The following is a 70,284-nucleotide window of genomic DNA, read 5'->3' as shown; positions in this document are numbered from 1 at the left end:
ATTATAGATGAGCTGCCAAGGGAGGTCTCCGGGAAGGCCGGCTGTGTCCCCTTGGATGGGGACAAGCTGAGATAGCAAGGAAGGCACGGAAAGAAGCTCTGCATGGAGGGTGGGGGGAGGATTCTGCCCCTGGCACGCTGATGCCCAGACAAAAGAAAGCAAGCATGAAAGACAAGCCACTTTTCAAGAAGCAACGAGGACAGGAGCAGAGCTGGGAAACGGCACGCCTGAATCAGCAGGAAATGTCACCGACCTTTTCCAAACAGCATTCTCTGCTGCAGTGTTAGAAAATGGGATTCAGATTAAGAATTGGGGTCCAGGGAATTATTGGTGGCATTTATGGGTCGCCTTGCGTGGTCTGCGCCACAATTGCTCATAAGGCAAGCAAGAGGCAGGGAGGGAGGGAGACAACAATCAGCTCAGTGAGCTCAGACTGAAGAGGAGGTTTCCTCTAAATTTGAGAAAGAACTTCCTGACAGGGAGGTGCGTTTGACACTGGAGGAGTCTCCCTCTGAGGTGGTGGATTCGTTGCCATTGGAGGTTTTTAAGAATCGGGGGTATTATAGTTGTAGTTCCTGAATTGGCAGGGGTGGGACTAGATGACCCTGGTGGTCCCTTCCAACTCTGAGATTAAGAAGAAGAAGAGTTGGTTTTTAGATGCCGACTTTCTCTACCACTTAAGGGAGACTCAAACCGGCTTACAATCACCTTCCCTTCCCCTCCCCACAACAGACACCCTGTGAGGTGGGTGGGGCTGAGAGAGTTTGGAGAGAACTGTGACTGGCCCAAGGTCACCCAGCTGGCTTCATGTGTAGGAGTGGGGACACAAAACCAGTTCACCAGATTAGCCTCTGCCGGTCATGTGGAGGAGTGGGGAATCAATCCCGGTTCTCCAGATCAGAGTCCACCACTCCAAACCAGTGCTCTTAACCACTACACCATGCTGTATGCCTCTGCTCCTACCAGTCAGATGCTCAGGTGTGGTCCTAACAATCTGAAGGGTACTTTTGCCAAAAAAGTGCCGCTATTAAGCATCGCCCTTTGCAGGTCTACCATACCTGAACAATTCTGCTCTTCGTGCACACATTTGTGGCCCCGAATCTTCACTATATGATGCTCCATCTGAAGATATTTGCCAGGGTAGGGGTGACAACTTCTGCAAAAAGCAGGCACCCATAATTGGAACTCACACCAACACTTGCAAACAGCTCCAGCCCTTGAGAGTCCATCCTTTGCCTGGTCTCTCCACGATCTCCATCATGCATTTGGGAGCAGGACCCAAGCACCAAGTGGGGAAACACAGGTGCGCTTTAGTGGTACTGGGGGGGGGGGTGTCCAGTGGGGCTGCATGCTCATATCACATCAGGGATTAAATGGAAATCCGTTTCATGAAAGATGATAGTGGATACGTAGGATTGACAGGTGTTATAGGTTCATATGAGGCGCAACACAACGGTGCCTTGCTCCTGATCGGGAGTGCCCTTTTGGTGCTGCATCCAGTGTACGCAGAACAAAAGACAAGGCCCTCCACACCCTCCTTCTAAAATATGAAAACTGGATATTAATACCTTCTTTGTTTCCCCCTGTTCTTAGACCGAGGTCTTGAACAATAAAACCATAAAACTTAAATAAGACCCATCTCTAAAAACACCTCCCGTCAACTCTTCTCCCAAAAACGAGCAACAAAATAAGTACGCTGAGGGTCAGAGTCCTATTAAGTGAATAGGACGTAGATGTGTGCACCATTGTTAATAACTAGAAATATTTTTCCAGTGTCCTGTTTTAATGTAGGAAGGGGAAATGCCCAGGAGGTCTTCCTGGTTTTTGTGGCTTTTGTTGGTTCTGTGGCATCCATGGCCTACAAAAAGAGATGAGGTTCAAGTGGAACATATGAAGCTGCCTCATACTGAATCAGACCCTTGGCCCATCGAAGTCAGTATTGCCTACTCTGACCGGCAGCAGCTGTCAGGGTCTCAGGAAGGGGTCTTTCACATCACCTACTTGCCTAGTCCCTTTAACTGGAGATGCTGGGGAATTGAACCTGGGACCTTCTGCATGCCAAGCTGATGCTCTGCCACTGAGCCACAACCCCTCCCCTTGAATATGCTTGGGGTGAGACTGTTCTTAGTCACTTTCTATGTTTACATAAAAATGTTCCTCTTGATAAATCCCTGGTGGGTATATTGTTAATGGTTAAGTGAAGGACTGATGCTAAAGCGCTATTTAGATTTTGCATTCCGTCAGATTTTGAGAATTGAGCATTAAGGTTTATTAAAGTATATTTTAAGCAGTTTGTGTACATTTGACGTTCTGGGATGCGACACCAAGCCACTTGTGGGTTGCCTGATTCCAAGCACACCCTCTCTCGCCTTTGTGTGTGGCTTTTCCTCCGGCTGGCAGAGCTGTGTGTCACAGCTTCGGATTGCGCGGTGACAACAGACTGACGTGGACACAAATTACATCGAGCAACTCAAGGACATCCATGTAAAGGGCAAAGCGTGCAAACTAATTCACTGCTCAAGGTGTGCAAGTTAACTGCTTATACTCTGGAGGGGAAATGCAGCCGGTTGGCAGATGGCTGCAGACAGGCGGCCACCCATCTCCCCAGCCTCTGGCAGAACAGGGCAGATGCTTGGATGACAAGCGCCTTTTCAAAAGGAAGGCAGAACGACAAGCGGTTGTGCAAAATTATTGGGTCTGTGCTCTAAAATGCACATTAGGTCATCCCTGTCATGAGCGTGACTTCTTCAGGGTGCATTCCCAGCTCTTTAAAGCAAATACAACTTATGCAAACTGTAATGGTACATTCTATAAATCTAAAGAAAAGGGGAGGCGGTAAACAGGGCTAAGGAAATATCAGATCTGAGAGTCGTTTTCCTGTTCAGAGTAATTCCATTTCATACTTTCATTTAGCTGCTGGGCTTTTTTTATTTTCAAAGAGAAATAGTGATATTTTGCCTCTTGGTCCCAGTCGTCTTCGGTGGAATCTATTTTGCACCCAGCGGTATTTAATTAAGTCTGCAACACTAGCTCTATTCCATTTTTAAACTTCTAATAGCTGCAGACTTTTGGCTTTTAAAACATGACCGGAAATAACCTTTTATCTCCCCTTCTCTTTTTGTTCTTTGCAAACAAAACTGATGAAGAATTTATGAAGCTTCCCCTCCCCAACTGGGCCCAGGGAGACAGGGTCTCTGTTGACTGAGGGATGGGCTGCCGTTTTGGGGGGGGGATCTCTGGGTGCCTCCAGGAGACTGCCATACCTCCCATCATCCCTTTAAGGGGAGGGGGGAGCGTAGGTTTGCCTGGTCCCTCTTCACCATTGTTGGAAGGTTTTTCGGGCAGAGCCTGAGGAGGGTGGGGTTTGGGGAGGGGAGGGACTTCAATGCCATAGAGTCCAATTGCCAAAGCAGCCATTTCTCCAGGGGAACGGATCTCCATGGGCTGGAGATCAGTTGTAATAGCAGAAGATCTCCAGCTAGTACATGGAGGTTGGCAACCCTAGGGGGGTTGACTGAATGGCAGCTCATCTGCTTGGCCCCACCCCTCTCCTCCCCTGGGCTGCTTCTGCCCACTCCCTCCTCCCCCCTGGTTGATGGCAATCGCCCTGTCCGTCTGGGCTCCACCACCGCCCCCCTACGCCGCTGCAGTCCTCTGTGGCACTTATGTGGCATTCTGGTGCAGCAGCACTGGCATTAATGTTAAAAAGAATCTCCTGCTTTTCTGTGCTGGCCACGGCGGCGTCACCATCCCCTTGGGAAGCAGCTCTGCTACACTGCAGTTAGGCTGCAGCTGGCCGTGGCACAAATCCCTGGGGCCGTAAATTTGGAAGTCAACAGCCACACAGGCTAATATAAAATATAGAACTGGTTAAATGCTTATGACTGGTATCCACAAGGAGCCAGGTAATCTCTCCTTCCAGGGTTCCCAAGGGCCTCGGTAGCTTGATTTGCTGCCCTCCACCTCCCTTTTCCTTTAACCCTCAAACCTTCACTCTGCATAAGTTTGGTTCCTGAATTCCTTCCCCTCACTCTTGTAGTTAATGTACAAAGTCCTGTTTTCCTGCACGCCAGACACACCCCAGGAGTACACAGAGCCCCCAGCTGCGTTTGTGGCTGGCTCCTGCGTGAATTGCGGTCCTCATCCAAGTGGAGGTCGGCCAGTTTATGATGAGGTTGATGCAGATAATGCTCGCCCGTTCTCACCGGAGTCTTCCAAGTGAGGGGGGGCCCCTGCCTCCCTGGACCCTTCTGAACCGAACTAGCTCACTAGCCCACTCGTGACCTGATTGTGCGGCCCGCTGAGCTCTGCGGCAGCATGAGTCAGAATCTTGCACCGATGCCGTACAATACTGAAGCCACAGCGGCAATGAAGCAATGCAGGCATTTCACAAGTCCAGTGGGGGTCTGTGGGTTAACAAGGAAGTGTCATGCTCCTCACCCCCTGGGTTGGGGGGCTGCTTCTTCACCTGGCTTCTCCATCATTTGCAGGCGTTTCCAACAATGGGCAGACACCAGGAGGGCAGCTGAGGGTCTGGGTTATTGTGGCATTTGCACGCGGAACCATAGAATCATAGAGTTGGAAGGGACCACCAGGGTCATCTAGTCCAACCCCCTGCTCAATGCAGGAAATCCACAACTACCTCCCCCCCCCCACACACACACACAGTGATCCCTTGCTCCACGCCCAGAAGATGGCCAAGATGCCCTCCCTCTCATCACCTGCCTAAGGTCAGAGAATCAGCCTTGCTGACAGATGGCCATCTAACCCCTGCTTAAAAACCTCCAGGGAAGGAGAGCTTACCACCTCCCGAGGAAGCCTGTTCCACTGAGGAAACGCTCTGTTAGAAATTTCTTTCTAATGTCTACATGGAAGCTCTTTTGATTTAATTTCAAGCCATTGGTTTTGGTCCGACCTTCTGGGGCAACAGAAAACAACTCGGCACCTTCCTCTCTATGACAGCCCTTCAAGTACTTGAAGATGGTTATCATATCCCCTCTCAGTCTTCTTCAGGCTAAACATACCCAGCCACTTCAACCTTTCCTCATAGGACTTGTTCTCCAGACCCCTTCCTTCTCCTCCTCCTCCTCCTCCTCCTCCTTCTTCTTCCCCACCATGAGATGCCTACCGCTTTATTCGCTTTTCAACCTTTCCTCATAGGACTTGGTCTCCAGACCCCTCATCATCTTTGTTGCCCAGCTTTGTTCCAGCTTGTCTACATCCTCCTTAAATTGTGGTGCCCAAAACTAAACACAGTACTGTAGGTGAGGTCTAAGCAGAGCAGAGTAAAGCGATACCATCACTTCGCGAGATCTTGACGCAGCCCAAGATCTGTTGATACAGAAAGGAAGTTCCAGGTTTGACTGCTACCTTGGAGAGCTGCTTCCCCATCTGCCTCTGTCCAGGTTCTGCTCCTGCTCTGCTCCCTCTAAAAACTGCACCCTGACTGCTTTTCGGTAACCAGGTTTCCAGGCAGAACACAGACAGGTGCGATACCATTGTTGTGCACCGACCATCCACAGCCAAAGACTTACCGTGCCGACCTCTTAATCTCCCACGGGAAGGAGAACAAAACCAGGATGATAATTTGAAAGCATGAGGTGGCTGAGGCAAGCAGAGCCTCTGCTACCTTCACAGCGCTTGTGCTCTTCCTCAGTAAACTCAAAATCCCCTTCCTTCTGTGCCCTTTCAGAGTTAGGCCCACTCTCCCTTCAAGTACCTCCCAGGCTAGGGTTGCCAACCTCCAGGTGGTGGCTGGAGATCTCCTGTTATTACAACTGATCACCAGCCGATAGAGATCAGTTCACCTGGAGAAAATGGCTGCTTTAGCAATTGGACTCTATGGCATGGAAGTCCCTCCCCTCCCCAAACCCCACCCTCCTCAGGCTCTGCCCCCAAAATCTCCAGGTATTTCCCAACCCTGAGCTGGCAACCCTATCCCAGAGAGACCTCTGATGTCTCAGAAGACATTTTTGGGAAATCTGTATGCTTTTAGTTAAATGGGTGCCACATTTCTCTAAATCACAGTTAATATTAAGAGACAGGTTGCTTTATTATATTTCTTGTTAGTGCCTTCTTGCATGATTTCAAAGAGCAGCTTTGAGCTCCTTAGCCTTAAAGACCCTTAAAAACACTTTTATCTTGCCTGATCTTGTGGGAATGTGGCTGGTTGCTAGTACGTCCTCTGGAGCGACATTCTCATGATACCCACATTTCCACACCGGTTCATACACCGCGCGCTCAGAGTCTGCTTTCTCATGCGGAATCCTGATCCCACAAAATCAAAGGTTTTGATGTCTCAGGAGCGGAAGGGCTGCCGCCGTTCCTTTTCTTCAGGTTGATTAGTTGTTTTGAATGTATATTTCTCTGCAAAGTGCCTGGCTGCTTTTAACCACCAAGCAGCAGCAATAATTAGCTTGTTATCTTGACAGCTTGTCAGAGAACATTTTAATCTCATGATTTAAGTTTTGCTCATTATACATGCGCACGCTGAGACGCCGTTTTCACTTTTTCTATCTTTTCCCTGACAACAGCCAGCCTTCCATCCCATCGTGTGGGCCTCGTAAGAAGGGCCCTGCTGGATCCACGGTCTGTCTCGTCCCAACCGGTTCTCTTTCAGGGCCAACAAAGAGAGGCCAAGGCTTTCCGCTGATGTTGCCTCCCAGAACTGCCTCTGAACGTGGAGGTTCCCTTTAGCCTTCACGGCTAGTAGCCACTGATGGATCTCTCCTCCATAAGGGTTGCCAGCTCCAGGTTGGGAAATACCTGGAGCCTGAGGAGGGCGGGGTTTGGAGAGAGGAGGGACTTCAATGCCACAGAGACCAATTGCCAAAGCGGCCATTTTCTCCAGGGGAACTGATCTTCATCAGCTGGAGATCAGTTGTAATAGCGGGAGATCTCCAGCCACCACCTGGAGGCTGGCAACTTTATCTTCCATGAATCTATCTAATCCCTTTTTAAAACTATCTCTGCTTGGGGACATTATTATTTCCACTGGCTGAGCATTCCACAGTTTTATTACTCATTGAATCCTTTTGGTCTGTCCTGAATCTATCACCCAACTTTACTGGGTGCCCTTGAGTTCTATTACTACATAAGAGGGGGAAAATTTACTCTCTCCTCCCCATGCATAATCTGATAAAGCTCTGCCATGGTGTCCTACCTTAGTTGTCTTTTCTCTAAACTGAAACACCTTGGCCTTTTCAGTCTTTCCCTAGAGGTCCTGGGCAATTGGGAAGAAGGAGAAGAAGGAGAAGAAGAATTGGTTTTTATATGCCGACTTTCTCGACCACTTAAGGAATAATCAAAATGGTTTACAATCACCTTCCCTTCCCCTCCCCACAACAAAGATCCTGTGAGGTAGGTGGGGCTGAGAGAGCTCTAAGACAGCTGTGACTAGCCCAAGGTCACCCAGCTGGATTCGTGTGTAGGAGTGGGGAAACCAATCCAGTTCACCAGATTAGCCTCCGCTGGTCATGTGGAGGAGTGGGGAATCAAACCCGGTTCTCCAGATTGGAGTCCGTCGCTCCAAACCACCGCTCTTAACCACTACACCATGCTGGCTCTCAGAGACAAACAAGATTTTCTGGGTATAAGCTTTTGATAATCATATTTCCCTTCATCACATAGATAGATGGAAAGACAGACACAGATCTCTCACTCACTTTTAGCCCACATTTCTGCAGTTACAGATTCAAGGCAGGTTACCATGACATTTACACAGGCCCAATTAAAATGACGAAGAGATAGTTAAAACATATACCTATGCAATCAACCAGTCATTCAATCTGGTGGTTCTGGAATCACAGACAGCAAATTCCTGGGAGTGAGTCGAGACAGACTTCGGTTTTGGAAAATTCTATGTCCAGAAAGACAGGCTTTCTTTGCCTCTGGCCTTAATTCCCTGGTTGGCCCTTGAGATGGGATTGATGCTGCAGACAGGCCACAAAACCACACCATTTGAGGGGAAAGACCACAAAATCAACGATTGGGCAAGGCACGGTTTGGCTTTGACTGAGCACACAGGAGTACCCACGAAGAATCTGCTCACGGTTAATTAACCGTTTGTCAATTAGCTGGAGAATCCAGCAGGGAGTGCGACCGGAGTCTCTGGGCCAGTTCCGGCATCAATCCCTTGTTGCCTGATAACTCATTGCTTGACTTGTGTGAGCTGACATATTTGTCAGTGTTTGAGGTGACAGGAATGCTCAGTTGGTGGTGCCTGAGGATGAAGCGTCACTTATGGAAGCCTTGGCGAACTCACAAGTCACGCAGCCCACAGTCACACGAAGGTTAAGCAGATGGCGTCTGCAAGACTCGTTAGCTGTACCATGTCTCACATGTAATGTTTCCCTCTTGCTCTCCGTCTTCCCATATATTTTATTACATACATCCCTTAAAAGCATCTTTTATCTCTGGTCGCAGTGTCCTAAAAAAGGCGTCAGCACAAAGGGTTGAGTAACTGTCAGCTCGTGCCGTTCTCTTGGCAGCGGCTTCTGCTCCCTAGTGGCTAAATTTGCCAGTTTCCTCCGTTTTCAGTTTGGGGAGTCTGTGTGTACTGTACTCTTGGTATGAAATCTGTTGAGAAATCTGACCTGGCACAGAGCACAGTTTCTTCCAATCGATTTCCAAATATGTGCATCTATTATGCAATAGACGAACTGACTCAATAAAGTCAATAAAAGCCATTGCTTCAGTAAACTCAATAAAATCCATACCATGGATTGACTCAGGAAAGGAAGCCACGGTCTTCGGTTTGCCAGACCTGAGCAAGGCTGTTAACGAGAGGATGTTTTGGAGGTCATTAATGCATAGAATCCTAGAATTCTATGATTCACAGGGTTGCGGTAAGCTGGAAGCGACTTGACACCACTTAACACATGATAGACATCATGGCTGGAATCTGCTCTGCAACCCTGACCAAGGAGCAAGTCATAGTAAGGACGGGGGAGCTAGGAGGGCCCTGCGTGGCTTCCCATATTCTCCTGCAGCTGGTGCTACCAGCCTGTGGTTGCGGACCACTAGAAACACACTCAAGGGCACTGTTCCAAATCTTCTAAAACAGCAGCAGTTTAGGAAGCGTGAGACTTAATTGGATTGCTGTAGAGCTGTCAGTCTTCCACATTCTTTACCCTCAAGAATTGCAGCGCTGCTCCATGAGTTGATATGGAAGTTAACAGCTGTCAGTTCTAAGAGCTGTTATGGGCTGTGACCAGCTATGCAGGTCCGTGTTCTTGTTGCTACTAGGAAGGAAAAACAACAATCTTCCTTAATTTCTGCTCAGGAGCCAAGAAAATTTATTGTATATGGCCGCTGGCCGTCACAAATAGCTAAAACATAGTAATACAACAAACAGTAGTACGTACGTACATACATACAATAGGCTAAAACATGGTAATACAGCAATATAAATAAAACAAATCAGCAATTAAAATATTATAACAGATACCAGAATGTACTCACTCACTCAGTGTTTTAAACTTAATAACTCCACCAGAAACCTTAGAATTTTTTTGTTGTTGTTGTTGCTAGGGCAAACAAAGAAACCCAATGTGTTACGTAAGCATCCGTGTCAGACAGCAGAAATTTGATTTTATCCTCATCCGAATATACCATAATAACAGATAATATTCCTGCTAAAAACCTGACCCTGGGACCATCATACAGGGGGCAAAAAAGGATATAATGAGGTTAATTTCTGCTCAAGAACAACTATTTTGGAGGAGGTGGGTGAGAAGAAAGGCACAAAATTGTAGGTTCAATTAACTAGGGGGGCTTTCCTGCCCAGTTCGTTCTTATACAACCCTTTCTCAGTAACGACTATAGCGGTCTTCATAGAACAGCGGTTCTGCTAACTGAATGGCCACTGTAAGTACCTCAAAGCCACGAAAGCAAATATGGCCAGGATTTTTTTCCCCACATCCAAAGGTAAGTAAGATGATCACATGGAGCAAAAGCACCACAGCTAAAAACAAACGGGATTCTTCCCACAACTTCAGAGGGGGCCCATGTTGGTCTGCAGTAGAACAACTACATTCGAGTCCAGGTGCACCTTAGAGACCCATAAGAGTCTTGGGGTTTAGGCTTTAGAGAATCAAAGCTCCCTGTGTCAGATCTCATGAAGCTCATACCACGAAACTCATATTGGTCTCTACGACAGAGTGTAATCTAATTGTTCGCACAGCCGTGATGCCACCAGTTCTGCTAACTACTTAGAGATTTGTAAAATAGAGCAGTTATTCTGAAAGCACCTGTGAAGGAGATAAATCACGAGAGAGGTGAACTTACCTCAAGTGTTGTTTATTTGTATGTATGTGACTGATGTACTGTTCTGTTACATATGCCACCGAATGACCAAAGAGCTCTCAGGCCTACCTCTTGACACACCAGGAGGGCAGGATGGTGGCAGATTTGGTGACCAATGCAAGAGGAACCCACAGTGTTGGTCAGACCCCCCTCCCCCCAAAAAAGCACCGTGCAGAAGACTTTTGAGGCAAGTCTTGTGACAATACCCAGATCTCCTGCTATTACAACTGATCTCCAGCTGATATAGTTCACCTGGAGAAAATGGCCACTTTGGCCATTGGACTCTATGGCATTGAAGCCCCTCCCCTCCCCAAACCCCGCCCTCCTCAGGCTCTTCCCCCAAAACCTCCCACCGGTGGCAAAGAGGGATCTGGCAACCCTACTTGGGTTCTGCTCTGCTAGGATAAAATCCTTAAAATATTTCATGTCCCCAATGTCTTTCTTGTATGGGTCTTGATAGTAAAACTGGATAATTTTTATGTACCCTGTACAAAACCACAGAAGAGGTAAAACTGTGGACGGAAAGGTGAGGCAGCTCTTCGACTCAGGCCTTCTGACTTGCCGGGAATTCAGAAAACCAGCTCAAATCAGGGCTGATATCTTTAGGCTCCCCAGGGTAGTATTTTTGACATGGTGAACAGCGGTTTGCATGTTCATCCCCTGCTGGTTCCACTCCGATTCCATGTTTTCCCTGGAGTGATGGACGATGTTCTCAACACAAGACTGGGAGCATTCAAACAATTCCGCATTACACCAAGCTCTCACTGCCAGATCTCATCCTCTGAAGTCAGAAATTATACTGTTCCCCTCGGGGTTAATCTTGAGCAGTACTAGATGGAGGGCTCTCCCAATTGCTTTTTATTGGTAAAGAGCAGGGGGGGGGCTGATTCAAATTAAGGCTCTACTGGGGGGAAGCCCTTACTCCCCCCACTCCAAGCCTCAAACATACACAGACAGCTTCCTCAGCTATTTGCTCCACTGGAGGAAACATATAGGCCTGTTTTCCTCCATGGAATAAGGAGCAGCTCTACAGGGAGTGTGTGTGTGTGTGTGTGTGTGTGTGTGTGTGTGTGTGTGTGTGTGTGTGTGTGTGTGAGAGAGAGAGAGAGAGAGAGAGAGAGAGAGAGAGAGAGAGAGAGAGAGAGAGAGAGAGAGAGAGAGAGAGAGAGAGAGAGAGAGAGAGAGAGAGAGAAGTGCCGTCAAGTCACTTCCAACTTATGATGACGCTATGAATTAATGTCCTCCAAAATGTCATATTGTTAACAGCCTGGCTCAGGTCTTGCACACTGAGGGCCGTGGCTTCCTTGAAGGAGTCAATCCATCTCACGTTGGGTCTTCCTCTTTTCCTGCTGCCTTCAACTCCTCTTAGCATTACTGTCTTTTCCAGGGGAAAGGGATATTTAAGCTAGAAAGGTTATCAAATCTCTATCAAATGGACTGATAAAACCTTTTTTGGGGGACCACATTTGGGTTATTTGTTCATGAGGTTGTAGTTAGCACCGATGCCTCAATGACAGGTTAAGCCACTCACTACTGTGGATTCTCTGTCTAAGGCACTTGGCTACCATCTGAAAAGGGTTTCCACATTAGATCCTCTTGAAATAACAGCTATTAGAATAATAGAATCATAGAGTTGGAAGGGGTACAGAGGCCATCTAGTCCAACCCCCTGCTCAATGCAGGATCAGCCTAGAGCATTCCTGACAAGTGCTTGTCCAGCCTCTGCTTGAAGACTGCCATTTTTTTAGTTAAAAAAGAAATGTATTAATATTGCAACATACAGATAACAGTTAGTAAATTTAACATCTCTGTATATAGAACTTATTACTTACATTTCTAATCATTCACTTCTATACTGTTACATTGCATTATTTTCACAGTATATCTTAATCTTGTTTTCCTCTACATTTGCTTAACAGAACATTCTCTTATAAAACATTTGTCTCTTATATCGTTTCCTTTTTGATTTAATTCTTACCTAAGCTTTCAGGCATATATGTATAAAAAGCATTCCATTTTCCTGAAATTACAATATTGGTCTATTATGTATTTAAGATGTTAGTTTTGCCTCGGCAACCTATTCAGCTAATTTGTTCTTCCATTCTATTAGACTTGGGCATTTATCTGCTTTCGATTTTGCTGCAAATATTCTTGCTGCTGTCACCATATATTTGAATAATTCATTATATATTTTCAGGATATTACTTGGTAATATATTTAAAACATACTTTTGGGATCCATCATAAACTTAATTCTTCATAATTTTTGCATTTCATCATGAATCTCTATCCAACATTTTCTTGTTTTCTTGCATGACTACCACATATGATAGAAGGATTCTTCCATGTTTTGACATTTCCAGCAGTTTCCACTATAGTTACTATTAGTTTTCACTATATCTTTGGGTGAAATATACCAGCTGTAGAACATTTTATATAAATAAAGGAAGCCACGGCCCTCAGTTTGCAAGACCTGAGCAAGGCTGTCAAAGATAGGACATTTTGGAGGACTCTGATTCATAGGGTCACCATGAGTCGGAAGCAACTTGACGGCACCTAATCTGTAAACTTAATTTCTTCAGTCCATAGATCCTCCCATTGCTTCATATGTATGTTTCCTCCAAAATTTTGCATCTATTTTATCATACAGTTTTTAACCTGCTCTGTTTCAGTACCATATTGCAATAGAATGTTATGAATTCTTCAAGTTGCCAAAGGCTTTGCAATAGATTTCTGAGCTCTTCAATCAACCCAGGCAGCTTGTTAAACTTTGTAGTTTCACCATTTCCAAGATTAGGCATTTCCAATGGAAAAGTATGACTAGGGTTGCCAGGCCCCTCTTTGCCACCAGCGGGAGGTTTTTAGGGCGGAGCCTGAAGAGGGCTTGTTTTGGGGAGGGGAGGGACTTCAGTGCCATAGAATCCAATTGCCAAAGCGGCCATTTTTTCCAGGTAAGCTGATCTCTATCGGCTGGAGATCAGTTGTAATAGCAGGAGATCTCCAGCTAGTACCTGGAGGTTGGCAACCCCAAGTATGACCCTCCTCAAGAACAGGGGAGGAATAACAGAGAGAACATTAATTTCGAGGGTCATCAGATCCAACAGTGTGAATAGTCAGTCCTTGAGAGCAGCTATACTGGGAGAAAAGGACTGAGACTTTGTCCTGCTGGAAGTGTGAATGAAGAGAATCTGGTACGGTAGGCAGAGTACAGAACTCTGGGCTGTGATGGTGGTCTTCACTTTGTGTTGTGTTTTGAGCAACAGAGGACCCGTGGAAGGGAAAATAGGGTTTTCTGCATATGAGAATCAGGACTGAAATAAAGAGTAGTGTGATAAAGATCTGACCAAGACCTTCCCCTGAAAGCCCTTCTTCAAATTGGGAGACCACAGCTGCTATTGACCAATTAAAATTGCCAGGATAGCCATTCATAAATCTCCCAATCTCTGATCCAGATACCCTGGCCTTATATGCAGAGCCAAGGATTCCCCCAGCATAGACAGGGCTTTGGGCACATTCCGATGTGTGAGTGGTGGTCCTGACCCGGGTTCCTTGCCCCCGGGCTTCCTCCAGTAGAGAGAACACTGCAGGGCAGTACTACAGGAGAGACCTGGGGCACTTTCACACGTACTGTGAAATGCACTTTCAGCCCTCTTTCAATGCACTTTAATAATTGTTTGCAAGAGGATTTTGCAGTTTCACACAGTAAAATCCAGCTGTAAAGTGTATCGAAAGGGGATTGAAAGTACATTATTTGGCATGTGTGAAAGAGCCCCTGGACAGTGCAAAACAGGATTCAGACGTGGCCCTACCAGCAGAGAAGAGATCAGACCTTCGGCTTCACTTCACCATCAGCCAACCACAGACAAAGAGAGAAACACGATCTTAAATTAGAAGGTGATTTGTGATTACCTTCCTTGTATTTTTATACATACTCGTTGTAAATATGAAACAAAGAGACATTTCTTTTTGAGCTTTCAGCAGCAAGACTTCCCTAGAACTCTCCTGCCCTGTTCTTCTTCTGGTACTTCCACTGTTGTTATTGTTTGGGTGTTTTGTCTTTTTGGGGGGTGTTTTGTTTTGCCTTTTTCCATCTAAGACACAAACAGCGCAACGCCAAGCAAAGTTACAGCCTTCTAAGAATTTCACGGCAAATGTATCACAAGAGGAACTGAAGATTTGAAACAAAAATACAACTTGAAATAAATTATATCTACACCAAAGGAACAACTAGGTGAGATCTTATGGAATCCCTCAACAGCTTTCGTTTGATTTAAAAAGAGGGTGATCCAAATTGGCTTGTAGCCACAGGAGAGGAGGTCGGATTTGCTCCCTTCTGATCCTCAACAGTTTCTAAATCTAAATACCCCCCCCCCAAGATGCTATTTGCCCTTCTGTATTTAATACACAAAAAGCAGCTTGGAAAATAACATTTATTGAGAAATTGGCATTGGCAGAGTTCAACCCTCGTCGCTCCCAATCAGTTCAAGACTCCCTGCATCTGCTTTTATGTATTTACCTATTTTATTCCAGGAAATTCAATCTCAGAGTTCCCAGAAATCTCATCTAGGTGCACCCTAAGTGTGTAAAATGACATGTAGCATCTTCTCTGCTTGATTGATGTTTCTCAACTCAGAAGAAATAATCCCAAGGTTTGAGGGATGAATCATTTTATAAAGTAATAAATGCTGCCCTCTACTGGTTATTGCCCTCTTCACTTGTAAATCTCTGATGAGTTTACATACAGGCACAGACAGAGATAAAAAAAGTGTTCTTTTGAGCTCTGTAGTGCATACATCATACTTCAGAAATGTTGCCATTGTCCAAGACATGATAAAATTAAATAGTAGGTACAAGCAAACACAGATAGTCCAACAATATCTGTTGATCAGGGTGCATTAGAACACCTCTGTTCTGTTCCATGTCCCTGGGGAAATCTCAGTCCCTGTTTGGTCACTTTTCTGACTTCGGGGGAATGTTTGGGATTTTTTTTTTATTTCAAAAAGGTTTAGTGTTTGTACATGGACACCACAATTCTATGAGTTTCCACCTCCTTCCCCAGGCCGTGGTTTCTTATGGCCTCCACAGTATCCCAGCCTTTCAGCTAGGGTTGCCAGGTCCCTCTTCGCCACCGGAAGGAGGTTTTTGGGGCACAGCCTGAGAAAGGTGAGAAGGGGAGACCCTGGGTGGATAAATTCTCAGGGGCCTCCAGTTGGGTTTCCAGCTCTTGGCTGGGAAATACCTGGTGATTATTGGGGGTTAGGGTTGCCAACTACCAGGTAGTGACAGGAGATCTCCTGCTAATACAACTGATCTCCAGCCGATAGAGATCAATTCACCTGGAGGAAAATGGCCGCTTTGGCCATTGAACTCTATGGCTTTGAAGTCCCTTCCCAAACCCCGCCCTCCTCAGGCTCCACCCCAAAAATCTCCCGCCAGTGGTGAAGAGGGACCTGGCAACCCTGTTGGGGGTGGAGCCTGAGGAGGGCGGAGTTTGGGGAGGGGAGGGACTTCAATGACATAGAATTCCATAGAATTAGGGTTGCCATCTCCAGGTTGGGACATACCTGGAGATTTTTGGGGCAGAGGCTGAGGAGGGCAGGGCATGGAGAGGGAAGGGAAGGGACTTCAATGCCATAGAGTCCTATTGTGAAAGCGGCCTTTTTCTCCAGGTGAATTGATCTCTATTGGCTGGAGATCAGTTGTAATAGCAGGAGATCTCCAGATAGTACCTGGAGGTTGGCAACCTTACACAGAGCCCACCTTCCAAACTGGCCATTTTCTCTGGGTGAACTGATCTCTTTCACCTGGAGATCAGTTGTAATAGCGGGAGCTCTCCAGACACCACCTGGAGGTTGGCAACCCCTGCCTCTAGACATCCAGGCAATGGCACCCTTTCCTCCCGGGGTGCTGAGACTTAAGGCACAAAGGCAGAAGGATGGATTTGCTCCAACACCCTACATAGCTAGGCATGAAGGAGGGGATCAAATTGTAGCACACCTCTTCCCTTGCAAACGCTGGTCTGGCAGACGAGGGTGACCCACATTTGGCACATACAACACCTGTTCTTTTCCCCTATGGATTTTACAAAGTTATGTCTATTTTAAATATATTATTGCCTTTCTTATTCAACTCAATAAAGTCTCTTTTCTTGCACATAATCATATCCACTCTGAATGGCAGCAGAAAATTAAAACATCTGGGAAATATCCTAATGAACATTGCAAACACTTTATGTATGAGAAAAAAAATTAGCTCTCTCAGAGGCCTAATAAGCACGTTAAGAACATCTCTCATGTCAGCAACCTGAAAAATGCCCCAGAGTCCTCCGAGGCCCTCAATGAATCAAGTAAAATTCAGAGAGGAAACGGTTCAACAAATAATTACAAATGTGTTAACTTGAAAAGGATGCCACTTTCAAAACAGATACTTCACGATTTGACTCATATAACGATGTACAAAATTCTGTATCTGTTGAGAATGAAAGACCTACCTAGATTACAACTCGATCAGTTCACCTGGAGGAAACAGCCGCTCTGTAAGGTGGATTCTATGTAGGGTTGCCAACCTCCAGGTGGTACAACCAGAAAGAAAAAAGGCTCTGCGCTATGGGGTATTGTTGAGAAAACAAAACCAGCACACGATTTCAATGCAATACTACTATATAATAAAGTGCAAGATACCCAGTGAATACTTAACTACAAAAAGACAATATGTACACTATATACAAAAATACAAAATTACAAAATATAAGGTACACAAATGCAAGTCAATCAAATTGGTTCTTATATCAAGGTAAGTATTCAAGATCTTTTCTTAATATTTTTTTGTTTTTGTTTTTTAGTATTGCATATAAGTGTAGCAGTGCTACAGGTAAGTAGAATATAGTCCACATAAAGACCGCCGAGGAAGGGATACAAGAAGGACGTGTCGTCTAGATCGGTATCCACGTTTCGCTGGAGGCTTCATCAGCTGATCCTATTCTATATATGTAATTATTTTTTTAAAAATACCATGTTGTCAATTATTTGTTAATAAAAAATGAATCATGTATACAAGATTCATGTTTTTATTAACAAATAATTGACAACATGGTATTTTTTAAAAATAATTTATTACATATATAGAATAGAATCAGCTGATGAAGCCTCCAGCGAAACGTGGATAAGTATTCACTGGGTATCTTGCACTTTATTATATAGTAGTATTGCATTGAAATCGTGTGCTGGTTTTGTTTTCTCAACAACCTCCAGGTGGTGGCTGGAGATCTCTCGCTATTACAACTGAAAAAATTCAGTTCCTCTGGAGAAAATGGCCACTTTGGCAATTGGACTCTATAGCATTGAAGTCTCTCCCCTCTCCAAACCCTGCCCTCCTCAGGCTCCACCCCCAAAATCTCCAGGTATTTCCCAACCCAGCAAGGAATGCCAAGGTATGGAACCATTTCAAGAACAAGGGTGTGTTGGGTATGTTGAATATTGTAGAACCGCTGGCATCTCTCTTCCTAGCCCAGAACAATCTTCCTTATCTGATCCTGGACAGACTATGTTGAGTTAGAGCAGTTGCTCAGTGGAACAGGCTTCCTCAGGAGGTGGTGGGCTCCTTCCCTGGAGGTTTTTAAGCAGAAGCTAGATGGCCATCTGTCAGCAATGCTGATTTTATGACCTTAGGCAGATGATGAGAGGGAGGGGCATCTTGGCCATCTTCTCGGCATGGAGTAGGGGGTCACTGGGGGTGTGGGGGGAGGTAGTTGTGAAATTCCTGCATTGTGCAGGGGGTTGGACTAGATGACCCTGGTGGTCCCTTCCAACTCTATGATTCTATGACTCCAGTCTATCCCACCTTCCACTTCAAGGATGGTAGGAAGGGTGAGACAAACATCGAACAAACCTGTGGAGACTGGCTTCTAGAAAACTGAAGAAATTCTGAGGCTGTGACAAGAAAATCCTAAAATGTTACCACTACGCAGAATGAAAGGTGTGTGCTCACCAGAGGCTCTTCAGATGTCGACTGTTTTGAGAGAATTCAGTGCTGCTTGAAAAGTAAAGCCAGCTTTGCAAGAAAACCAGGGCCAAGTTTGTAACGAGCTGCCTTTGATTTCTTGCATTGATCCTGTTTCCTCTGCTTTACACTGCGATGTGCATCCTTGTAGTTTTGCAAATGTTCATTGCTTTCCTGTTGTTCTTTGGCCTTTCTTGAAAAGATGGATTGATTCTTCAATAGGAGTATTTAAGAGGAGTCGCCCTTCAAAACAGATCTTCTTTGTGGAAAAGACACATTCCAGCACCAAACAGAACAATGCCTAACCGTGCAAAGAAATAAACTCTTTGATCTGAACATCATACACTGTCCTCTTGAAAGAGGTTTTGTCCAAGGGAAAAAGGCAAATTTGTGGCCACAGGACAACTGGTAAAACTGTCTGACAGACCTTGTGAAGAACCATTTTGCTCTTGACAGCAGCTTGGCATCAGTATGTTCTCCATTTTGTAGGCTTAGAATTTGCTTTGTAGTTTACAGAGGCCCAGCAGAGCTCATAGCTAACAAGCAACACCTGCAGATAGTTACCCCAGCAGGGTACTGCGTACCAGCTTAATTGGGTGATTTGACTCATCTGTGGGAAGATGGGGGGGGGGGGAAATGCTCTCTCTCCTTGTTCCTGAGATCCTTATTCTGGCCCATCCAATCTGACCATCCAGAGACTTCTCCCTGGTAACAACTTTGACTGGGAGACAGGGGTCATCTGGCTTAGGTTCACTTTACCATAAGTTCAGCTACACCTCCTGGTAATTTAACTTAATTATTTAATTTGCTATTCCTGTTATTCTGCCTTACCTGCAATATCTATCACAATGCCTCAATGCAAGCAAGAGAATGTCCGCAACAAGCTTAAGCATCTATAGCAATATCATCAGCTGTGTAATAGCATAGTAAGTATATTTAGTCAGCGTTAGCTTTGTTGTTTGCCAGCATGCCTTAACAACTCTGTAAACCTGTGTTTTAACCATTTTGAACTTTTAATCTTTAATAAACCTTTAATTTTAAAGGTGGTTTGAGTTTAATGACCTGGTTCAGTTTCTCTACAAAACAAGGCTGGAGATCAGTTGTAATAGCAGGAGATCTCCAGCTAGTACCTAGAGGTTGGCAACCCTACCCTGATCCAAAAGTAGTATTGCAGCAAAACAAGTCAATTGGTTTTCTGTCACCATTAGGGTTGCCAGCCTCCAGGTACTAGGATTCGAATCAGGTAGTAGTGGTGGTGGAGGAGAAGAGTTGGTTTTTATATGCCGACTTTCTCTCCCACTTAAGGGAGACTCAAACCGGCTTACAACCACCTTCCCTTCCCCTCCCCACAACAGACACCCTGTGAGAGTTCAGAGAGAACTGTGACTAGCCCAAGGTCACCCACCTGGCTTCGTGTGTAGGAGTGGGGAAACAAGTCCTGTTTGCCAGATTAGCCTCCACTGTTCATGTGGAGGAGTGGGGAATCCAACCCTGTTCTCCAGATCACAGTCCACCACTCCAAACCACCGCTCTTAACCACTACACCACGCTGGCTCTCTTCACCTTGGAGGCAGGCAGTGGCAAAACACCATTGCTTGTTTGCCATTGCTTGCCTCCGAGGAGCGACCTTGGAATCCCTGGGTGGTCTCCCATCCAAATACCAGGGCCGACCCTGCTTAGCTTCTGAGATCTGACAAGATTGGGCTAGCCCGGGCCATCCAAGTCAGGGAAATACGTTTGTAAGGTCAAAGTCCCCTGTGCAAGCACCAGGTCATACCTGACCCATGGGGTGATGTCACATCCCGACGTACGAGGCAGACTTTGTTTAAGGGGTGGTTTGCCGACCTCGGAAGGATGGAAGGCTGAGTCAACCTCGAGCCGGCTACCTGAAACCAACTTCCGTCGGGATCGAACTCAGGTCATGGGCAGAGCTTTATGCCTGCAGTACTGCAGCTTACCACTCTGTGCCACAGGGCTCCTGAAATATGTTTGTAGGAATATATAAAGAATGGGTCTGTTTAGCTGTTTATCTGAGTGCGTGCAAAAGCAATACGTCTCCACTGGGGGGAACCATCAGGCTGTATTATAGAGCTCAAAAATTCTAAGACGTGATCAGTATAGCCAGAATGCAACTGATAACAACAAGCTAAAGGAATCAGTAATAATAACAAAAAAGGTGTAATGCCCTAAATCCCCATTGGAAAGGGCACAGGTGTTACTCTCCTACCAGAATGCTCTGACAGGGTGAGACCTTCAAGGATTGAGGATATCCTTGAAGAGGAGGGTGCCAAGTTTTTTTCTGTAGCACCAGAAGGTCGGACCAGAAACAACGGGTTCAAATTAAATGAAAAAAGTTTCCGTCTAGACATTAGGAAGAATTTTCTAACAGTTAGAGCGGTTCCTCAGTGGAACAGGCTTCCTCGGGAGGTGGTAAGCTCTCCTTCCCTGGAGGTTTTTAAGCAGAGGCTATATGGCCATCTGTCAGCAATGCTGATTCTATGACCTTGAGTAGATGATGAGAGGGAGGACACGGCCATCTTCCAGGCATGGAGTAGGGGTCACTGGGTGTGTGTGTAGGGGGGAGGTAGTTGTGAAATTCCTGCATTGTGCAGGGGGTTGGACTAGATGACCCTGGTGGTCCCTTCCAACTCTATGATTTCTGAAAGATGCTTGGGCACACAATGAGGAAACGGGTATATGAGGATGCTGAATTACAGCTCGGGTGGAGGAGTGTCTGTGGACTAAAGCCATGCAAGAAAAACAACACGACATTCAACTAAGTGCATCGCTCTCTCCTTTGTAGCCCATTTTAGCAAATGTCAGAATCCTCTGGGAGTCAATATCCTAAGTGATAGCAGGATCAGACCCCCCCACTGCCCCCGGAAGAAAAGGGAGGAGAGCAGAGGCAGGGCATGGAATCAGGCAAAGAGCTGAGTTCCAGAGGCTGCCACTCGAAAACTGTGTATGGTTTACTACGGTCAGCATATGGACTACTAAGACCCCTAGATCCTTTTCACACGTACTACTGCCAAGACAAGTCGCCGCCATCTTATAATTAAGCATTTGATTTTCCTTTTTCTTATCTAAGTGCAGAATTTTACATTTATCTCCATTTAAATTCATTTTATTCGTTTTAGCCCAGATTTCCGGCCTGTCAAGACCTGTATCCTGGCTCAGTCTTCTACCATATTTGCTACCTCTCCCAATTTAGTATCATCTGCAAATTTAATAAGCCTCTGCTAGCATCACTCAGGTAAGCTTGCAGAGATGGGGTTTTTTTCCTTCTGTAAGCTTCTTGCTGCAATTTCTTATGAATGATTTCTTAGTTGTTACAAATTATGATTGTGAAGGTAATTAATGTTAATGTTCGCTGCCTCCGTTCAACCATCTTTAGGCATTTTATTAAATATAAAATGATGCATGTAACAAGTATAAAGAAAAACTGGAATGGTATGTTAAAAAACAACCTCAGTTGCCTAAATCAATGATTTATAAAATAAAACAATTATTTTGTTAACAAATATTCAATTACGGGGACTGTGAAGGCTGAAGCACAGGAACAAAAAGATGAGATAGATTTGTGGCGGGTAACATGAACAAGATAATTAGCAGAGCAGGAACCTGTTCGTCTCTCCCCCCACCCACCCCGCTGTGTTTGAATGGGGATGTTTCTGTTCAGGTTCATTTAATGCTTATCATCTCTTTTAATTACGCTGTAACAATGTTATGACTTTAAACACTGTATTTAAGATTCCATTGTTATCCCCTTCTGGGAAAAAGTCAAAGGAAAACATACCAGGAGAAATGAAACATGTGCTGCTCAAACAATCTCAGGGTTTTTTTCCCCCCAACTGGAAATATATTGTTAAAGAAATTTAAAAAAACCCTGCAGGTAAACGACAACACTAAAATATTATTAATTTATCTCCTTCTGTAAGGGGGGGGGGAACCCTGACGTTAATTGAGGGCTTATTTGGCAAAGGGTGCAGTGAATTAACTCGAGGCGACTCTTGGATTTCCAGCAAGGACCTCGCCCGATTCCAGCTGGCTTCTCAAAATACATAGTTCCTTCACAATTCACTAGAACGGCCCACTCTGGAAACAGTAGACCTCCCTTGCATAGCCCTCCTCAACCCCATCCCTCCAGCTGAACCCCGGGGCAGCCTCCTATTCAGTCAAAAGCAGAATGAGAACAAAACATGCATTTAAAAAACAAACACTTAATAGAGTTGTTTGAGATGCTTGGGCATTTAGTTAAATTCCAGCCCACGGACTGCAAGAAACATTGTGCTTTACTAAGTTTCCAGATTCAGGATCAGACTGGACAAGGGTGGAGAAGATGAGTCTCCAAGCGTCCTTAAATGCTAACTTCCTGGGGCATTTGGAGGGAGGGAGGGAGGGGGGTTAATTCATCCACCTCTGCACAGTTCTGCATATAGAAATCATCCTCTCTCTGCTGGCACCTTTTCCCCTTCCAAGGCTAATGGGAGCATGGGGGATGGGGGGGGAATAGGTTCAATAGGCAAAATGATGGAAGGATTAAACCCTTCTCCCCCCCCCCCTCAGGTAGCTCCAATCCAAATAGGGCTTCTGGCACCTTGACAAGGTCTATCATTTCTCATCTGTTTTGACCATCGGGCTGGTTTTAAAGCGTGATGAGATTAATCCAGAATCAATTCTGCTTGGTGGTTCAGCTTCCACAACCACATTTGTGAGTCCTAAAAGCACTGATCGCAACAGAATGTTATGAGAACAGCCGCTCAAGTGTTGAGCAAACAGAAATGCTCAAGAAGGCTGGATAAGGCTGGTTGCTTCTGGCTCACTGCTTTTAAGCACCACAGGGTACCACTCTGTTGGCAAGGCCTGCATTTTTGCAAGGATGGGGGGGGGGGCTAGACAGAACTTACAAAACAGGAGACAGAAAAAGCTATAAAAGTAATAAGCCAAAACTCTTTTCTTCCGCATGGAGAAGGCAGGCCGTGTCCAGAATGACCACACCACCGGTCAGTCGCCCGGTCCAAGGAGCTTCCTTAACTCCGCTGCCCTGTTTTCCATCTGCTGCACGTTCCACCGGGCCTGCCTTTGGCTGGCCTGCAGTTTATTCACCTGGCAACGCAAACGTTTTAGGATAGCCCCACACCTTTTATTCTCCACCTGTTAAAATAAGAATAAAATAACTGGGAACAACCAAATACTAAATGCAACATTTTGGGTTTCACCGGTTATGAAAGACTACAGCTTAAAGCCGCACACCTAAAATTTAAAGTGCAACAAAAATTGAAATCAACACATGGAAATGTGTGGTTTATTAGCAATGCATAATATGTGGGCAGTTCTTTCTGTTTTTATACCAGTGTTAATTGTAGAGATATTCTGGTGGGCTTGATATTTGGCATTACTGATTGAACACATGAAGCTGCCTTATACTGTATTAGATCTTTGGTCCATCAAAGTCAGTTTTGTCTACTTCGACTGGTTGGGGCTCTCCAGGGACTCATGTGGAGGTCTTGCACATCACCTTCTTGCCTAGTCCCTTTAACTGGGGATTGAACCGGGGCCTTCGGCATGCCAAGCAGATGCTCTACCACTGAGCCATGGCCCCTCCCCTAAAATGTGATGAACACATGAAGCTGCCTTCTGCTGAATCAGACCCTGGGTCCATCAAAGTCAGTACTGTCTACTCGGTCTGGCAGCGGCTCTCCAGGGTCTCAGGCAGGGGTCTTTCACATTACCTACTTGCCTGGTCCCTTTAACTGGAGATGCCGTGGATTGATGCTGGGACCTTCTGCAAGCCAAGCAGGTGCTCTACCATGATTCAATATATGGAGAGATGAGTGTTTACAACGAATAGTCCAGTTTCTAGCCACACTAGGGAGAGACACACATTCTAGTCAGAAGGCTGGAACTCACCTCAATTTCCTTTCGTAGCCTAACTTGAATATTGTTTTCATCTTGGAGCGCATTTTCCTTTTGACTGACAGCTTCTTTCAATACATTAATTTCGGTTTCTAAACATGCAATTTCATCCTGTACACAGGTGAGAGAATAACAGACAACAACAACGATTTTTTTCTATTAACAATTGTTTTGTTATTGGTCATCTCCTTTATTTGGGGGAAGGAGTCAGGGATGGCCAAACACACCACTTCAATTGATTTTTTTAAAGTGGAGAGGAGAGAAAATGTATATTCTATTCACCAACACCCAACCATGAAAAGAAACCTATTTCTGGCTAAAATAAACACTGTACAACGCCCCTGCCTGTTAACAGTAACTCTAAGAACATCTGTTTTATCTCTAGGCCCGCCTAGCAACAGACGGGAAGGGTTGTGGGGAGGAAGAGGCAGTAGCCCAGGTAGGATTGCCAACCTCCAGGTGACACCTGAAGATCTCTTGCTATTATAATTGATCTCCAGATGACCAAGATCAGTTCCCCTGGAGAAAATGGCAGCTTTGAAGGGTGGACTCTGTGGCATTACACCCTGCTGAGTTTCCCTCCCTTCTCCAAACCCCACTCACCCAGGATCCACCCACAAAATCTCCAGGTATTTCCCAACCCAGAGCTAACAATCCTAGTCCCAGGAGAAAAATTAAAAAGCAAAATAAGGCCTCATCTACTTTACAGGAAGTTCTGACCATAGAGTTTCTGATTATTCCTAGGGCTACCGTTCGCCACTTCCAGGTAGCTCTAGGAATCATCAGGAACTCCATGGTCAGAATTTCCTGTAAAGTCGATGAGGCCTTATTTTGCTTTTTAAATTTTCTCTGCTCAAAGTGGTTCACGCACATTCTTACAGTAATCACACATGGTTTCCAAGGTCCTTCTACCAGATGTGTCTTCAAAGGGGGATGTTCTGGGATAACAAACGGCTCTTTGCACAACAGATAAAATATTTATCAAGACAAAATCACTGTACCCGGACACAGTCAGCAGCATTTCCTTCGGGATTCTCAAAAGCAGACATTAATTCCTCCTTCTTGGCAATCAGACCTTTGACGGTGGCTCTTTTGTTAGCAACGTCAACCATAAGTGGCCATTTGTTTTCTGTCTCCTCAAACTGGCCTTTGTGAGCTCTGATGTTTTTCCTGTAGGCTTCGTTTCTTAGCATCATCATTTTAAACTCCTCTTCCAGCGCTTCTGTGTCAAACTTCAGCGTTAAGTTCTCAGCACACAAGGTTGCGATCTGAGTCTGCAGAGTTTCACAGTGCTGGTTTGAAGCGGTTATGGCTTCATCTTGATGAAAAATTTGCCTTTCTACTGCCTTTGTTTCTGTTATGAACCGATTTATTTGGGTCTCAAGGTCCTGAAGGTGAGTCTACAAAGAAAATATGTTTCAGTATTTATTTACAAAATGTACACCCTGCCTTTCTGCCTTCACAAAGGCCACCAATGCAGCTAACAATTTAACATATATATGATAAAATCACATTTTAAAACCATTAAAATCAACCCCCTCCTAAACATACATCATAAAAACGAGTTAAAAACGGAGTTGAAGTACATACAAAGGCATAAAATCAACAATTAAAACACTGGTCAGGCTTGGTTACTGCAACTCACTCTACGCAGGGCTGCCCTTGAGGTTGCTTTGGAAGCTCCAGCTGGTCCAAAATGCAGCTGCCTGGGTCCTTACAAGGTAGGGTTGCCAACCTCTAGGTGGTGCAAGAATCTTAGGCAATAACTAATATAACACAGACTGGTGAAACATCAGGGTGTATTCAGTGCATATACAAGTGAAAGAGGACTAACAAATAAACAATTATGTACAAAAATATTCTAATAGTCTACAATGGTACACACAATAATGTTCAAATAGTCCACAAAGGTACACTGATCCAAAGAAGACTCTAATAGCTGGTTGTGAGAATTATAATTATTTTCTACACATCTGCTGAGTTCTCACAACCAGCTATTAGAGTCTTCTTTGGATCAGGGTATCTTTGTGGACTATTTGAACATTATTGTGTGCACCATTGTGGACTATTAGAATATTTTTGTACATAATTGTTTATTTGTTAGTCCTCTTTCACTTGTATATGCACTGAATGCACCCTGATGTTTCACCAGTCTGTGTTATATTAGTTATTGCCTAAGATTCCTGCACTACCTTCCTTACCTTTGGTATTAGTGCAGAGGTGTTGATTTTGGCTTGCTCAACCTCTAGGTGGTGGCTGGAGATCTCCTGATATCACAACTGATCTCCAGGTGACAACGATCAGTTCCCCTGGAGAAAAATGGCCGCTTTGCCCATTGGACTCTATGGCACTGAAACCCCTCCCCTCCCCAAACCCCGCCCTCCTCAGGCTACGCCCCCAAAACCTCCTGCCGGTGGCGAAGAGGGACCTGGCAACGCCCAGAAAACCCCAGCTTCTTGTTCTCAGTTTGGCTCTTGCCTTTATGACAAATGGGGGAAACAAGCAAGCCCAGCCTTGGGGAGGGACGGAAGGGGCAGCCCTGTTACCTGCAGCTGTCCGAGGACGGCCTGGCTTTTCCCGATCTCGGAGGCTTGGCTTTGCTCCTGCTGCCCCACTTGCTTGACCACCTCCGCTAACGACGAGCAACCGGGACCAGCCATGGAAGGAGAGGCCTGGAGGCACGGCGAGGACCGGATGCTCCGCTAAGGCCTGCTCCCGTCCAGTTTGGGTTTAAACAAAATAAGACAGTTATGCATTTGTCCCCAGCCAACTAATTCTTTATATTCATTTTATTTATATATTTAAATAAATGAAATTATTTAATACAGTCCAAGACCAGCACAATAAAATCCCGACATTAATCCACACTTCCCGTATCAAATAACCTTTGAGAAAAGAAACATTTTAAAATTATAAATTCATGGCGATAATAGTGCCCATCTACAAGAAACGGAATCAGGAAGAACCAGCTAATTAGTTTAGACCAATTAATTTACTTCGTACAATTAGCAAGTTGTACGCCAGACGTCTCCAATGGAAGTTGAGAGATTGGCTGGAACAGATGAGCAAGCTGGTTTTAGAGAGGGGCGTTTGCGTTTGGGTCAATGTATGATACTAGATCATTTGACAGCAAATCAATTTATGATACTAGATCATTTAATCGCAAATCAGTGTATGATACTAGATCATTTAATAGCAAAATATTCCTCCAAATTCACTGCCTCTTTATATGCAGCGTTCATAGATCTTAAATCGGCTTTCGACTCAATACCTAGAACCCTCTTACGGGATAAACTGAGAGCGCCCACAATTGACAGACGCCTATTATTTGTGATTCGAGCCTAAATGAAAATACTTCTGTTTATGTATTTATTCAGATTTCAGTCCTGCTTTCCATCCCCGGGCTCAGGGTGGCTCACAACATCCCATTTGACAGAATAAAACCGCAATAGGTGTAATCAGTAAAAATATAAAACGGTTTAAGACAATTCAACAAATCCAGTTGGACTAAAACCGACGGCACTCCGTGTTAGGCTTGGCCCGTATGCAGGAGAAGTTGTTTTATAGTAATAAAAGGGATAATGTAAAGGGGAGGGGGGGGATTTTGTACTTTTTAACGAAAGGTTTTGGCTATTTTTAGGCCTGTTTTTCCCTGGGCAGTGAGCCTGGCCTGGAAAGGATGCAGAGGCCCGTTTCTGGAGGGGCCTGGTCAGGGGTTGCCTGGCAACAGGACAGGGGAAGGGGACCAACCTGGGGGTGGCTTTCCCCCCCCCCCTGAGGGGAGGGAAGGGTTTTGCTATGGGAGAAGACAGGCTTTGGAGCAGCGAGGAGGAGGAAGGGGGCCCTTTTGGCTGGGGGAAGTCTCCGGCCCCGCTGCTTTCCGCCTGGAGGCCCGGCAGCTTCCCCAACACCACCAGGGCCGCCAGCGCCAGGTTGGAAAACACCTGGATGTTTGGATGGCGGAGCCTGGGGAGGGCGGGGTTTGGGGAGGGGCTTCAATGCCGCAGAGCCCACCTTCCAAGGCTGCTGTTTTTCTCCAAGAAGACAATTCACAGTGGGTAGCCCTGTGTTAGTCTGTCTGCAGTAGTAGAAAAGAGCAAGAGTCCAGTAGCACCTGAAAGACTCACACAAATATTTTCCGGCAGGGTAGGAGCTTTCGTGAGCCACAGCTCACGAAAGCTCCTACCCTGCCGGAAAATATTTGTGTGAGTCTTTCAGGTGCTACTGGACTCTTGCCCTTTTCTCCAAGGGAACTGATCTCTGGAGATCAGTTGTAATCCCAGGAGATCTCCAGGTAGTCCCTGGAGGTTGGCAAGCTTAGACACCGCTTTGCACAGCCCAGTTAACCGGGCTCTTTTGGTGGCGGTGGTGGACACAGGGCACATCGTGCAGGGTTGCCAACTCCAGGTGGGGAAATTCCTGGAGATTTGGGGGGGGTGGAGCTTAGGGAGGGCGGGGTTTGGGGAAGGGAAGGGCCTTAGGTCCCTCTTTGCCACCGGTGGGGAGGTTTTTGGGGTGGGGTCTGGGGAGGGGCTCCCGTGCCATAGAGTCCAATTGCCCACACAGCCGTTTTCTCCAGGGGAACTGATCTCTGTCGCCTGGAGATCAGTTGTAATAGCAGGAGATCTCCAGCTAGTACCTGGAGGTTGGCCACCCTACCTCCACTCCCCCACAACAACAGCTTTATGGCCAACTTCCTTCCCCCCCCCAGAATACCCAGAACCAACCCAAAGACGCAGAGGCGTGCAAGAGCTCCATGCACTGGGGGGGGGGGGGAGAGTTGTGAATGTCCTGCATTGCACATGGGGTTGGACTAGATGACCCCGGGGGGTCCCTTCCAGCTGGGTGATTCTTTGGCAGGTGGCTTGAAAGGAGGTCCGGCAGATTCTTGGAGGGCGGCGTCCGTCCATCAGTGGCTGCTAGCCGCGGAGACTAAAAAGAGCCTCCCTGTGCAGAGGCAGTCAACCTCCGAATCCCACCCGTGCCAGGAGGGGACCCCTCTGCCCCTTGGCCGGACCCCCCGTTTGCCCACTGCTTGAGAGAGGATGCTGGACAGGGCAGGGAGACCACCCCCTCAACCCCTCCCGGCTCCTCCCTGCCCCGGGGCGGAGAGCTGGGCCGCCTCTTCCGGGTGCGGCTGCGGAGCACGTGGCGGGGCGTTCCGCGGGTCCCGCCGAGGAGGAGGAGGAGGAGGAGGCGGCGGCGGCGGCGCCTGCTGGGGTAAGCGATGCAGCCCCGCGCCGAGGGTCCTGCTCGCCCTGCTGGGCTGCATTGCTCCGGGGGCTCCTTGCACGCTTGGGCCGCCCCCTGGCCGCCCCCCTTCCTGGCCTGCCGGGGGAGGGAGGCTTGGACTGAACGCCCCCCCCCCACGGCTTGCAACAGCCCCCTTCCCTGGCAGGGCTGCTGGGTGGTGGCTCCCGAGGAGGCAGGGGGCAGGGACGGAGGCGCGCCCTCCCAGCGCTGGCCAAGGTGGGCTCGAGAGGGTGCATCCCCGGGGGGGGGGTAGGTGGGGGGCGGTGGAAGGAAGCAGGAATGGCCCCCTCCCATGCAAAGTGACTCCGGAGTGGAAACGGTTTCGTGGTTGCAACGCAGCGGCTCGAGAGCAGCTCTGCTCCCTCCCCGGGCGTCCCCTTTGCCTGGGCTCAAACAGGGCTTTAAATCAGTCAGGGGAAACCTACCAAAGGTGTTGGCCAGGAAGAAGCAAAAGCTGAACTATGAACTAAACAAATGCCATCTTCTGGGCATGGAGTAGGGGTCACTGGGTGTGTGTGTGTGTGGGGGGGGAGGTGGTTGTGATATTTCCTGCATTGTGCAGGGGGTTGGACTAGAGGACCCTGGTGGTCCCTTCCAACTCTTCTATGATTCTACGGCCATCGGTCAGCAATGCTGATTCTGTGACCGTAGGCAGATGATGAGAGGGAGGGCATCTTGGCCATCTTCTGGGCATGGAGTAGGGGTCACTGGGGTGTGTGGGGGGGAGGTAGTTGTGAATTTCCTGCATTGTGCAGGGGGTTGGACTAGATGACCCTGGTGGTCCCTTCCAACTCTATGATTCTATGACTAGAGCCCCTGCCCTCAGCAGCAGCCCTCCTCCCAGATGGTCACTGGCTTTAAATATATATATTTAAAACAAAACATACAAGCATAAACATCAAATTATTACATTGTTCTAGAATTTGCTTTATGATTACAATGCAATTATCACCACCTTTGACGTACGGTTTTTTATTTTATGATTATATTTGCATACCAGACAATGCGGCTCTTGCTTAAATTCTTACACTAGCAATGATCTCATCCCCAGTATAAGGAGACACCTATTAGCTGCGTCATCCTTTGCTTGCAGTTTTTAGGCCTGGGAAAAGTATGTTAGCTGGGAAAGATTTTGGGAAAGTTATTTTGATGGGACAGCTTATGGCCTCCTACCTAGCTATTTGAGAAATGTGTTCATCATGTGTCACAGTGAACAGGTGTGTTTGTGCTGACTTTGCTCATTACAATAGCCAACCAGGTACTTAAAAATAGTCATATGATTGTGATAAGTGACTTCAGAGATTAATCAGATAGATAGGTTTTCTCTATAACTGTGCATGCTTGTGGAGACCAAATCAGATTTCCTTGGACTGAAGCTCAGCAGTCAGAGATTGAAGGACCTCCTGCTTGGTAAGATATAGGGACCCTTTTGGCTTATTTGAAAACAGTGAACAAGAGACTGAACTCTGATTTGTTCTAACAGACAATTAGTTTTTAATATGCATTAGAATAATGTTGGGATCTTTAATTATACTTGCCTGCATATTTACACTTTGTGTAAGCTCAGTCATTTTAGTTCTTTATTGTATACTGTCTTGTTTAATAAACAGAACCTTTCCCTTTTTAAATAAAAGATAGAAAGATTCATGCAGGTGTCAAATCATTTGCTGGTTACCTGAATAGATAAACAGAGGACCTGTGGTCCTGGAAATAACGTATTATCAAAAGTTGGAAGAGGTGAAAGCCTTCTCTAATATGATAACGCAGGGAGAGTTAACTACAGCCAAGAGCAAAGCCTTGGAGAATTTTCTGTTCATATTTCTCTAAATGTTTCGATTTTTCAGACAAAACATACAAGCATAAACATCAAATTATTACATTGTTCTGGAACTTGCTTTATGATTACAATGCAATTATCACCGTTGACGTACAGTTTTCTATTTTAAGATTATATTTGCATATCAGACAATGCATTTCTTGCTTAAATTCTTACGTGCTGTTTTTTTAATTGGGTATCAGCCGTATAGTCCAGGAATGCTTTCCATTTTTCATAGAACTCAGAGGTCGATCTATTATGCACTAAAGATGTTAATTTAGCCATAGTTGTGTATTCTGCTAACTTCTTCGCCCATTCAGTTACATCTGGGTATTCCTCTGCTTTCCATTTTCTTGCATAGACTTCTCTTGCGGTTGTCACCATATACCTAAATAATTCATTATATACTTTTGGCATATTGTTTGATTAAATGTTCAATCAAGCACAAACTTGATTTTCAATGTTCTTTGCATTTCATCATGTGAATCCACTATTTTCTTGCTTTTCTACGAGCCCATTACATATGATAAAACGTCGAGTCTGTATTTTGGCATTGCCAACATTTCCCGTTAAAACTTTTGTTTTTCTGGGCCTGAGATCACGTTTGTCTCAGCGGATGAGGGATTTTCCCAGGAGCAGTAACAGAAGAACTTCAGCTTGGCAACGTTTCCTGCTTATTGCAGTTGCTGGGGAGATATGGAGATACGGATTGCATCTGGCCTCTTTCAACATTATAGTTTGCACTTCGAGGAAGCATTTGAAAATGATACTTGTTTGCTGTTAGACGTGCAAAAATGAAAGCTATAAACGGCCTCTTTTTTGTGCATTCAATTGTAGCCTGCTGTATTTTTAAAAATAGCCACTGATTCGTTGCAGGCGTTTGAAAAATAGTTTAAATAGATGGCTGGCTCTAATGACACGCTTATGCTACATCTTCCTTCGTGAGAGAAAGACTTCCTCTAATGGAGAATGTTGTTGTTGTTTTTCCTGATGGAGAGAAGCTTCCTCTGGAAAAAAAACATTTCTTTGTTACAGGAAGTATTTTTGTGTTGGAGGAAGACTTTTCAGAAGGGATCCAATCCATAAATTTCAACATTGAAATTTTCTCTTAATTAATGTCCAGCTGCATTTTTGACTTACTTTTTAATTAAAATATACTTGTGAAACTGGGTTACGTGTGAACCGTAAATTTAACACTGAGCAAAACCTCAACAGTTGCTGCATGTAAAGCAGATATAGTTTAGAAAATAATGCTAAAAAGGAAAGTCTTCCGTCTCTGAAAGGAGCATTTGAGCTCCCTCCGGCGCTTCAGCAAAAGAAAAATCCAAATCAAAAAGAGCATTGCGGGTCTCAGTTGCCTCAGGTGTCTTATATACATTTTAGAACTCCTGTGTAAAGTTATAGGAGTTTTGAAGTGTAACGGAAATAGTTTTGAGATTTGGTGCTTCTCTTCTTGGAATCAGATTTCCCCCTACTGGAAAACCAAAAAGAACTCAAAAAACATCCGCCTTTTTACCCTCCTTTGATAAAATAACTCTGGGACCTCTTTGATGTGGCTGTTGATTCTTCTGCCTTGTTTAAGGCAGGGGAAACTCTGCCGTTGTTGGATTTAGTACACCTGATATGGCAAAAAACCAACAACCCTGAAAAGCATGCAATGTTTAGATGACACATTCTTGTTCTTTTTTTCCCCCCTGCAAAGGCAACCTGGGCATCTTCAGATCCTTTTCACTGGCTCAGAATATGGCGAGGGCAGTACTGATAGACCTGAAGAGTGAAGGAGCAGCCCCTTGGGAGACTTGGACCCCGGAATCTGTGACCAGGATCCTAGAAAAGGTTAGGAAGGCCAGCAACGGCCAGGAGGATCCGCTGGTTTTCCTTCTGTGCTGCCAAAACCTCCCCAGCAAGAGGAACGGAGAAGACGCCCCCCTGCATGCTGCAGCTCGAGGCCTCCATTGCCCAGAGAGAGGCCTTGAGGTCGTGTGCGCACCCAGCACCGTCGCCGCCTTCTACGCCGTTAAACAAAAGCTGGACGAAAAAGACATCGGCCGGGTTCAAGTGCTGTCCTTGCCACAGCGACGAGCCATCGTGAGAGCATTTGTTGATCGGCTCTTCACGAGTGTTTATCAGTTTGAGTTCGAGGACTTACAAGGGAACTCTGAAGCAAGAAGCCTCAAGCGATCCACAGGATCTCCGAGTGAACTTCTGCCTCCACTTACCGCCCAAGAACTGGGAAAGATACAAAGGGAGATCAAAATTTACTTGGAAGGTCTTCCTAATCTGAAAGGGGAACTTAGAATTCTCAGATCTGCGCTGATTCCAGGTAACATGGAAATAGATTTAACGTTATTGGTGCTTCATCCTCTTCTTCAAGTGGCTCATTTTTCAGCGTTTAGCCCACATTTAGATATCGCAACAAATCTCTTTTGTCTGTGACAGGCACAGATGCATCTACTTGGCATGACTCCTTCACTTGCATGCAAAGTAGGATGGAAAGCTTCCTGGTTTGGGTAAGCTGCAGATGAAGCACCAATCTGCTGCGCTGTCAAAATGCAGGGCCCTAGGCAGGCGAGGAAATAACCTCCCCATAAATCAGGATTCCACTCCTCCCCAAAAAGAGGGTACTGCCGTTTTCCCAGTTTCCTGCATTTGGATGTCACCGCAAATTGTAGTTTGATTCAAGCCTTCCTAAACCAAAAACCCTGAAAGGAAGGAGGAGATTGTTTGGGTACAACAAGCGGTGTTGATGCCCATCACAGTCACTCAGAAGTTCGTTACACTGTCTGAATGTGGCTGGAGATTGGCGGGTGTTGATGATGAAGGGGAAGCGGGATCCTGAATAGCAAGGCCCAGCAAAAAGCTGATGCGTGTGACTTCCTTTCAAACAATTGCTAAATGGCATCAGTTTAATTCTTAAACATTTTAGATGTTAAGAACAAGGAACACGCATTCAAGACGGTGGTTTTCGATCTGCCCACCACTGTCCATGATGCTAGCAAATTCTGCAGGAAGGAAACCCCCTTGCATAATTTGTCCACGTGTCCTTGAATGACTTCTTACAATTGCTGGGGTTTTACAGAATTTGGCATGTTTGGGCAAACGATGCTATCAAAGAGGGCTGAGAGGGACAGTGGCTCGCATTCCAAAGGTCACAAGGGGATGTTTGGTCATGTTACATTTTCTTCCATCCTTTCTTTCTGGGACAAATGAAGCCAGTCCTTTCTGGGCCAAAAAATGGCGAGTGCTGGGTGAGGTTTCGAGCTCAAAAACTGGTGTTCTGCAAGCGTGGTTTTTGTAAAAGCTTATGCTGGTAGTCACATCAGGATGGTACATGAATGCTTTTAAAAAAACATTCTGAGTCAGCATTGTGTAATGGTTAGGAGTGGTGGACTCTAATCAGGAGAATCAGGTTTGATTCCCCTCTCCTCCGCATGAGTGGCGGAGGCTAATCTGGTGAATCAGGTTGGTTTCCCCGCCCCTCCACATGAAGCCTGCTGGGTGACCTTGGGCTAGTCACAGCTCTCTTAGAGCTCTCTCAGCCCCACCTACCCCACAAAGTGTGTGTTGTGGGGAGGGGAAGGGAGGGAAGGCGATTGTAAGCTGCTTTGAGACTCCTTAAAGGTAGAGAAAAGCGGGGTATAAAAACCCACTTTTCTTCTTCTTCTCCCCAGATCATATCTTCCTGCATGGCTTCACTACAAGAACAGGCGGCATCTCATACGTCCCAACTCTGAGCTCCTTCAATCTCTTCAGTAGCGCCAAGAGGCGTGACCCACCGGTTGTGGTTCAGGAGAACTTGCGGAGGCTTGCGGAGGCTGCCGGATTCGACCCGCAGGCGTATCATACCATTAAGGTAGAACCAAGAGGATGACCCATGTGGCCCTCACAAGATTCGGGAGTGCTTTCAGGGTCTGGAACGGCTGGCCTAGTCCTGGCCTTGGTTGAGAGGCCTTCGAAGCTCTCATGAACACACATGAAGCTGCCTTATACTGAATCAGACCCTTGGTCCATCAAACTCAGTATTGTCTAAGACTGGCAGTGGCTCTCCAGGGTCTCAGGCAGAAAAGGGCCTTTCCCATCACCTACTTGCCTCGTCCTTTAAGCGGGGATGCCGGGGATTGAGCCTGGGGCCTTCTGCATGCCGAACAGAGGCTCTACCACTGAGCCATAGCCCCTCCCCTCGTCCAGCCTTTGTAGAATGACAAACCTCCCGGGGTCGTTGGTGTTCTTCCCTTCTGAATTTTAGTGCCTCTATCAGGCTCTGTCCCTGAAGGCCTTTAGAAAGAGGGAGGAGCTCGCAGTGCTGTTGAAGCTTCGTTATGTCGCTAGTTTTATTTGATGTTTTAAATTTGTGCTGTGAACTGGAGCTCTTACAGAGAGGTGGGGAAGTAATGTGAGATTGGAGTCCAGCAGCACCATAGAGATAAACAAGATGTTCTGGGTATGAGCTCTTTCGAGATCCAAAGCTCCCTTCTTCAGATACCAGAGCTTTCACTCTTGGAAGCTTTATACCCTGAAACTCTTGTTGGTCTCTAAGGTGCTGCTGGACTCCAGTGAAGCTGTTCTACTAATTTAACAAGGATGAAGACAAGCTGGAAGGTGTTCAGAGGAGGGCAACAAGGATGGTGAGGGGTCTGGAGACCGTCCTATGAGGAAAGGTTGAAGGAGCTGGGTATGTTTAGCCTGGAGAGGAGAAGACTGAGAGGGGTGATATGATAACCATCTTCAAGTACTTGAAGGGCTGTCATATAGAGGAGGGTGCCCAGTTGTTTTCTGTTGCCCCAGAAGGTCGGACCAGAACCAATGGGTTGAAATTAAATCCAAAGAGTTTCCGTCTAGACATTAGGAAGAATCTTCTAACAGAGCGGTTCCTCAGTGGAACAGGCTTCCTCGGGAGGTGGTGAGCTCTCCTTCCCTGGAGATTTTTAAGCAGAGGCTAGATGGCCATCTGTCAGCAATGCTGATTCTATGACCTTAGGCAGATAATGAGAGAGGGAGGGCATCTTGGCCATCTTCTGGGCATGGAGTAGGGGTCACTGGGTTTGTGTGTGGGGGAGGTAGTTTGAAATTTCCTGCATTGTGCAGGGGGTCGGACTAGATGACCCTGGTGGTCCCTTCCAACTCTATGATTCTACTACAGACCAAGACAGCTACCCAGTGAAACAGACTAATCTGTTAACTTTTTTTTAAAAAAAATCTACTTAGTAGGCCCCCCAGCAGCATCTAGATCTGTGACCAAACTCTGGTTATTCATGCCGGCTCTTGGTACGTCAACAAAACCAACACCCAATATCGGGACTTTCCCAGAGCTTAATTTTACCTGGTAGGCGTTACGAATGCTAAGACTTGGGACCTGCCCTCAGCCGGGTTGGAGGTGAAGTAAGAAAGAGGAATACTTTGCCAAGTAATATCCACAGTGAGTTCTCTCCCAACCCATGCAAGGAAGGAGCATTGTTTCTCATTGCGGTTATGCTCCTTCTCTTCTAGTAGAAATTAGGTCCCCGTGCTTCCTTTTTGTTTCTTGCTTGAATAGCAGCTTCAGTTATTTCACACACACAAACACACCGTACTTCTCTTAAATTCCTGCTCTGTGATTCAGCACATTAATTGTTGCGGTGAGAATTTTTTTTTTTTTTAGCATGAGGCTTCTTCCTTTTGTAATGGTTTTCTTCCATGGAGGAGTGAATTTAAGAGCATGATAACAGCCCTGCTGGATCAGACCAGTGTGGGTCCATCTAGTGCAGCATCCCGTCTCACACAGTGGCCAACCGTTTCCTCTGGAGGTCCAGCAACAGTGGACAGAGGCCGAGGCCTTTCCCTGATGTTGCCCCCTGGTGCTGGTATTTAGACTTTTACTGCCTCTGAATGTGGAGGTTCTACAATTCCACACTTACTCATTGGGTACAGTAGTATTTCCTTTTGTCCGTCCTGAATCTGTCACTTCTCTGCTTCATTGGGTGTCCCCAAGTGCTTTTATTATGGGAGGAGAAAAAGTTCTCACTGTCCACTTTCTCTACCCCATGCATAGTTTTCTAAACCTCTATCATGCCCCCCCCCAGCCAGTTTTTTCAAAACCAAAAAGTCCCAGATAGTTTAGCCTTGCTTGGTAAGAAAGGTACTCAAACCCTTTAATTATCTTGGTTGCCCGCTTCTGTACTTTTCCCAGGTCTGCAATGTTCTTTTTGAGATACGGTGACCAGAACTGCACACCACACTCAAAGTGAGTCCTAAGGGGAATTATAAAAAAGGCTGTTTTATTTTCAGTTCCTTTCCTAAAAATCCCCTGCATTGGATTTTGCCTTTTCTACTGCTGCCGGCACCCTGAGACAACCTAACTGTCACAGCCCCAAGGTCTCTGCCTCTCCGTCTGGTCCAGTTCATTAGCCTCCTTTTTTTCTTAACAGAGCTCCATCTTACAGCTTGCAGCTTACAGCATAGAGAAAATAAAGGGTTACTAAGCTTTATTAGAAAGGGCTCGTCACTGTCTTCCTGGAAAAAGGTCGTCGTAAATAGGATGCAGGCTTTAACCCAAATAACACATATGAAATAGAAGGAATCAGATCAGTTGTGACATCCTTGGATTCTAGAAGTGTGTGGGAGAGCGTACGATGCGGGTGCTGTGCAGCCACCCTTGACTTAAACCCCTCGATTGCTAATCCACAATATCTTCCATATCTAACGGTGCCCCATTACAGAAGAGTGTTAACCCTGGCTAGGTTGAACACCTTTCCGTCCGTGGTCACTGAAAGCCGTTATGCAGGTATTTCTTATTTGGATATGTAACTGGAGGGATGGTCAGACTTAGTCTTTGGGACAAGTTCTTGTGTTCTGTTGCATTTGGAAGGATTTGAGGAAGAAATTTTTAGGGCAGTTTATATTTTATAACTCAAATGTCTCTTCGCAGAGGCTAATTCAGATGTTACAATTTGATAATGATAAAAGGGTTACGTTATTAGTTGCAAAATTTTGGTTGGCAGTAATTAAACATAAAAGGGGGTAATAAAGGGTTGTTTTAGTGTTATGTTGCTTGTGGCCAGTTGGCCGTTAAAGCAATATCATTTGAGTAACTAAGTACATAGAGAAAATACATAAAATAAATACATAAAACCCAAAATTTAAAATCACAATTTAAAACTTAACCAGACGCAGTCCTAAATAAAACTGTCACCAGCTGCCTCATAAGGAGCGAATGTTGCAACCCAGCGGTGTCATCTACAGCCTACTAAACCTTGGCTCGGTCTTGACAGGTCAACCACGCCAGCGACGTTTGGGTCATGGGAAAGGCCCTGCCGGACAGCTACGATGGGATCGTCACGAACCAGAAAGGGGTGGTGGTAGCAGCTCCTGGAGCCGACTGCATCCCTGTGATTTTTGCAGATCCTGTCAAGAAAGCCTGCGGTGCTGCTCATTCAGGTAACACAACTCGGTGTTGCAAAGGATCGTGGGGGGCCCCCGCTTCCTCGATCTGTATCTCCTTTGAGAACGCTGCCTTCCTTTCTGTCAAATGCTGCTTTTTTTGTCCTGTCTTCCGTTGATCGATTTCACCCATTTCTCTGCTCCCACTGCAGACATCTGTCTCTCCTCTCATGTTCTCTCAGGGAGGGTCTTCTGTCCCCCTGGATCAGCGTTCTGGGGTTCTCTTTGGGCTGCTGGGAGAAGACAAAGCAGTGAGGTTCTGCTGATGGAAACCCCTCAGGGGACCTAAGTGGAGGAGGACTCCTTCACCTGGACAGCTGTCCTTTTCCCTTCCCATAACTGAGAGCAGCTCTGAGGGATGACCCCCAACCCTCTGTAGCTGCTTTTCAGTCTAAAAGTAGAATCATAGAGTTGGAAAGGACCAGATGTCATTTAGCTGTTAAATTTTAGCTTTAATTGTAGGCTGACACGAGCTCTTCCAGCCTCATTGAAGTCGTGGGGAGGGGCAAAATTGAATAAAAGTCTGGGGAGTGGTAAGGGGGGGGAGACGGTGTTTTAATTTTTCGGCCCTCGCGTCTCTGTGCTTAAATCCGCTGAAGTCATACAATGTCTACTGGCATTCCTTGAATTGAGGTCACTGCCTGTGGTTTTGTGTTTGGTGTTCAAACCCTTGAAATCACCAGGTTCCCCCCTGCTTTGCAGGCTGGCAGGGCACGTTGTCGGGAGTGTCCATGGCGACGGTTCGTGCCATGGTGGCAGAATACGGCTGTCACGTGGAAGATATACTCGTTGTCTTGGGGCCGTCAGTTGGACCTTGTTGCTTTACACTACCACATGAACAGGCGAAAGAGTTTCATAGGATCGATCCAAAATGCGTCAGGCATTTGGAATCCTCGAAGCCCTCCGTCGACATCAGAAGAGCCACACGGTAAGTCTGGTGTGTACGAAAGCGCAGTTGACTCGTCCAAGGGCCGTCGAGTGTGGAAAGCGCCTCATCGTCCGCGGGGGCAATGGAGGAAGGCAGGTTCAGAGGCTCCCTTCCCAAGATGTCTCTGTGCCTGGGGGACGCAGCGCTCTCTGTGGGTGCGGAAATCTGGGAGCTTCCGATGTGGGGGAAACATGCTGAGAGAAGCACACTTCATAGAATCATAGAGTTGGAAGGGACCACCAGGGTCATCTAGTCCAACCCCCTACACAATGCAGGAAATTCACAACTACCTCCCCGCCCTACACCCCTACTCCATGCCAAGAAGATGGCCAAGATGCCCTCCCTCTCATGATCTGCTTAAGGTTATAGAATCAGCATTGCTGACAGATGGCCATCTAACCTCTTCTTTAAAACCTCCAGGGAAGGAGAGCTCACCACCTCCTGAGGAAGCCTGTTCCACTGAGGAACCGCTCTAACTGTTAGAAAGTTTTTCCTAATGTCTAGACGGAAACTCCTTTGATTTAATTTGTACCTGTTGGTTCTGGTCCGACCTGGGGCAACAGAAAACAACTCGGCACCCTCCTCTATATGACAGCCCTTCAAGTACTTGAAGATGGTTATCCTATCCCCTCTCAGAAGGTGCCTCCTACTCCTAGGTTCCCTCGTGGCCCCTAAGCCTGACTGAGCAAACCACTCAGATTTAGGTATAAAGTTATGGCCGCAGGGACATATTCTCATGTGCTGCTGCCCCTCAGTTAAGGAATATCTGCCCCCTCCCTGGGGACAGATGCTCCGGAGTGTGAGCATCTTGGAGGCGGCAGTCGTGGAAGACTTGGTGTTGATTTTATACTTGCTGTATTTATACATCACCTATTCATCCCTATTCTTTAGAGGGCTTGCGCACCACGGTCACGGCTCCTTGTCCAGGGAGCACGGTACAAGAAAAGGGGCAGGGGGCATTACTGATGTGCAAGAATATTGGATAATTTTATGACAAACCAGAAGAAGGTTTTAATTATTCTAAGATAGTAAGCCATTGTTTCTGTGGGGGAGGGGGGAATTTGGCAGTCCCACCCCTCACTTCCAGGGTTCTGCAAACTCTCCAGGGCTTGGGAGGCCTAGCGTCCCCTCCCCTCCTTCCCTTTAATTATTTGGGTGGTTCTAAATTGTTCTCAGTGTGCCAGCATGGTGTAGTGGTTAAGAGCAGTGGTTTGGAGCAGTGGAGTCTGATCTGGAGAACCGGGCTTGATTCCCCACTCCTCCGCATGAGCGGTGGAGGCTAATCTGGTGCACCGGGTTGGCTTCCCCACTCCTCCACATGAAGCCTGCTGGGTAACCTTGGGCCAGTCACAGCTCTCTCAATCCCATCTCCCTCACAGGATGTCTGTTGTGGGAAGGAGAAGGTGATTGTAAGCCGGTTTGATTCTTCCTTAAGTGGTAGTGAGTCGGCATATAAAAACCAACTCTTCTTCTTCTTCTTCTGTATTTATGATGTTAATAAGAGGGAGGCCATCCAAGGCTTCAGGCTGCAATATCATGAAGCCAGCTGGATGACCTTGGGCCAGTCACAGCTCTCAGCCTCACCTACCACACAGGGTGTCTGTTGTGGGGAGGGGAAGGGAAGGTGGTTGTAAGCTGGTTTGAGTCTCCCTTAAGTGGTAGAGAAAGTCGGCATATAAAAAACCAACTCTTCTTCTGGATGACCCTGGGCTGGCCACACGTGTGGTGCAGTCTAACTCACAGGGTTGTTTGGATAACATGTGTGCCCCCCCCCCCTTTAGTTCCCTAAAGGAAGGCTGGGGTCAGACATGGGACAGATAGCTTTCATAATAACTGACTAATGTCACACATTATTTTCTCCTCCTCTCCTTTCAAAGAGTCCTTCTTGAAGCTGGAGGGATTCTGCCTCAGAACGTTCAAGATGATTCCGTGACAGACCCAACCCAGAACCTCACGCTGTGCACCTCCTGCCACCCCGACCAGTTCTACTCTCACGTACGTGACGGCGAAAACTTTGGGACGCAGATTGGCTTCATATCAATTAAGGACTGACTGTGCTGCATAGCCTGGCGTGTTAATCTGCAGGGGATGGGGGCCAGCCGGCCTTTCCGTGTGCCGAGTTCTTTTCATGGTTGCCCAGGAAGAACCCTTAGCTGTATTTTCCGGCGTATAATTGTCTCAGGAAATAGCCGTTCCCCCAGCTGTGGAAAGGCCCCTAACCAGAAGCAGCGGCAGACCCCCGGCATACAGATCTGGGAACTGAGGAAGAGGACACCGCCCACTCGGTCCCTTCAGGGGCTTGGATGTGTCTTATGTGGCTCTCAGCAAGTGACAAGGGACAGTTCTGTGAAGAACGTGGATGTGAGTGCAGGCAGGGTGGTATAGTGGCTAAGAGAGTCGGACTAGTATCTACGAGACCCGGGTTAGAATCCCCACTCATGCCACGGAAGCTCGCTGGGTGACCCTGTGCCAGTCACGCTCTCTCAGCCTCACCTACCTCACAGGGTTGTTGTGAGGATTAAACGGAGGAGGGAAGAATGATTTAAGCCTCTTTGGGTCCCCGTTGGGGAGAATGGCAGGGTACAAATGAATTAAGTGGTAGAAAGAGTTGGCATATAAAAACCAACTCTTCTTCTTCTTCTGTATTTATGATGTTAATAAGAGGGAGGCCATCCAAGGCTTCAGGCTGCAATATCATTATGGCTCCAGTATTTGGGGATCATTCCTGGCTTTCTCAGGACCAGGTCCTGGCTGTTGTCCCAAGCTGTCTGTCCCCTTCCACCTCCTGGAGGTGGGAGTGGGGGAATAATGGCCTTTTCCTTCAGCCAGCTCCTAAGGGGTTTTCCCCTGCATTTCCCCACTGCGTTTCCAGCCTGCAGGGAGATCCTCTTCCCCCTTGGCCACCTCCGGCCCTATGGCTTAGGAATGAGGCAGGCCTGCCCCAGAGTCATCTGTGTTCCTGTGACGCAGGCGGCTTATACCAGCTGCTTTCTCAGCTTTCCTCCTGCCAGCCAGCAAAGAGCAACATACTGCCTCTGTGCCTGTAAAGAATGCAAACCCGACAATTACCCCGTGGGGCTGTAAATATTGGTACTAGACTCCTGGGGTGGGAGGCATTTCACCACAGTGGGTGCATATGTCTCACTCCTCAGACCAGCCCAATGTATCACTGGGTTGAGAGCCAGCGTGGTATAGTGATTAAGGGCGGTGGTTTGGAGAGGTGGAGTCTGACCTGGAGAACCGGGTTTGATTCCCCACTCCTCCCCATGAGCAGCAGAGGCTAATCTGGTGAACCGGGTTGGTTTCCCCGCTCCTACGCATGAAGCCAGCTGGGTGACCTTAGGCTAGTCACAGCTGTCTTAGAGCTCTCTCAGCCCCACCTACCTCACAGGGTGTCTGTTGTGGGGAGGAGAAGGGAAGGTGATTGTAAGAGTTTGATTCTTCCTTAAGTGGTAGAGAAAGTCAGCATATAAATACCAACTCTTCTTCTTCATCATCATTCATGACCTTCAGCCTCTCCTGGAGAATGCTGTTTCTTTCTCGTAGGCCTTGGGTGGGGGTGTCCTTCCTTGCTCCAATATAAAGTGCATCAACAAATGGATATACCCAGGCATCAAACCTGGCATCCAACCTCAGCGCAAACTTTGCACTCAAGCAACACCCCCACCGGACTTCATCACTGGCTCATCCCCCAATATAAGATTTGCCATCCTGTGCCAACAAGCCCCATCTGCCCTTCACATTAGACAAACAGGTCAGTCTGTATGTAAAAGAATAAAAGGATAAAGAATAAGATCACAATCCTCAGAAACGAGTGGGTGAACATTTTAATTTTCCTTGGTTGCTGATTGAAAAGTTACAGTTCTCTGGCAGAGCACTTCAAAGGGAGAATGCAACATGAAAGTGCTTGATTAGAATTCATCAACAAATTCAAGACTGTGTGCTCCCCCACCCCAGTTTAATAGGGACCTGGGATTCCTCACTCACTGCATGTCCCACCTCTAACAAATGTTAATTAGTGCATTGATACCTATGTAACTTCCTGTTGTGTTTATTTCATCCAGCGTTTTGTTTTACATTTTGACTAAGGGCAGCTGGGAATGTCTTTTTACCAGCCCTCCCCACCTTTCCATTGCATGCATTAATCGGCTTGCTAGATTTACACTCCAGTGCATCTGATTAGGTCAGTTTTGGCTGGGGAATGGCTTATGCTGGAATGCCTTCTGCTAGTCTTTAAGGCAAAACTAACTAGGCTGTTTTATTCTGCTGGTTTTGTTCTTGACCCAATAGTTCATCCACTGAGTGGCGCTGCGTAATTAGAAATGCTGGCTGAACAGCCCCAGCTAGGCAAAAGCCTCCCCTGCCTTCAAAATAAGATTGGTTTCCTGTCTACAGATAGTCTGTTTACACTAAGGAAGTCCAGCGTTGCTAGGCAGAGGCAGGAGAATGCAAACCACTTCCCTGGCCTTGAAAACCCCACGGGGTCTCCACGAGTTGGCTGCGGCTTGACGGCCCTTTCCACCACCTCCAGGAAACATTCATTTCTGGGCATGACGCTGGATTCCATCTTCTTGGATGTTGCTGCCTGGCACTGAGATTCCGAGGTCGACTGCCTCTGAACATAGAGGTTCCCTTTACCAAGAACCAAGGAGCAGAATCAAGGCCCCAGAGAGGTGTTCAGAGGTGGTTTGCCATTGTCTAGTATCATAGAGTTGGAAGGGTCCAATAGAGGCCATCTAGTCCCACCCCCTGCTCAATGCAGGATCAGCCTAGAGTATCCCTGACAAGTGTTTGTCCAGCCGCTGCTTGAAGATTGCCAGTGAGGGGGGGAGCTCACCACCTCCCTAGGAAGCCGATTCCACAGTTGAACAATTTTTACTGTGAAACATTTTCGGTACCTTTCCTCCTGCAATTTTAAACCCATCATTGCGAGTCCTCTCCTCTGCTGCCAACAGGAACAGCTCCCTGCCCTCCTGTAAGTGGCAGCCCTTCGAGTAGCCTGTCTCTGGGCTCTCAAGGGTAGGGAGGGCTTATTGTAAATTGCACCAAAGCCAGAGGAAAGGGAGGGGACTAAAGCTTACCGCACATTTATTTACTTCATTTATACCCCACCTTTCTCCACAGTGGGGACCAACTTACATTATTCTCTCCTCCGTTTTATCCTCACAACAAGACTGTAAGGTAGGTCAGGCTGAAAGTATGTGACTAGTCCAAAGTCACCCCGTGAGCTTCCCCACAGGAAGATGGGGATTTGAACCTGGGTCTTGCAGACCCTGCTCTGAAGCTCTGCACCACACTGGCTTTCCTAGGGTGGCTGCGGTTGAACAGCTGCAAGCAGCCAGGCCTAGGTGAGTAGTGCAAGTCGGGTGGTCTCCAGTCACACAGCTGTTGCTGCTGGGGCCAGGGGTTGGCAGCCTCCAGGTGGGACCCGGAATTACAACTGAGCTCCAGATGACCGAGATCAGTTCCCCTGGAGAAAGTGGCTGCTGTGGAGGGTGGACTCTATGGCAGTACAGTCAGCTGAGACCTCTCCCCCAAGCCCTGCCATCCTCAGGCTTCACCGGAAAACGGCCAGGAATTTGCCAGCCTGGAGATGGCATCACTCGTCAGGCGTGGGCCCAAGGTGCCCTCCCTCAAAGGCCAAAATAGGCCTGGAAAGGGCCCTGCCCCTCCCTTTTTACTCAGCCTAGAATACAGCGGTTGCCTAGCAACAGCCACTGAGGGAATCTGTTGCTTAAAGCTGCAGGTGCTCCTTTTACCATTTTGGGGTTGTTAAACCCCACAATGTATTTTTTAAATTTCACATTTTTCAGCAACCCTGGGGCCCTTTTCAGGTCTGTAGACAGATCCGTCTCGCCCGTTCACAGCTCCAGTCACCAGATTTAAGTATTCTTAGATTTGGCCGACTTTGCTATTAGTATACAGATGACAATGATTGATGCAGTCACCAGTAAATTATGTATTTTGTGAAGCTATGCTCCTCTTTCTGCACAACCCACACTGCCGGTTACAGCAAATTAACGTCCACATTACTACTGTGCCTTTCTCTAGCCTAAGAGATTATGGTGTTGTGCGGCAAATCTCATTAGGGGCATTAATCTGTTTTGGACTGTTGTCTTTTGAGAGATCTGGTCTAGTCAAGCCAAATGGTGCTGCTGGTATCCCATTTACTTTTGAGTAGGCCTTTGGGAGAAACTCCCCAGAAATAAATTTCTCCTTGTGTTGATCAGGGGTATAGATTTAGCTGCCCTCTCACACACCGTCTGCATTTAGGATCATTCATTAGCTAAGTGTTGCTTCCACACTCACCTGGAATGGCCGGTTGACTTCAGTGACTCCAGCCATTATGGGGAGTGGGGCCAGTTGCAGACCATCTGCTGTGGATGCAGAAGGCCCCCGGGTCCATCCTTGACACCCCCAGTTAGAAAGCTGAAGTGAAAGTAGCCCCTTGGAGACCCTGGATGAGCTGCTGTCGGGCAGAGTAGATGAGATGGACTTAATGGGCCAGAGGCCGGACTCAGCAGAGGGCAGCTTCATGTGTTCACTGATAACTCATCCCTGTTCCAGTATCTCTCCTCTTTTTTTCAGACTGCATTTGAAGGGATTTGTCCCCCAAAATGCAGGTGCAACTCTAGGATGTCCAAGGCAGGCAACGAAAGGGCTTCTGGCGTGACCCCCCACCCCCCCTTGCACTCTGCACTTTCCATGCATACCATCCACTTTAAGTCCTCCACAGTGAAAAGCCCCTTGTCATTGTATAATTGTAACAGCAGCATTACAACAACAACAAAAAACAGCTGCAGTCGGCACGCTAGCGGGGCCTTCCCCACAACAGTCCCCCCCCCTGCCTGTTTCCAGCTCTGCCCTTGGAGATATCTCTAAATAAACCTTTTAGGCTCTATTGAGGAGGGGAAGCTTTCCTTATACAGGAACAGAAACGTGTGTGTGGGGGGGGGAATGCGCCCACTTTCCTTTCCTCTGCAGCCAACAGCGCTTCTCATGCGAGTGACTCCTTTTTCGAGGTTTGCCTGCAGCTGACGGGGGGAAGGAAGCAGGAAAGGACTTAAGCGCTGCTTTTCCCTTCTAAGTTTAAATCAAACACGTAATTTTCGCAGTATATGTTGATGACCACGTTTATAAATGCATACAATATAAAAGGCTTATTTAGAGAGCAGACTGATTAATGGCTATCTTGAATATAGCGGCTAAATGGAACTTCCATGTTCACGAGCAGTGTACCTTTGAAACCAGAGGCAGAGGCATATAAGTGGAGAAGGGGGTCAGTTCTGTGCCCTGGCTTAGCGAGCATCCTGAAGCACTGAGCAGGTCACTGTTGGAAAATGGGATGCTGGACTTTTCTGTACCGGCTACCCAAATGTGGGGACATTCACGTTCTCCCGCTAGAAAAAGAATTTTTATTTATGAATTCTGCCTTTCAACACACTAGTGCTGTGGGCAAGCTGCCTGCCTCTACTGTGTCCTATTACTACCACAACTGCTAGGCATGTGCTGTGCGTGCGGCTGTTTTGGGACTCTGTATTCCCTATGTAGCCCTTTACGTGCAGAAAAAGTACCGGAGAACGGGGCTTCATGTCCTTCGCCATCCCAATCTACATTTTCATAGCTCAACATGCAGTCAGTTGCTATGATCAAGGAGAAGACTTGGCAGACTAGTCACAAAACCTTCAAAGGAAATGCAAGTGCAGCCAAAGATTCGCTCCATTTCCACCACTCCAAAAAAAAAAGTAGATAAGGTTAAATCTCAAGGTTATATTTCAAATTTCAGACTTGGGAAGTCAGGCGCCAAACTTGGAAACAACCGTAAATATACAGTATCTGTTAACATAACTGTGTTGTGTATTTTTGAAAACCAAATAGCATTTTTAGGATTACGCTCTCCTGGCTCCACAAGGAATGCCCCCACCCATCTTAAACTCACTTTCGAAAAACATCTTGGTCTCAACAGCTGTAGAAATAAACAAAATCTTGGCAGATGGATTATTTCAAAGCAGTAAAATTGAATACATGAGGCGGCTAGAATTAAAATGAAATTTAGACATATTATAAAGGTCACTGGTTTATGGTCCTGATGATAAGATTTATGACAGCAGAAATACGCGGGCAGGGGCCCTGCTACAACATAAAGTTCTTCCCCTGGTGTTGGTGAAGGTCCTACTAGAGCTGGCACGGCCTCTGTGGAGCAATCTCAAGGCTTTCAAACAGATTTGAGTACCAAGAGCCCCGGCATGTTTTATAATTTGGGGGTGGGTGGGTGGGTGGAGGGAGACCAGTTCCAACGACTCCATTCTTCACCATCTCTTTCCCTGCCCCCTCATTAGAAAATGTTTCCTAAAGCACCAATTTAATGACAGTGGTAACTCAGTTGCTACAACACTTTATGCCTTGGCTCAGGGGTATTCACGCCCATTTTTGTAAGGCTGTATTTTATTTATTTATTTACATCCCGTCCTTCTCGTCAATGGTGACCCAAAAGCGGCTCACAAAGTTCTCTCCTCTGTTTTATCCCCACAAGCCTGTAAGGTCAGTTAGGCAGAGAGGATGTGACTGGCCGACGGTCACCCAGTGAGCTTCCGCAGCAGAATGGGGATTCGAACCTGGGTCTCCTGGAGTCTGGTCTGACGCTTTAACTACTACACCACACTGTGTTCTAAATGTTATCAGCATCCTCTACAACAGAAATCTGAGCTCCGCCACAAGGGCCGTGGCTCCGTGGTAGAGCCTTTGCTTGGCATGCAGAAGGTCCGAGGTTCAGTCCCCGGCAGTTAAAGGGACTAGGCAAGTAGGTGATGGGAAAGACCTCCGCCTGAGACCCTGGAGAGCTGCTGCCGGTCTGAGTAGACAATACTGACTTTGATGGACCCGGGGTCTGATTCAGTGGAAGGCAGCTTCATGTGTTCAACCCAGGAGGCCTTGAGCAACCTCTCTCCACCACATGGGGAGAAAGCCATAGAGCTGCTAGAAGAGTTGGTTTTTATACCCGATTTTCTCTACCTTTAAGGACTCTCAAATGGGCTTACAATTGCCTTCCCTTCCTCTCCCCACAACAGGCGCCTTGTGAGATAGGTGGGGCTGAAAGTTCTGAGAGAACTGTGACTAGCCCAAGGTCCCCCAGCTGGCCTCATGCGTAGGAGTGGGGTACCCTACTAATCTGGGCACCCTACCCTTCTCTGAGGTCCTTCTCCTGGGTGGATCTTCATTCCCAACACCCCAGCCTACCTCTTCATATCCCCATGCTTTACACCCTTGCATTCCTGGCTCACCAGATTAGAGTCCGCCGCTTATGTGGAGGAGTGGGGAATCAAACCCGGTCCTCCAGATTAGAGGCCACCGTTCTTAACTGCTACACCACGCTGGCTCTCAAGGGACTTGTTGGGAGACTGCACCAAAAGTACAGTATGTCAAGTACTCAAAGGCACTGTACAAATGCTGAACGTTATTACCACTTCCATTCCTTGAAACCTAATCCACGTATACCCCCGAAATTATGCGTTCAAGTTGATGCAGCAGCCACTCTCTTTGGGGCTACGGAGCACAAATGTGGTCCAAGTCCCACGGGAAGCGAGGCTCTTTTGTCGCTAAGGAACAACCGATGCTGTTGCGGCTCTACTACAGGGCTGCTCATCATTTCCCAAGCAGCTCAAGAGGGCAGTTTCCGAGTAAGGAAGAGGCTGTTTTTTCAACAACTGGGCTGAAGAGGACAGGTGAGATTTTGTGGCCACTGGCTCTCCTCTGGTTTCACTCATAGTCTGCATCCAATTCAGCAAAAATCACACATTGGTTTATAAATGCAAAGATGCTTAAACATTCCTCTGGAATGCCAGAGTGGAAAGTAGCAATTACCTTCAAACCTGTAGCTTCTAATCAACATTTGATGCTTTATTGGAACTTGAGAAGTGCAATAGTTAAATATACTGATGTTTTACAATTTATTTCTCCCCCAAAGAACATGCACAGAAATGTAAGCATACTACTATACAGATCATATGCAAAATAATAATAATAATAATAATGCAAAAATGCATTGTGAGACTGATAGTTTCCTGCAGTGTTGGTCACCCCAGCCTGACCCTGAACTAGTTTGGCTTCAAGGTATTCAGATCCAAGACAATTTCCAGCGCTTTTGCACAGACAACAATCAGCCATTTTCTTAAGAGCCGTGTGGGGTGCAAATCTAATTCGTGTAGCATCAAAAATAAAATAATAAAAAAAAAAACCCTCCCCGAACAATGTTCAGTTCACCCTTTGGAATTCACTCTGTACAATTTACTGAGTAGTTACAGTTCCTATTTTACAAAGTAATTACACTAGATACACAAATATACATTAAGCAAATAAACCTTCATTTTTTTACGATCCTATATACGTCACAGCCGATGTGTCAACTTCCTGCTTCCCCTCCTAGAAATACAACTTTGAGACACATCCCTTGACTACAGAAAAACAATTAAGTGCACATTTGCATTTTAAGGTTGCAGGTACCCAAGGCCAACTCCCCTCCTCCCTACCCCTTCTCTGAGGTCCTTCTCCTGGGTGGAAATACTGGGGGGGGGGGTCTTCATTCCCAACACCCCAGCCTACCTCTTCATATCCCCACGCTTTACACGCTTGCATTTCCTGCGGCGCCAGACAGGAGGACGTTCTCAAGGAAAAGCAGCTTCGTGCGGACAGACCCCCGGTCTTGGCCGCTGCCGTCTCCGGCACGATTAGCGCAGATCCCCCCAGACAGTTCTGGGCTCCCACCCCCGCCGACAAGCAAGTCTGAAAGGGCTGCCGCTCCCCCCACACGACCCAAGTGAACACCTTAAATACTGGGAAAGGAAACAGAACACATCCTGTGGCTGATGGGCACCAGGCACGGGAGAGTCTTCGCAACCGGGAGGGCGGGGGGAGCGCATGCAGGAAGGCGGGCAGGGAGCCGCTCGGCCGCGTTCCTGGCAGTCCTGCCTTGGCAGAGTCCAGCGCATCTTCGCAAGCGGGCTTTCAAGCTACGCCGAAGGCCCCGAGCCCGGTAGCGGCGGCTGGGGCTGCCCGGTCCCTTGCGGCTGGGAGGGTGTGGGCGAAGAAGAGGTCTGCAGCTGGGCCTGGAACTGGGCCAGCTGTTCGGGGCTGGCCAGCGTCTTCAGGAGGCTGTTCTCCTGCTCCAGCTGGCTGTTCTTCTCGACGAGCTCCTTGATCTGCTCCTTGAGGACCTCCACCTCCTCCCTGACGGCGTACATCAAATGGCTCTTGACGAGATCCTGGAAAAAAGGGGAGACACGTTAGGATTCCGGGAAAGGGGACCACGAGGAGGCCATGGGGCAAAGATGCCCTGAGCGTCTCAGCCCCTTAACGGCACACCTGATTTCCATTTGCCGTTTTCCCCACGTACTCAGGATGTGGAGGCCGGGCCTCTTCCCATCTCTCACCCGCTGGGAAAGCCGGAAATAGATATATTTTAAAGAGCTAAATTCTCTGTGTTTGCATCAACTCGGTGGGCCAAAGCTGGGAGTTTCCTGCAGCTGATTATCATTCTGCTATCTGTTCAACGGCATTCATAAAAGGCAAGAAACCAGTGGCTGAACGCAGCCCAGGGGTTTCCTGCCAGAACCCACCCGCACAAACAAAACATTTGAGAAGTCACCCTGCCATGGCACAAAATTAGGAAGAATTTTCTAACACAGCGGTTCCTCAATGGAACAGGCTTCCTCGGGAGATGGTGAGCTCTCTTTCCCTGGAGGTTTTTAAGCAGAGGCTGTCAGCAGTGCTGATTCTGTGACCTTAAGCAGCTCATGAGAGGGAGGGCACCTTGGCCATGTTCTGGACATGGAGTAGGGGTCACTGGGGGTGTGGGGGGGGGGAAGGTAGTTGCGAATTTCCTGCATTATGCAGGGGGTTGGACTAGATGACCCTGGTGATCCCTTCCAACTCTATAATTCTATGAAAATAGGCAATGCCCCTTTTGGGAGGCCCTGAAGGTGTTTTATTGGTCCTTGCATTTCAGCCGCAATCAAAGCCATCTTCTGGGGCCGAACCGCACAAGCTTACATCACTGTCTTACCTGGAATGCATTTTGGTGGCTTGTGTGAGCAAGCGCACACTCCGCCACAGACCTCCTGAGGGGGAGAAGGCGGCCAGGAGGTGCAGGGCCTACTCAGTGGCTGCCCCCCCGGAACACCCTCCCTTTTTTCCCTTCTGGTGCTTTCAGCACCAAGCCGTGCCCCTTTCCTTGTCAAGGTTGGCTTTTAATTGTGGAGAGAGATCGCGATGGGTAGCCGTGTTAAGTCTGTCTGTAGCAGTAGAAAAGATCCAGAGTCCAGTGGCACCTTAAAGACCAACAACATTTCTGGCAGGGTGTGAGCTTCCATGAACCACAGCTCACTTCTTCAGATGAAGATAGAATGGGAGTCCATCTACACTTCACTACTAAAGGGCAGATGGACTCACATTTGAGCTGTATCTGAAGACGTGAGCTGTGGCTCGTGGTAGCTCACGCCCTAGCAAAAATTTTGTTAGTCTTTAAGGTGCCACTGGGGAGGGGTCGTGGCTTGGTGGCAGAGCCTCTGCATTGCATGCAGAAGGTTCCCAGTTCAACACCCAGCATCTCCAGTTAAAAGACCAGGCAGTAGGTGATGTGCAAGACCTCTGACACCCTGAAGCTGCCTTATACTCATAGAATCATAGAGTTGGAAGTGACCATCAAGGCCATCTAGTCCAACCCCATGCACAATGCAGGAATTTCGCAACTACCTCCCCCCACACACACACCCAGTGACCCCTACTTCATGCCCAGAAGATGGCCAAGATGCTGTTAGATACTGAACCAGACCCTCGGTCCATCAAGGTCAGTATAGTCTACTCAGACTGGCAGCGGCTCTCCAGGGTCTCAGACAGAGGTCTTTCATAGAATCATAAATTTGGAAGGGACCACCAGGGTCATCTAGTCCAACCCCCTGCACAATGCAGGAAATTCACAACTACCTCCTCCCACCACACACACAAACCCAGTGACCCCTACTCCATGCCCAGAAGATGGCCAAGATGCCCTCCCTCTCATGATCAGCTAAAGATCATAGAATCAGCATTGCTGACAGATGGCCATCCAGCCTCTGCTTAAAACCCTCCAGGGAAGGAGAGCCCACCACCTCCCGAGGAAGCCTGTTCCACTGAGGAACCGCTCTAACTGTTGCACATCACCTACTTGCCTAGTCCCTTTAACTGGAGATGCCGGGGATTGAGCCTGGGGCCTTCTGCATGCCAAGCAGGTGCCCTACCACTGAGCCACGGCCCCCTCCCCTCTGCCTGAGACCCTGGAGAGCTGCTGCCAGTTGGAGTAGACGGTTTTTAAGCAGAGGCTAGATGGCCATCTGTCAGCAATGCTGATTTTGTGAACTTAGGCAGATCATGAGAGGGAGGGCAGGAAGGGTTGTGATGGTGTCCGGCCCTCTTACGTGCCCAGGGAAAGATCGCCACTTTGGGGTCAGGAAGGTATCTTTCCTCCAGGCCAGATTGGCCAGGGATCCTGGAGGGTTTCTTTTGCCATCTTCTGGGCATGGAGTAGGGGGTCACTGGGGGTGTGTGTGTGTGGCGGGGGGGGGGGGGAGGCAGTTGTGAATTCCCTGCATTGTGCAGGGGGCTGGACTAGAGGACCCTGGTGGTCCCTTCCAACTCTATGATTCTATGGTTGGCTTTGGCTGGGGGGGGGGTGTTGTTGGAGGGCCTGCCAAGAATCCACGGGGGAGGGAGGAGTCAGGCTGGGAGGGGGGAGACCCGGATTGCACAGAGTTGTGGGGGGGGGGTACAGAGATCTGGGCCCCCCTGGAGCCCCCTCCCCCCCCAGGGATGCGCAACGCGCGCGCCTCCATCCCTCTCCCGCGGCTGCGCTGGGAGACCGGTGCACGGGGGGGGGGGTCGCCCTGCCGCATTCCCCCTCCCTCCCTCCTCCGATGACGTCACCCAGCCCCCTCCCTTCCACCGGGCTGCGGCCAATCCGCGGGGCGCGCTATTTATAGCCGGGAGCCGGAGGACGGAGTTTGCCTAGCAACAGCGGAGGCGGCGCGGGGGCTGGGGAGGGTCGGGGGTGGGGGTGGTGGGGGTGCGTGCAATCCAGGCGACCCCCCCACCCACCCGGGGGCCGTGCAAAACAAAAGCCCCCCCCCTTGCTGCACGTCCCACCCACCCACCCGTGCACCTACCATGGCTTGCTCGATCTTGTTGTCGATGGCGACGATGCTGGCGCCGGACGAGCTGCAGGAGACACACAAAGCGGGGGGGGGGGTGGAAAGAAGGGGGGAGAGGAGGAGGAGGAGGAAGAGCCCGTTAGGATCCGGCGCTGCAGCCGCAGCGGAGCCCGGCCGGCCGGCCGCGCAGCCAGGAGGGCTTCACCTGCCGCCGCTTACCTGCCGTCGAGGCTCGGGGCGGAGGTGTCGGTGCCCAGCAGCGCAGACAGGCACGAGATGGAGAAGTGGCGCAGCCGGCAGACGCCCACCTCCATCGCCCCCCGACCCCTACCCGCCCAGGACCCCTACCCGCCCGCCCCCCGCCCCACACCACCACCCGGCGCGGGAGCGGCGTCGGGGCGCTGCGGGGCAGCCCAAGGCGGCCCGGCGCGGCTCCGGAGCGGGCGATGCCTGCAAGGCGGCGGCGCCGCCCATTGGCCGCCCCGGCCCCCGGCCACGCCCCCCCACCCCAAGAGCCCCTCCCCCGAGAGGGGGGAGAGCCCCCACCCGCTCCCCCTCGCGCCACCCAGCGCATCCCTTGCTCCCAGGAGGCTCACATCGAGCTGGACCACAAAGGGACCGGGGGGGGGGGTGCGGGAATCAAGCCCAGGCAGGCCTATCCAGAAGCAAGCCCCCCCCCCCATCACATGAAGCTGCCTTATCAGACCCCTGGGCCCATCCAAGTCAGTCTTGCCTACTCAGACCGGCAGCGGCTCTCCGGGGTCTCAGGCAGAGAGGGGTCTTCACATCGACTACTTAGAATCATAGAGTCGGAAGGGACCACCAGGGTCATCTAGTCCAACCCCCTGCACAATGCAGGAATTTCACAACGACCTCCCCTACTTGCCTGGTCCCTTTAACCGGAGATGCTGGGGATTGAACCCGGGACCTTCTGCATGCCAACCACTGAGCCACGGCCCCTCCCCTTCAAGGGGGCTTACTCCCAGAACAGGCCCTTTCCACAGACTGGCGGCCGGCTCTTTTGGCACGGTGAAGGCGAGGGCTGCACCCGCCCCCTTGGATGAATTCAAGGGTTCTGCATCCCAGTCAACCATTTGACTCCCCTCCACCCCAAAAAAAGGCAGCCCTTAGGGTGCAAAACCTCCAGGTGGAGGGCTGGAGAGAGCCAGAAATGACCACTCCACGGAGGGTGGCCAGCCTGGAGATCTCCCACCATTACGACTGATCTCTGGGCGGCAGAGATTGGTTCCCCTGGAGAAAACGGCCACTTTGCAAGGCCAACTCTATGGCATGATGCCCCATTGAAGCCCCACTTTCCCCCAAACCCCGCCCTCCTCAGGCTCCACCCACCAAATCTCCAGGTAATTCCCAACCCGGAGCTGGCAACCCTAACTCCACACTCCACTCATCCCTGCTGAGCTCCCACCCCTCCCCTAACTCCGACCACACCCCCAGGCGCCACCCAAAAAGCTCCAGGAATGTCCCAACCGGGAGTTGGCAACGCTGCTTCTCCACCCCAGTCATTCACAACAGGCTGACCCTGCACAAACTCTCGGCCCTCCAAAAGGCCACGGCGGAGGAAATGGAAACAACCATCGCTACCAGACACAGAAGAATGGAAGGATAATGGACTCTTTACCCACCTTGGCTAAAATGACCTACATGGCAAACACAACCAGTAATCAGACACACAAAACAGTTTAATGAAAAATAGAAATTATTCTACAGGTTCGTTGAGGCTTAATGATAATAGAAACAAAAATAGAAACCTGATATGATAAAATAAGGTAATTTTAAGCTCCGAGTAGGAAACTGCTATGCCCAATATAATAGGTTATAGGTTAGATGTAGAGAGTGTCTATTTTTTTTAACATATGTATAATTTAGCCCGAATAATAGAAATAAAATAATAATGTGGTCTGCTTGATTAGTTTCTAAGATGTTTATGCCTACGTTATTTTTCCTTAATGGCAAGATGTTATTTTTCCTTTATCTTACCCATTCCCTTTTTTTCCTTTTGTATCCCTATTACATTAAAAATAAAATTTATATTAAAAAAAAAAAAGGCCAGGGCGTTTTCCTAGGACGCTCACAGAGCCATCCTAAACATCCTTTGCAAACATTTTGGGGGTTACCGCACTTTGTATTCCCAGCGATGTATTAAGAGTTTGGAAATGTTATAAAAAACATCGCTTTAAAAGGGGCTGTTACTGCACTTGTATTCCCAGCAATGTATTAAGAGTTTGGAAATGTTATAAAAAACATCGCTTTAAAAGGGGCTGCTACCGCACTTGTATTCCCAGCGATGTATTAAGAGTTTGGAAACGTTATAAAAAATACTGTTCGCACTTTGTTTGGCCCCTTTAGCTGTGAAGACGTCTTCCAACCATTTATAAGCCGTGGTATCCAAAAACCCTTTTAAAGCCATGTTTTTTACAACATTTTCAAACTCTTAATACATTGCTGGGAATACAAAGTGCGGTAACTCTTAGGGTTTTTGGATACCACGGCTTATAAATGGTTGGAAGTCGTCTTCACAACTAAAGGGGCCAAACAAAGTGCGAACAGTATTTTTTATAACATTTTCAAACTCTTAATACATCGCTGGGAATACAAGTGCGGTAACCCCCTTTGTTTCACTTCGTTCCTATACGCCACCTCTCTCCCCAAATGGGGACCCCACAAAGGCCGATGACGTCCTCCTCCTCCGTTTTATCCTCACAACAATCCCGTGAGGGAGGCCTGACTGAGAGCGCATAACTGGCCCCAAGGTCACCCGGCGAGCTTTTGCGGCAGGGTGGGAATTCAAACCTGAGTCTCCCAGATCTGAGTCCGACATGCTAACCACTAACTACTCCACGGTATAGACTTCAATGGACTTAGCAGGGGGCGACTCGGCTTAGGACGGTGCTGTTGGTCACAGAGTATTGCCATCGGTTTCAACGCCACTTACAAGAGGGAAAACCCCCCACCCAAAATAAAAGAGCCGCGCGTCCTCTGCAGGGACACAAGATGAAAGCCAAGAAATGATCGGATTACATCCCACTTCTTCGGCAGGAGCTGGCCCCCCTCCCCCCCTTAAGGAGCTTACTGTAGCTGCTGCTGGACTCTTATTGTTCTTTTCTTCAGTAGTCTTAAAAACTCCCCCTCCCCTAAAAAAAAGAAACAGGCCCAGGAAACCCCCAGGGCAGCACCGGCTTGCCTGGGGAAGGCTCTCCACTTGTGTTTGAAGGGGGGGGGCAAACACAGTCCAAACCCTTCCTTGCTCTGCGCCCATTTAGCAAAGGCCAACCAGCAGAACAAACATTTACCTTCCAGCGTTTATAGTGTCGCTTACAGTATTGCTAATTCAAGAAGGGTCTCTCCATACCATAGATTCCATCTAGGATAGACGGAATCACCTTCTAGCTGTATCTGAAGAAGTGAGCTGTGGCTCACAAAAGATCACACCCTTCCAGAAATTTTGTTAGTCTTTCACGTGCTATTGGACTTCTACTCTTTCCCTCTCCAAACCTGTACAGCTGGCATAAAAATCTGTAGAATTCTTTCAGAGATCATAACCACGCAAAGGGATTGCACCAACAGGCAGGAGAATTGGGCTAAAACTAATAAAATGCACTTCAACAAAGATAAATGTAAAGTTCTGCATTAAGGTAGGAAAAATCAGATGCATCATTATAGGGGGGGGAGACTTGTCTGAGCAGCAGTGTGTGCGAAAAGGACTGAACATGAGTCAGCAGTGTGATGCGGTAGCTAAAAAGGCAAATGCGATCTTGGGCTGCATCAAGTATAGTGTCCAGATCACGCAAAGTGATGGTATCACTTTACTCTGCTCTGGTTAGACCCCACCTAGATTATTGTGTTCAGTTTTGGGCTCCGCAATTTAAGAAGGATGTAGACAAGTTGGAACGCGTCCAGAGGAGGGCAACAAAGACGGTAGCAACTAACAGGGAGTCTTCAATGGTGCTGGCAAAGCAACTCCGGGTATGCAGAAGTGGTCGCCTCCCTTCGTTTCTTTTCAGCACCAGCCAACGTCTTCCCCACTTGTGATTCCTTTGATAGCAGGGAGAGCGCTTGGATCGGCAGGATGGGTGGATCAGCTCCAGATCTCAGGGCCTGCGCACGTCACCTCTACTTCAGTTTTCCTTCTATAGCATGGAAGTCTACCTTTGGTGGGTACTGAGAAGGAAACAGGCGGTGTGCGCACTGCCAATCAAGTGCAGCACAGCGGAAGAAGCCAGCCATTCTTGGAGGTACAACAGAGCATTTATGAAAAATAGGAAATGAAAGATGTTCCCCCGAGGCAGCCACTATCATGCCTAGATTACCCCACATTGGAAGAGCATTCATGTGGAGCAATTTGGTATGCCCCAATACCGCAATTATTTAAATACACTCCTTGAATCTGGCTTGTCAAAACTGCTCTCAAAAGCTTTGTCACTTAATCCACGCATCAGAATTAGCTATCTCACTGAAAACGAACACGGAAGGTACGCCACATTAAACAGAACAAAGGATCAGGATGCTTGAGGTAGCCCGCTGTAGGCAGAGAGAGCCGCCCATGCCAGTCTCGCCTCAACTTCCAATGTGGGAGAAGCCATGCGCTCTCGGCACTCTGGTGCCCATTTGAAGGGTGGCTGAGCAGATCACCGAGAACATTATTATGTGGGAAGGTCTCTGGATAATTCGAACGCATCATCGAAAATATCAAATGACTAATAATAACGCAACAGACAACGAAGACTTGCTCAGCATATTTTTCAAAGTGGGCAAGCAAGAATTTTATGTGCACAATGACTCGGTCAAGCGTTACAAAGGAGGAATGTGGCACTATGCTGTTAACTACCAGCCATGCAAATCCCCCCCCCCCCAATGCATTATGAAACTATCCCAATCCAACAGTCTTGGGGTTGGGGGAGGAGATTCCTTGTTGTGCGTAAAGCGAGAGATGTTCACTCCCCATCTCTTGGGAAAGCACCAAGGAGATGAAGCTGACTGGATTCCTGGCATAATGTCCTCTGGGGCACAGAACTTCTGTTTTTATGCACTATGCTACATTCATATATGGCACAATCCACAACATCTACACATGGTGAAGAGGCGAGAATCTTAGGAACACACTTCATAGAATCACAGAGTTGGAAGGGACCACCAGGGTCATCTAGTCCAACCCCCTGCAAAATGCAAGAAATTCACAAGTACCTCCCTGCCCCTCCTCCATGCCCAGAAGATGGCCAAGATGCCCTCCCTCTCATCATCAGCCCAAGGTCATAGCATCAGCATTGCTGACAGATGGCCATCCAGCCTCTGCTTGAAAACCTCCAAAACCTCCAGGGAAGGAGAGCTTACCACCTCCCGAGGAAGCCTGTTCCACTGAGGAACCACTCTGTTAGAAAATTCTTCCTAATGCCTAAAATTGTGACATCACACAAGGGAATCATTGTATGGTTTTGCAAATATGGCGTCATTCACACCCTGGTTCCTGGTGTGATAACCATACCCGCCTGATCACCAGGCCCAAATCTCAAGAGGGTAGTGCAGACTCTGCCTGGGCCATACCACTTCAGACCACTGCGAGGACTGAAGACACATGAAAGGAAAGGGCTTGCTTAGACACAAAACTGCTTCCATCTAGAAAACGTGGTTAGGAAGAAACCCGGCACCATGCAGAAGGAAGGTTTTGCAGCAGGTACGTTCATGTGAGCCCTCATCTGCACTTTATTATTTCCTTGTTTTATTTATATCCCACCTCTCTCCCAAATGGGGACCCACAACAACTTACATAATTGCCCTCTCCTCCATTTTATCCTCCCATCAACTCTCACATCAATTACTCACAATAATGGGTATAAATTACGGGCGGAACGGTACCAGCTGGACATTAGGATTTTTTTCTTTTACAGTGAGAGTAGTTCAGCAGTGCAATCAGCTGCCTAGGGAGGTGGCGAGCACCTCTCCCTCTCTGGCAGTCTTCAAGCAGAGGCTGGACAAGCACTTGCCAGGGATGCTCTAGGCTGATCCTGCACTGAGCAGGGGGCTGGACTAGATGGCCTCTACGGTCACCTTTCAACTCAAGGATTCTGGGTAGGCGAGACAGAGAGTGTGCAACTAGCCCAAGGTCACCCAGCAAGCTTCCATGGCAGAGCAGGGATCTGAACCCGGGTCTCCCAGATCCTAGTCTCACACTCTTAACCACTACACCACGCTGGCTCTCTGCTGGTCTCTATTCTAGCTTTGGAGAGAGACAGATTCGCCACTGCAGTCAGAGTAAGGAACGCATTCCCTCGTATGGTCAACTGATTACATGGCACTGGCAAGAAAAAAAAACCAGTTTCACGGCCTCTGTGGATTCGAATGGGGCTCCACGAACCATATCAAAGAGCTTCAAACAGAATTAGCCCCCAGGGCTTTTTCCTTTGCGCCCCCCCCCCACATGGCCACTGGAGCCATGAAACGACCCTGGCAACAGGCAAGGATGAATTCATGCTCATCATTCTCTTCAGGATCAGAGGAGCATGCCGAATATATGAGGTGCTATGAAACACAGGCAGGATGGTGGTGCTGCAGTCGTCTTGTCTGTGGGCTTCCTGGAGGCACCTGGATGGCCGCTGTGTGAACAGACTGCTGGACTTGATGGGCCTGGGTCTGATCCAGCAGGGCTTTTCTGACGTTCTTATGAGGATAGGGCTATCTGTGGCTGCTAGTCAAAATGGATACTATTCATGATGCATACCTATTCTCTCCAGGATCAGAAATATGCCTATTATATCAGGTGCTGTGGAGCACAGGCAGGATAATGCTGCTGCCGTCGTCTTGTTTGTGGTTTTCTTGGAGGCACCTGGTTTGCCACTGTGGGAACAGACTGCTGGACTTGAGGGGCCTCCTGGGTCTGATCGAGCAGGGCCTTTCTTATGTTCTTATGAGGATAGGGCTATCCATGGCTACTAGTCAAAATGGATACTAGTCATGATGCATGCCTATTCTCTTCAGGATCAGAGGAGCAGGCCCATTATATGAGGTGCTGTGGAGCACAGGCAGGATAATTCTGCTGCAGTCGTCTTGCTTGTGGGCTTCCTAGAGGCCCCTGGTTGGCCACTGTGTGAACAGACTGCTGGACTTGATGGACCTTGATCTGATCCAGCATGGCTTTTCTGATGTTCTTATGTTCACAGCCAGCAGACTTCCTAGTGGCGGGACAACAGCGCACTGTGAAGTTAACTAACACACCACTAGTAAAGAGGTGTACTTCAAGTCTGGCTGCGTGTCTCAACGTTGAGCCCTGTAGAGAAGGGGTTTTTACCTTTCCTGGTTACGGGGAGGCAGGCGATTCCCCTCTTCCTTCTGCGGTCAGCACAGAGATGATGCACTATCGGCTGATCCCCACCCTTTTCTATCCCCACGTACATACCACGGTAGTAAAGAACAAGGATATACGGGTGGAGGGGCAGAGAGACGTGAGCTACACTGCCTCTCTATAGCAGAATAAAGGAATTAAGGCAAGGAGGAGGAGAGAAATAAGGCAATAAAGCCGCCCCCCCCCAACATACACACACCCCGCTTTCTCGAAGTGACCTCTGGTTGTACACTGGATGCTGCTGGTGGTTTGAGCCCTCTCAGTAGTTCTCAATGCTGCTAATGAAACAGGAATTAATGCAGAGGGGTGGGGGTGGCGTCTACTGATAGACTTATGTAACAGCCGTGAGAAAATGTCAGCCCTAAGAAAATATACTCACAGGAATGACAACTGAGTCTTTTATGCAGTCCCCCTTGAATATACACACGGTCGCTGCTCCACCCTGGCGCTCCTCTGGAAGCAGCCCCCCCCAATCAAGAAAACCAAATACCCCCCAGGTATAACACCCTTTCCACCTGGCACAGTCCCCTCCAAATTTAGCCACCTTTACCCTTCCACCCAGCTAGTTCTGTGCCATTTCAAACCGACTGAATGTTATCTTCTCACACAGATCTCCAACTTCTGCTACAATGACCACAACATAAGAATCAGAATAAAAATGGTTCTATTGGGGGGGGGGGGGGAGAAGACAGCTGTAGCTAAACTCTGTGCCTTTATGGGTGGGTTCCCATTCCTGGGGGCAACATAGTTGATGTCAGTGGCGTTCAAAGTGGGTTGGAAGTTAAATAGAGATCGTGGCTCTCTTGCGAGCCCAGAGGGCAGAGGAGGGCAACTTGGGAACCTCCCATGCAAGTCTGGGTTTGCCTCTTCCCCAGGGCCAAAATGGCCATGAGCTGGTTCCTCAGATTTTAATGGTTTTAAAATGTAATTTTATCAGCCATGTTTTAAACTGTTAGCTGCCTTGGTGGCCCTTGTAAGGGCAGAAAGGTGGGGACACATATTTTGTAAATAAATACATCAATAAGAAACAAGGCTACGTCAAAAGGGAATACAACCATGTTAATTTATCAACAGAAGTATAGTGTCCAGATCACGCAAAGTGCTGGTATCGCTTTACTCTGCTCTGGTTAGACGTCACCTAGAGTACTGAGTTCAGTTTTGGGCACCGCAATTTAAGAAGGATGTAGACAAGCTGGAACGTGTCCAGAGGACAGCAACAAAGATGGTGAGGGGGTGTGGAGAGCAAGTCCTATGAGGAAAGGTTGAAGGAGCTGGGCATGTTTAGCCTGCAGAGGAGAAGACTGAGAGGTGATAATTTTAGGCACCCCACTTCCAAAATAAACGACTGTAAGAGTTACACAAAAGCAAGCCAAGTCGTTTGCTAGTTGCCTGCCTGATCCAGGTGAGATCAGCTATTGCCTCCACACAAACCTACGACTGGGAAGCTACCCCAATTTCCCTACAGCTAAGCCCTCAGCTGCGAGCAGGGACCAGATTCCCCGTCACACCACTCTGGCCTGACTTACACAGAGAGGAGAGCATTCATGAGAAGCCCCATAGCGGTGGGCGCCCAGAGGCAGCTGCAGACAAGAGCAATCTCTGCTCCCGAGTCTGTGGGCTTCTCCCATCCGGGAAGGAAGCCCTGGGAATCAGTTCCCAAATCCCTCTCCCCACTGCAGCAGAAGAACTTCACAAGGACCGCCAGCTGCACTCTTGCAGGAAGGGGTGTGTGTGCAAGGACCAACCTCCTTGGGGTATCCGTGGCCAAGCAGTGCAAACTCAGAGAAGTTGTAAAGGCCGGTGACCATCCCAGCCCCTCTACCTGTTGGGGTCGGGGTAAGGCATAAGAACATAAGAAAGGCCCTGCTGGATCAGACCCAGGCCCATCAAGTCCAGCAGTCTGTTCACACAGTGGCCAACCAGGTGCCTCCAGGAAGCCCACAAACAAGATGACTGCAGCAGCATTGCCCTGCCTGTGATCCAAAGCACCTAAAATAATAGGCATGCTCCTCTGATACTAGGCAGGGTCGGGAGCTCTGAGTCGATCATGCTCACTTGTCGCCAGCCTTTACGGAAGAGCCCCGGAGACAACAGAATTTATGCTCATTTGCAGGACTGCTGCAATAACTACAGATCCCCCTGAAAAAGCCCCTTGGGTGAAGCTGCCTTCTACTGAACCAGAACCTTGGTCCATCAAAGTCAGTATTGTCTACTCAGACCGGCAGCGGCTCTCCAGGGTCTCAGGCAGGGGTCTTTCACATCACCTCCTTGCCTAGTCCCTTTAACTGGAGATGCTGGGGATTGAACCTGGGACCTTCTGCATGCCAAGCAGATGCTCTACCACTGAGCCACAACCCCTCCCCTAATAAAAAATAGTATAACCTATTTTGCACCATTAGCATTGGCCTTATTTTTAATCTCTTGTTACCGGTGCGGCCCTTTTATTTCTCTTTGAGCCCCGGAGACGACAGAACACACTCTAAAAAACCTTACTGCAGCTCCGAGCTTACAGCTTTCCACTGGCACTGGTGATCCTGCCCCGTTGGCATGCCTGGCAGAACAAATGCTCAAGAGCAAATTCAACAACTCCATTCCAGGAAAGGAGAACGTTGCAAAGGTATAAAAAATACACTTAAGACAGTAAGCTGCGCTCTGACCTGGATGGCCCAGGGTAGCTAATCTCATCAGATCTCAGAAACCAGGCAGCGTCAGCCCTGGTTAGTCCTTGGATGGGAGACCACCAAGGAATCCCAGGATTGCTACGCAGAGGCAGGCAATGGCAAAACCACCTCTGAACATCTCCTGCCTTGAAAACCCTGAGAGGGGTCAGCTGTGCCTTGATGGCCCCTTTCCCACCACAAGCTGTGCTTAAGATTTAACAATCTGTAGCGATTAAAATTCGCTCGGAAAAGGTGGGTATAGTAAATAATTTTAAATCCTAACATTAAAACTATGGCCATATTTTTAGGGAGATAATATTTTATCTGGGTTTTTAGTAATTGCTTATTTTGTACTTATAATGTATATTTGTTCTCTTTTGCTGGCAATCGCTGTAATAAGCTGACTGAAGATTTTACGAGGGGACCGCTCTCTTTTTTTACTTCTCACGATGAAGGAAGGAAACTAGCAACTCTTATGTCTTTTGTACAGGTGGGATTCAGAACCAGGGTCAGAGGTCACCGCAAGCCCTTCGACAAGGGTCACGCTCAAAGCTGCAATTCTCTGATTCATCCTTATTTCCTGATCTTCTTGTAAATGATTTCCTAGCTGAATTATAACAACGTTTAGAATTGTAATATATAGCTTAAAAATGTGCATCACTGAATAGCTGAGACAATCCAGCCATTATTCTGTTGAAATTTTTATATTCAGTCCCAGCTAGCTGTTCCCTCTTGCAAAGGTGGCCTCTCGGTCTGCAAACAAAGGCTGGATTTTTTTTTTTTTTTTTTGCAAAAAGCCACTGAACTTACCTGCAACAGACAACATTAACCGGGATCTTTTAAGGACAGTCTAAAATGCAACAGACGTTGTTGTACAGTTACCTTTTAAGATGCTGCTCCAGCTCCAGAAACACTTTCATGGCTTGTTGTGGGGGTCGGAGGCCTGGTCCCTGGAGAACTGCTGGCTACATTGAGGTCCCCTTCTCTATTTGCCAATTAATTCTTGCCCAACCAGGCACAAGAAGAATCATGGAAGGGTTTTCAGCGCGGTGCAAAAAATGCCCCTCCTGAACATATCAGCGCTTTTAGAAGCCTGGTTATATAAAATAATACTAAAACAAATGCAGCCAGCCGTGGAGCCACTGCTTCTGTGGGAAGTTCGCCATGCATAATGCCGGAGGGTTATAGACAAGAGAAGCAAGAACAGGCCATGACGTCAGAGAGGTTGAGCTCACATGGTGATGCCCTGTTACATAAAGCATCAAGAGAGGTTAAAATCTTCCTGATCAGGATTTCACCTCCCAGCAGCTACACACAGAATCTCTGAAATACAGATTCTCACCTCCAATTGTGAGGAGTCATTCCGTTCTCTCTCCAACACACACGCACAAAATGCGCTAACCATTTGTGGTCCCCCTTGTTCCATGGAAGGGGGACGGCTCTCTCCGGAGCACCTCTGATGCTTCCCTCTGAACAGACCTGCCCCAAATTCACAGCTCCCCAGTTGCCCAACGTTATCTTCTGTCCGCCACAGGGAGCTAGAGGAATGCAGGCTGCTGGACCCCCCGGGGGGCACAAACGGGTCAGGCAAAGGTGCGGCGCTTTGCTTCTAAACTAGGATCCTAGGATTAGACGCCAGGTAGAATTAAATCACGGCCAAGGCAGGGTTCACAGACAGCCCACCGAAGGCCTTTCCCCTACATTTCTTGTGTCATAATCAGCAGGGTCCACCGTAACGCTGTTTCAGAAACTTCGGAGCAGAAGAAGCAATTGACGTGGATCTCCACGGATTCCCGGCTGGTGATAAGAATTGTCAGTAGTTTCCTAATCACTGAACGATCCAATTAAAATGTGTTAAGCTGAAGCTCTTCCGTGCCCTCTGCCCGCTGAATATGGGGTTGGCGCCTTGTCTTACGGCACTCTGCCTAAAGCTGGAACTAGAAAGCCTCCCTCTTCCTCCTCTGCCCCACAGAAACAGTGGGGCAACGAAGAATGCCCAAGAGGCACCCCCGCGCAGCAAGCTTCCCAGAGTCTAAGAGCAACCAATGAAGCGCAGCACAAAAACAAGCAATGCAATTACCTTGCTGCACATTTTTTGTACTACCAATTATTATTGGGGGGGGGTGCATTCCACAGAAGCCCCACACTAATCACAGCATGTGAATCTAAGTCTAAATCAAGTCATATCAGCACTGGAGATCGGTATCAAACTGCACGAACAACAAGGACAATACTCTGCATTTATACAACAGGTTTTGAGAGTGCTTGAAGCACTCCTCCGCCCTGACCTGGATGGCCCCAGCTAGCCCGATCTCATCAGGTCTCAGAAGCTAAGCAGGGTCAGCCCTGGTTAGTTCTTGCATGGGAGACCACCAAGGAAGTCCAGGGTTGCTACGCAGAGGCAGGCAAGGGCAAACAACCTCTGCATTTCTTGCTTTGAAAACCCTACGGGGTTGCCATAAGTTGGCTGTGAGACTTGTCAGTACTTTACACACACAAACCCTCCCAACACACTAGATTCTCCCCCCCCCCCTACGGTCAAGTCACATCTGACTTATGGCAACCCCTGGTGAGGTCTTCAAGAGATGTTCAGAGGTGGTTTTCCATTGCCTGCCTCCGCCTCACAACCTTGGAATTCCTTACCGGCCTCCCATCCAAATACTTACCAGGTGGACCCTGCTTCGCTTTTGAGATCTGACGAGATCAGGCTCGCCCGGGGATCTCCAGGTCAGGGCCACACTCTAAATACACCCTGACAGTTCTGGGAAACAAAAATACATTCTGCCTGTACCGTGTCAACCGCGCTGCCTTCCTGTCTGCTTCTGGACTCAAGTCAGGGTATGGCTATCAAAAGCCCTTCATGACCTCTGCCCCTCTCTCCACCCCTTGCTCAGCTCTGATGCCACTCTCCTTATTTGGATCAGGCCCAGCTTCATCTTCTATCCTGACCTGGGAGAAGAGCACAGAGCAGGGTCTTCACAGTAGTGGCTCTGAGGCCATGGAATGAACGGCTCTTAGAGATCCCTGGCTCTTTTCTCCTTTTTCTTTTGACTAGCTCCCTATGTGTTTTATATGTGTAGGGAGGGGCTGTGGCTCAGTGGTAGAGCCTCTGCTTGGCATGCAGAAGGTCCCAGGTTCAATCCCTGGCTTCTCCAGTTAAAGGGACTAGGCAAGTAGGTGATGTGAAAGACCCTACCCTGCCTGAGACCCTGGAGCGCCGCTGCCTGTCTGAGTAGACAATACTGACTTTGATGGACCAAGGGCCTGATTCAGTAGAAGGCAGCTTCATGTGTTCAAAGGGAATAAGGTTCTAGTTACTATTGGACAGTTTTCCTTGCTTTTGTTCCTCATATAGATTATACTATTTATTGCACCATTTGCCAATTTTATACCATTTAGCCCTGTTACATTATTTGCATGTATCATTCTGTTTTCCGTGCACTGTTCCCTAATTTTGTAGCCCAGTTTTATTCACTTTGGGGTTGTATGTTTTTATATTGTTGTTATTGCATTATTTCAAATGGCATAACCCGCCTTCAGTTTTGATGAGAAAGGCAGACTGTAAATGAAGCAAGTAAATAAATCATTTGTCATATATGGGCACTAACACACAAATGTGCCAATTCACTAATATATTTGTCTTATACTGGCACTTCCAATGCACTTCGCAGCTGGATTTTACTGTGTGAAATGGAAAAATCAACTTGCAAGCCATCCTTAAAGTGCATTGAAAGTGGATTGAAAGTGCATTATTCAGGAAGTGTTAAAGTGCCCGTAGTTTTAACAAAACTATGAGAAACTGAAGATCAAGGTTTATGGTAACAGTATGTAGAAAATTTTTGATGGAAGTTGTCAATATAAGGACTAAAGTCTAAACCATATTTAAATCGAAAATGTATGGACAGTGAATTTTGTGTACTCCTTGCGTTATGTTTCTGAGTATATGCCAATAAAGGTTGATTGATTAAAGTAGAAAATGTGGTTATTAGAACGCAACCTCCTGAAGGCTGGTGAACAGGTCTGGCTCCTCCAGCCAAAAGAAATGACTCAAGGCCAGCATCGGATGCCCACCTGAGGGTCGAAAGGACACGTGGACGGGGCACCTGGCTGACCAACTAGTTGCTACAGCTGGATGGATGGAACCGGTGCCACTTTCTGGAGAAAAAATGCTACTCTGGTTACAACGCAAGAGACCACTCAGATTTTCCTTCTTCATACCTTCAGTGGAGGAGTTTGTGTCATTCTACGTCTCAGTCCATGGGGTGCAGATCAACAGTTTCAATTGGTAATAACTGCTCCCCCACCCTTACTGATGAACATTTAACGGCTCTGAAAAGAGCCTCCGGCTACAACTGAAAATGTTTGAAGAGTCATTTTTGGCTTTGCTTTTCCTGCCAGCTTCCTAAGTGTGGCACCCAGAGAGGCTCTTTCTTCACTGGCCCCAAATGCCCTGGTCGTTACAGAGACTGACGGGGCGCACACAGATGAGCGGCCCACAATGGGCACCCAACGAAGCCAGATCCAAGGGCACGTTTCAGCTCTGACGGAACCACAACAGCCGGATTCCACACACGGTAGAACTATGAGAGCCTCCAGTTTCTCCTAGCCTCAGTGGAAATCAGACCATGAAAGCTTACGGCGGAATAATTTGGTAAGGTTTCTGTTTATTGATTATCAAAATTTATTGGGTTGTGTGCATTTTGAGATCCCCAAGAATCTCAAGTTCCAGTGTTCAAGGAACAAAATACATAAATTTGTCTGACAACAGCCTGGCTGCCTCCCTTTTATAATAAGTTCACACAATTCTGATTATGCTGGAATAAAATTTTGTCAGTCCTTATGTGCCACTGGACTGCTATTTATTTATAATGGAACAAGAGTTACTTTAATTAGATGGGATTTGGGGAAAATACAGACGGTACCAGTTAAGCAAGAGTGAACAGATTAGAAAAAATTCAGAACAGTTTTGGCAACACGCTGTTCCTTTTGTGACAGGTGCACAAGAAACGCCGGAAATACAAAAAGCAAACCAATAAAGAATCACACTCTTCAAAAATTAAAAGAGGAGAGTTACCACTTCAGCTCTGACTGTTTCATCCTGTTGCATAGATTAATGTAGCACAGAGCCATGGGGGGGGGGGTTACTTCAATATGTTTTCTGGAAAAGAGGAAATTGAGTTCCTTGATCATCTGTGTACAACAGAAGAGGAAGCATATTCAAAGCGATGCTCAAGGCAAAGTAATTCAGGAAGCCGCGCCAAGACATGGCGGGATGACACAATGCTGCCTCCTTGTGGAACAAATGAAGTTTTTTAGAGCATCTCTGAAGAAGAAAAAATTCAAATCAAGAATCTGACATCTTCTTGCTCCTTTGAAGGGAAAGGTCGAATGGACTATTTTCAGTATTCGCTCTGCTCATCGTGAAGTGCTGATTTTCCCCCCACCCCCAGCTGTTGCACCCCATCATGGGTTTCAGGAGGTACTGGGGGGTGGAGTGGGGAGAAACCCTACAGGCTCTTTACAGAGGTCAATTTTCAGAACCCACCTCTGGGATGAGTCAGAATACAAAATGAAATTTTGTGATGGAGTCAAACAAAGTTGTTCAATAGTTTAAAAAACTATTTCTCTGAGAAGCAGCAATTCACAGCTACATTGCATATATGCAAAATTGCAGGTTACGTGCTTCATGTTGTTGAAGTGGTATTGCTTCAAAATTTCTGAAAATGTTACATCTGCTGAGTTGCACTCAACTTCTCACGAAGCATGATGGAAGAGTAGCTAATGCTCTGTTTTAATAGTGTGTTAATTGTAAACAATTTTACTCTTCTTTATGTTTACGACCATACCACCTACAGCGGGTGTCTGGAGAGGCAGCATCGGCATTTTCCTAAATAAATAAAAAGCACAAGGACAAGGCTGGTTACTAATTCAAAATAATCCAGACGCTGCAGATACCCAACAGCGTAACTCTGGACTGCAGCACTGAGAAAAGGCATCATTAGCCAAACCGGTCAACAAGCTGGGCTAGACGACAACCTGCTCCAGCAATTGCTCTGCCGCGCTCATCGGAAGGATGAGCTGCTGCTGTTGAGTTTTTTGCACCGTCTTTGGAAGACCCCCCTTTTGTCCTCGTCTAATCTGAATTCCCTTCCTCTCCAACGCTCGGAGCAGCCACCCACATGGCAACAAACAACTCCCCAGTGTGCCCAGAGACCCGTCCCTTGCTTCAGCTGAGAAAGTGCGGTCAGCACAGTGCTGGAAGAGAAGTCGGGCTCCGTCTGCAAGAGCAGAACAAATCTCTCTCCGTTAACTATTAACAAAGTTAGTTTCCTTTCTCTCCGCTAGAACAAAACCTCACATGGTCGATACAGAAACCACCTTCCAGAAGCTACCAAAGTGAAACTGCTCTCAGCAAAACCAAACCAGCCGCCCTCAACTAACAGTGCATTCATAAGGAGAGTTA

At 47.7% G+C, this 70,284-nt stretch overlaps 3 protein-coding genes across 4 annotated transcripts; 1 reads left to right on the top strand and 2 right to left on the bottom strand.

The window, feature by feature from the left end:
• Positions 1-23,305: 23,305 nt before the first annotated feature.
• CCDC122 (coiled-coil domain containing 122) lies at positions 23,306-26,877 on the bottom strand. Its single transcript, XM_056862066.1, has 4 exons — positions 26,764-26,877; positions 25,219-25,617; positions 24,212-24,328; positions 23,306-23,455 (listed from the first exon to the last, which is right to left on the bottom strand). The coding sequence occupies exons 1-4, from the start codon at positions 26,875-26,877 to the stop codon at positions 23,306-23,308; spliced, it is 780 nt and encodes a 259-aa protein (XP_056718044.1).
• Positions 26,878-33,029: 6,152 nt separating this feature from the next.
• LACC1 (laccase domain containing 1) lies at positions 33,030-41,691 on the top strand. The gene is made up of 5 exons (XM_056862050.1): positions 33,030-33,609; positions 34,958-35,139; positions 38,534-38,699; positions 39,405-39,630; positions 41,508-41,691. The coding sequence occupies exons 1-5, from the start codon at positions 33,030-33,032 to the stop codon at positions 41,680-41,682; spliced, it is 1,329 nt and encodes a 442-aa protein (XP_056718028.1). The 3' UTR covers positions 41,683-41,691.
• An 8,945-nt stretch (positions 41,692-50,636) lies between these two features.
• TSC22D1 (TSC22 domain family member 1) lies at positions 50,637-64,739 on the bottom strand. 2 transcript variants are annotated; one of them, XM_056861940.1, is made up of 3 exons: positions 64,704-64,739; positions 53,823-53,874; positions 50,637-50,888 (listed from the first exon to the last, which is right to left on the bottom strand). In XM_056861940.1, exons 2-3 carry the CDS (start codon positions 53,823-53,825, stop codon positions 50,637-50,639), a joined length of 255 nt encoding a protein of 84 aa, XP_056717918.1. In that variant the 5' UTR covers positions 53,826-53,874; positions 64,704-64,739. The 2 variants fall into 2 exon arrangements, with proteins under 2 accessions (XP_056717918.1, XP_056717917.1); XM_056861939.1 differs by lacking the exon at positions 64,704-64,739 and adding an exon at positions 54,027-54,121.
• Between the last annotated feature and the right edge of the window lie 5,545 nt (positions 64,740-70,284).

Source organism: Euleptes europaea, chromosome 16 (assembly GCF_029931775.1).
Source record: "Euleptes europaea isolate rEulEur1 chromosome 16, rEulEur1.hap1, whole genome shotgun sequence".
Taxonomy (NCBI): domain Eukaryota; kingdom Metazoa; phylum Chordata; class Lepidosauria; order Squamata; family Sphaerodactylidae; genus Euleptes; species Euleptes europaea.
The sequence above is the reverse complement of the archived record's forward strand: the minus strand, read 5'-3'. Positions and strand labels throughout refer to the sequence as shown.

What these genes read in the sequence shown, in the direction of transcription:
- CCDC122 (XM_056862066.1), bottom strand. Translation starts at nt 26,877, where the DNA reads ATGGCTGGTCCCGGTTGCTCGTCGTTAGCGGAGGTGGTCAAGCAAGTG. An exon ending in CCGTCCTCGGACAGCTGCAG is followed by an intron (nt 25,618 to 26,763) that starts GTAACAGGGCTG and finishes TTTTCTTTGTAG; the next exon opens with ACTCACCTTCAGGACCTTGA. An exon ending in GGCTACGAAAGGAAATTGAG is followed by an intron (nt 23,456 to 24,211) that starts GTGAGTTCCAGC and finishes TTATTTTAACAG; the next exon opens with GTGGAGAATAAAAGGTGTGG.
- LACC1 (XM_056862050.1), top strand. Translation starts at nt 33,030, where the DNA reads ATGGCGAGGGCAGTACTGATAGACCTGAAGAGTGAAGGAGCAGCCCCT. An exon ending in AGGCGTATCATACCATTAAG is followed by an intron (nt 35,140 to 38,533) that starts GTAGAACCAAGA and finishes CGGTCTTGACAG; the next exon opens with GTCAACCACGCCAGCGACGT. An exon ending in GACATCAGAAGAGCCACACG is followed by an intron (nt 39,631 to 41,507) that starts GTAAGTCTGGTG and finishes CTCCTTTCAAAG; the next exon opens with AGTCCTTCTTGAAGCTGGAG.
- TSC22D1 (XM_056861939.1), bottom strand. Translation starts at nt 54,121, where the DNA reads ATGGAGGTGGGCGTCTGCCGGCTGCGCCACTTCTCCATCTCGTGCCTG. An exon ending in GCCCCGAGCCTCGACGGCAG is followed by an intron (nt 53,875 to 54,026) that starts GTAAGCGGCGGC and finishes TGTCTCCTGCAG; the next exon opens with CTCGTCCGGCGCCAGCATCG. An exon ending in ACAAGATCGAGCAAGCCATG is followed by an intron (nt 50,889 to 53,822) that starts GTAGGTGCACGG and finishes CCTTTTTTCCAG; the next exon opens with GATCTCGTCAAGAGCCATTT.